This window comes from Cannabis sativa, chromosome 5, assembly GCF_029168945.1.
Source record: "Cannabis sativa cultivar Pink pepper isolate KNU-18-1 chromosome 5, ASM2916894v1, whole genome shotgun sequence".
NCBI lineage: Eukaryota > Viridiplantae > Streptophyta > Magnoliopsida > Rosales > Cannabaceae > Cannabis > Cannabis sativa.
Window position 1 is genome coordinate 73,727,654 of NC_083605.1, and position 70,980 is coordinate 73,798,633.

Here is a 70,980-nt window from a genome sequence, read left to right on the forward strand (position 1 = left end):
AAAAAAAAAAAATTGTCCCAGGTCCGATGGTCGGACCATGGGTCCGATATCGGACCCCATCGGACCCATGGTCCGACCATCTGAACTGGGACAATTTTTTTTTTTTTTTTTTTTTTTTTTGCGTTTTCGGAGAGAAAAATTGCTCCGTGTCCGATGGTCGTACCCATGGTCCGACCATCGGACTGGAACAATTTTTTTTTTTTTTTTTTTTTTTGCGTTTTCGGAGAGAGAGAGAGATAAACCAGAAAAAAACCAGAAAAAAATGGTTTTGTGCGATACAGTCCGGGTCTCCATCGGAGTGTTCCGATAACGGTGCTGGTGGCGGTGGGTGGTCGTCCGTCATCGTGCGGTGCTATCGGTGGCGGTGGGTGGTCGTCTGTCGTCGTCGGAGGTGAAGCCAATGTGGTGTGTGGGTGTACCGTGCGAGAGGGAGAGAGAGAACTAAGTCTTTTGATTTTAGTTTTTTAAATGGGAGGGGTATTTGTGGGAAAATAATAATGTGGTCATATTTGACCAATTTTATTAATTATGAATTTAGGAAAAAAAATTTAAGATATTATAAGCATGCAATTTCAAATTTCCCTAAATAAATTATATTATTGGGTTATGTGTGTGTGTGTTTTTTTTTTATTTTTTATTTATATTTATATGGAGTTTTTTATGTCTTTTTGTAAAGAAAAACAAAAATTTTATATTTGTAAAAGAATATTAAGTTTCATCGGAAAAGTATGTTAGAAAAGTTATTGTCGCTGAAAAATTTGACAGAAAAGTTACAGTTGTCAGAAAAGTCACCGAAAAAGTCATCGGAAAAGTCACCAAAAGTAGATATCTTAGATATAAATAAAAATAGAACTGTTTCTATAACATAGTGAATAAAAATAAATAACATAAGATAACGCAAAATGGTTATGATTGAAATATAATCGGTTCTGTAACATAATGAACAAAAACAAATAACACAAAATAATTCAAACTAGTTATAATTAAAATAGAACTAGTTCTATAACAATGTTACAATGAATAAAAATAAATAACATGAAATAATTCAAAGTGGTTATAACTAAAATAAAACTAGTTATATAACATAGTGAAGGAGTATTTTTTGAGTACATGTAATATGAGTAATTATTTGGTAGGTTGGAGCATGTTGAATGAATATTTTTGTTTGAGTTATTTTATTTAACTGATTTTTGTGTGTAAGTTTTTATCTTAGTTGTTTTACATAACCAGTTTTTTGTCTCAAATTTTTAACTAGTTGATAAATATAACTGATTTCTTTATATTATATTTGAGTTAATGTGTGTTATTATTTGTGTTTATTTATTTTGTTATGGAACCAGTTCTTTTCATGTTTATACTTCAATATTTTTTAGAGTTGATCCCCACTTTTTTTATTTAAAAAAATTATAACTGGCTTTATGAAGTATTGGGTGATTCTACAGTGCACCCCTTTAAAAGAGATGTACTGATGCACCCTTGACTTGTTTCGGTATCCAGAAGAACTTTTTAGTCAATTTTTTTTTTTTCATATTGATGTACGTTATAGCTATATGAGATAACCAACAAAATCTTGAGAAATTCAGAATAATTTACAATATAGAAAACAATGTTCAAACAGTCTTTTTTACTCGCGTATAAAATAAAATAGTCACACGTGCAACACACTGTTTGAACGTATTTTTCGGCGTGCCACCACGGATCTCCTCGTCTTTCTCTAGAGTCAAGGCTACCGTGGCCTTCGTCGGGCTTTGAACTCCAATCCATGTAGTTCTTGAAGCTCCCTTCATCGCTCACCAAGAAGTTAAGAAAATATCAATTAAACTCACCTTTTTCTTTCACCACAAACTAGATCTGTAAAAATATTAAAATAAAAATAAAAAAGAATGAGAAAGGGAGGTGGAGTCGAGAAAGAGAGAGAGAGAGACAAAGACAAAGACAAGAAAGGATGATTTACTGTGAATTTTTTCTTGATGGAGATGAGGCCAGTAGTAGAGACGCAGTCGTAAAGGTGGGAAAGAGAAAGGGAATCAGTGACATCGAGATGAAGAGGAGACGAGTTATAGTTAAAATCAATGGTGGTGGAAGACAAGAAAGAAAGAAAATATGAAATAGAGCTTGCAAAAAAAAAATTGGTTAAACAAATATGGATCTGTGCGTGCTTGAAGATGATGGAGAAGATTGAGTCAAAGAGAAAATAAATGAAAAAGAAAATTAAAAAAATATTAAAGTTATTTATTTATTTAATATTTAAATTATTTTTTATTAAAATTATGAGTTAGCCCAATAATATTTAAACACGTGTCATTTTTATCAGTATTTAACAAGTTTATTAAATTGAGTACAAACGAACTGAAGAAAATAGCAATCTTAGGGACTATTACGTTAATTTTTTGAAGTTAGAAACTTATCTGTAAGAAAGTGAATATTTTTTGGGGACTTTGCCCCAAATTTCTCCTTTTTAATTTAACAAAAAAAGCAAAACCCTAGATCTCATCAGATCTCTCTCTCTCTCTCGCACCTCATCCCTCTTTGAAGCCGCTGCCCACTGCTCAGAGAGTGGACGACGACGGTGATTCGCTGCCCAGCGATTTGACGACGCCGGCCACCTTCTCCCTAAGTCACCGACGGCATCTTCACCAACGACAACACATCTTCTCTATCGCAAACGGCAGCAACTCAGGTATTTTAACTTTCTCTTTTTTTTTTTTTCATTTTTCATAGTTAATTAGGTCATTTTTGTCCCATAATCTGTCTAATTAACTTGATCAAAAGATGTAATCATAATAGTTGATTTGATAATTGAAAAATTAGAATACATATTTGATTGTAAATATGTGTTTTTGTGGTTTTCAGATATTAAATTGTGTGTTGGAATGAACTTGCTAACATTTGACATCATACATTAAATTGGAATGAATTAGTGTCAAAATTAAGTGTTTTCTTTAGTTTTTTGTATTATAGATACATGTAAAAAAAATATAAAAGAGAGTTGCATTAAAGAAGTGAAGGCAGGACTTAAAACAATGAGAGTGCACTGAATTTGATTGGACCCGAGCATAGACAAAATGACAATTCAACAAAGTCTGAATGTTTTATATTAAATTTCAGATCAGCACTATACAAAAATCACAACATTTTTGTCCATTTCTTTGTTTCAGAGTTGACCACCTTCCAAATCATATGTTTTTCTCTCTTGCACCCCAATTTTACCAATTTTATTCTGACCTTAAATTCATAATAAATATATACTTTATTTGCTTTAAAAAAGCATTATTAATAAGAAACTGAAAATCGTTCTTCTTGGTTGTAATCTTTAAAATTAATAAAGTGAGAGTAGTATTAACAAACCTAAAAAAAGTATTTGTTCAGAATTGAGTGAGATTGTCACTTTGGAGTTTGGATTGATGAAGGATTGTATGATATTCATAATTTGTATACTCTTGTTTATGTAACATGTATTATTATAACATGATGTTAGACTTATGTTATAATTTAGGATGGATTTATGTTGGACTTATGTTACAATTTAGGTTGGATTTATGTTACAATTAGGTTGGATTTATGTTACAATTAGGTTGGATTTATGTTGGGTTGTAATATTTTGAACTAATATATTAGCCGTTTAGGTGAAAAATCAGGTTTTACTCTTGGATTGGATTGGATGGATCCAAAACGGTCTAAAAAAATATTGGATCAAAAGTATTGGATGGATCCGATCTAATACAGGGATTCATCCATTGGATGGAACCGATTCAATCCAATGATTTATTGGATCGATTCGGTTGAGCCTACAATATTGGATTGGATCCATTGGAGAAATCCAACATCCAATGTATAATTGGATTGGACCTAGATGGGTTTAAAAACATTGGATGTGATCCAATGAATAGCCCTACTTGAAGAAAAATAAGTAGATATCACTTGTTTGCATTGCAATATCCTTGAGAGTTTTCAGAATAATTTTCAATATTCTATTAACAGTGATTTACTATTGTTATGTTTTCAGATTGAACCATGTCTGACGCTGATTCTAATGCTGCCACTCCCGCCACCACCACTACTGCCACCACTACCACCACCATCGCCCAACCACCAGCGGTTACCAAAACCCCAGTGAAGGAAACTAAACGCTGGGCCGATATGGAGGACGAAGAGTCCAAAAACACCTTGTCTGCTTCATCATCAGAAGTAAACATTGATAATTTGAAAATTGATGAGGAAAAGAAGATAAACAGCTTCTTAGATGAAGCTGAGGATTCCAATATCAAAGCTGTATGATTGATTCATTCCCATTTGTTATCTTGATTTTGGTTTGGACTAAAGTTAATGCTTGATTTTTGAGACAAAGTCAGTGAATAAAAGAAATTTCTCCTTGGGGTACAGGTTATATCTGGGGAAACGCCTTACACTTCGGCTAAGACCTTTGAGGAATTAGAACTTAGAGCGGAGTTGATTAAGGGCTTGTATGTGGAGATGAGGTTTCAGAAGCCCAGTAAGATCCAAGCTATTAGTTTGCCAATGATCTTGACGCCTCCGCATAAGGATTTGATTGCTCAAGCACATAATGGGTCTGGTAAGACCACTTGTTTCGTGCTTGGAATGTTGAGCCGTGTTGATCCCCAGCTCAAGGCTCCTCAAGCCATTTGCATCTGTCCCACCAGAGAGCTGGCTATTCAGGTATCATGATTTAATTTATATGAATTTTTAAGTTTTTTTATTTTATTGACATTGATATGGAAGAAAGCACTGTTTGTAGCAATTCAGCAAATTTTCCCTCAAGAATAGGCCAACTGGACAGAACATTTGGTTTCGATGAGTTTTAGGCTTAGATTCCTCACTCATTATGACCCTCTTAGCATGCCTTTTAAAGATTGTATAGATCAGTGATAGGATGCAGTGTCTGCGAAACTGTAGAAATGATTTCTGTTTCAATGAAATCATTGGTTATCCAAATAAGTTATTTTTTTCAATAAAACTTTTTCTTGATGCCCTTTTGATTTAACTTTGGTTTATATACATCCTCTGTTGTTATGACCAAGTAAATTTGATCTGCTTGTAACTTTGGTTGATGGAATGAATGAATGTGGCAGAATTTGGAGGTTCTTCTTAAAATGGGGAAGTACTCAGGAATAAGTTCGGAGTGTGCCATTCCGATGGACAGCACAAACTATATACCCATTAACAAACGACCACCTGTGTCGGCTCAAATAGTAATTGGGACGCCTGGTACCATTAAGAAATGGATGTCTGCGAAGAAATTGGGGGTTAGCAATGTGAAAATTCTTGTTTTTGACGAGGCTGATCACATGCTTGCAGAGGTAATACTATAATTTTCAAATTAAGTTGATGTTTGATATAGAATTAAGTTTCCTATGTCACTTATGCTTGCTATCTTATTTAAAATTTCTTGCAGGATGGCTTTAAAGATGATTCTTTGAGAATAAAGAAGGATATTGACAGAAGTAGTCCTCACTGCCAGGTTTGTTAAATTTCCTTTGTTCACTTATGTTCCTCATTTTTTGTCATAATATTTCTCACCTTGTGTGTTACTGTATATTTTGTCAGGTGCTTCTGTTTTCTGCAACTTTTAATGAAACAGTCAAGAATTTTGTTTCGAAGATAGTTAAAGATTACAACCAGCTCTTTGTAAAGAAAGAAGACTTATCTCTGGCGTCCGTCAAACAGTACAAGGTCTACTGTCCTGATGAGATGACCAAGATTCAAATAATTAAAGAGAGAATATTTGATCTGGGTGAAAACATTGGACAAAGGATTATTTTTGTCCGAACACGAAACAGCGCAAGCATGCTGCATAAACAGCTTGTGGATGATGGGTATGCTGTGACGACCATCCAAGGTGCTAACACACCAGAAGTGAGAGACAAAATTATTAAAGAGTTTAAAGATGGTTTAACTCAGGTTCTTATTACAACTGACCTTCTTGCCCGAGGTTTCGACCAACAACAGGTTAATTATTGTTTTCTTCTTTCTTCAAGATATTCCTTTGATATGTGCCCATGAGTGTCGAAAATGGAAATAATAACATAATGTGTCCTCATGTAGGTTAATTTGGTGATCAACTATGATTTGCCGATTAAGTATGATACCCAAGAACCTGATTATGAGGTTTACCTACACCGAATTGGAAGGGCTGGTCGGTTTGGGAGGAAGGGTAAGTTTCAAGCCATATTAATTGTTTTAGTCAATGTCATGTTGAGTTCTTACCAAAGAGAATACCAAACTGGTTTGTGTTTTGTGTTTCAGGTGCTGTATTTAATTTAATCTGTGGTGATAGAGATGAAGCCACAATGAGAAAGATTGAGCTCTACTTTCAGAGTGAAGTGACTGTGGTAAGTTTAGCTTTTATGATTGATATGTTTTCTACCAAAGTAAATAATAAATACATGTGTTTAGAGTCTAATTTTGTGTTTGCCACTTAAATTAATTGCAGGTGAATAATAGTGAGGAAGACTTTGAAAAAGCATTGAAGCAATCGGGTCTACTTGAATGAGATGTATATGACTAATGAGTATGATCCCTTTTTATTTGAAAAAGCTTTGGTGTTTAAAAGAAAAGAAAAATGTAGACAAGTGATATGCTGTGTTTTTTGTATTGAGGAAGGATGAGTATTTTAATTTTACAATTACAGTTTTTCATGGTTGCATCAGTTATGAATGATGGGCCAAGTTACATCATGTGTATCAAAAACAAAAACAATACTAATGAATATTATGACCATTAGTATTGAGTAAATTAGTTTTTATACTCTTTTTATATTGTTTTCTTTTATTTTTAAGTTTTTTTTTTAAATACTGTATCAATTTTACTCCTGTCACTTCAAGATACTCTTTACGTGATTTTTTTATATCAAGTATTTTAGGTATAGGGGAGTGATATTTGCACCCCTTAAACTTATAAATACACCCCATTATTAAAAAAAATATAAACTTAAATAATTTTTTAAAATTAATCTTAATATTTTTTTAAAATTTTTTCTTCACATTGTTTTATGTTAATTTCAATACTTATTTTGATTTCATTTTTATAATTTTTTCTAACTCATGTGTATTTTTTTTTATTTTTTTCTTAAAAAATTTCACATAATTTTTTATTTTAATTTTTTTGTCATAATATTTAAAATACACTTTATTTTTGTTGGATAGGTATATTTTTTAAGAATATGAATTGAAAGAAAAAAGTTAAAAGAAATTAGTACAATTAAAAATATAAATTTTATATAAAATAAAAAATATCAAAATGGGGTGCCTTTAAAACTTTTTGGGGTGTAAATAAAATTTCCCTTAGGTATATTATATATAAAAAGAGATATGTCTCAATTAAATAAAAATTAAAAATAAATTTGATTAATTAATTAATAAAAGAGACATTTTTCAACTTAACCTATTAGTACAAATATTTATTCGGTATTAGATTGGAGCCCTACCTCTACACCTTATAAATATCTTTTTAAATCTTTGTTTGGGTCAACTGAAAAGTGTTAAAATAACAAATGTTCATTGTCTATCTTTTAGGACATGTAGAAATAGACATGTATCATATAAACTTAACAAATTTGGCCAAAAGAAATATCTTTTTAATTATAATTTGGCCAAAAATGAATTGTTAATTTTTTATCAATAATTATATAAAAAATAATTATAATTATTAAAATTTAAATATTTACTATCATTTGAATTAATAAGTAAATGTTTATTTATTTATTTTTTGAAAGAAAGTTCAAAACTTCATTCAATAGTTAAAACCAAAGACAAAACTCCATTACAACGTTTATGGATAAGCAAATATAAATTATTCCTGATAAGGACGAACCAACGACAATGGAGCTAATACACTGATATACTAAGGCACAAACACTCAAGGCTCAAAAAAGAGCAATTCCAAAACTAGAACAAACAAACAAAATAAATCTAAAAAATAAAAGTAATACTGGCCAAAACAAAACTAGATCTGAAATAAAATAACAAAAAACAAAGACAACAACTACAACCACAACTGCACTGGAGAAGAAGAGACATGCATCCACAAGCTTCACTGTTTCAGCACTAAAGGAGCTACGAACCCAGACCACAGATTTACCACAACAAGCCCCAAGCCTCACCGCTTAGTACCTCTAGACATATCGCTTTGCGATTGGCTAGCGAGCGATACTTCTTAAAAATTATTATATTAAACTATATGAGATTCGATACTTAATTGGACCAACAACGATATTGACACATAGGAGGGTGTTAAACACTATTGGCGTCTTTTAATATTTCTCTGTTAATATCTCTCTTTATAGTATTTTATACTATTGACTTAACTGACATTATTTAGTGAGTTTCCTACAAAAAAAAAAAAAAATGAATTACATTTGTTATATAATCAATGATAATAAATGGTTCTTTGTTGAGAATTGTTAAAATGGATCGTTAATATTTTTAAATGTATAATATTAGTATTGGTATAATTAAGTATTGAATCTCATATAATTTAATATAAATATTTTTTTACAGAATTACTAACCAATCACAAAATACTACTTTAAATAGTATTAGACACCACTAATACATAATAACAATGCCCTTTACTTAAATATTCAACCCACAAAAATGAGAAAAAAATACAAAGAAAGTGCACTTTTTGGTAGTTATTTTTTTGAAATGACCCTATCTTTGAAGAAGTAATATATTTTTATACACAAAGACATTAGGTGTGGCTTATAATTTATAAGAAGAGCATAGAGGCTAATATCGATCTCTCAATATTTCTCAATATATAGCTGCCAAAACTTTCAATTTCCAACGATATATATTAAGTAAAACATCATAGACATCGTCCAAAGTATAGTTTTATATTCTTTAATTTGATTCATTTATCAATATACTATATATACATATTAATTTCAACTATTTATATATTAAATTTGTCTTGCATGTTGTCTTTTAGTGTATGTATTTTCTCCTTATTAATTTCTCCCCTCAATTTGATTAATATAAGTATATTTTTGATCCAAAATTCAGAGAGATCAATCGACACAACAACATGAGAAAATCAAATAATTTCTCCTTTATGAGTCTTCTTTCAATTTTCTTTGTTTTCATTGCCATTCTTTATTCTGATTTGTTCATCATAAAAACAGGTACTACTTATTTTTTTTTTCCTTTTCTATAATATAAGGATCTTACTTATTATCATAGGGCTTATTGGCTTTAATTTGATTTTGATGAGTTTATACATATAAATTTATCATGATAATAATAATCCAGAAGCTGGAGCTGTAGGATTGAACTACGGAATGTTAGGGAACAATCTACCAACACCAAACGACGTCGTTTTACTCCTAAAATCCAAAAACATAACAAAAACTCGTCTATTCAATCCCAACATAGAAGCCCTCCAAGCTCTACAAAACTCAGGCATTGAAGTAATCCTTGGAACCCTAAATCAAGATCTTCAACAACTCTCCACAAGCATATCATTTTCCTCAAATTGGGTCCAAACAAACGTAATCTCATTCGCCAAAACCCTAAAAATTCGAGCCATATCGGCTGGAAATGAAGTCATCCCGAGTGACATGCAAAATTACGTACTTCCAGCCATGCAAAATTTAAAATCCGCACTTGATCAAGCCCTAGCAGCAGGCTTGATCCCAGGACGAATCCCAGTAACAACAGCAGTAGCCACTTCGGTCTTGGGAGTTTCGTACCCTCCTTCTAATGGAAAATTCTCCAATACAACCCTACCAGTGATGGGACCGATAGTAAATTTTTTAGCCACAACACAAACTCCTTTATTAGTAAATGTGTACCCGTACTTTGCTTACGTCAACAATCCAGTTAATATCTCTTTGTCTTATGCATTGTTCACATCTAATTCTATTGTGGCTAGAGATGGGGTTTTGGAGTACAAAACCCTTTTTGGTGCTATGGTTGATGCCGTTTATTCGGCCTTGGAGAGGTGCGATGGTGGCGGTGGAAGTGTTGAAATCGTTGTGTCGGAGAGCGGGTGGCCGTCCGGTGGGGATAGTGGTGATGTGTATGCTACTATTGCTAATGCACAAACTTATAATAACAATTTGATTAGTCATGTGAGTAATGGTAATGGAACTCCCAAGAGGCCTGGAAAGAGTGTTGAGACTTATGTTTTTGCTATTTTTAATGAGAATCTTAAGCCTCAAGGGACTGAGCAAAATTTTGGGCTTTTTTATCCCAATAAGATGGAGGTTTATCCAGTTAATTTCATGTGAAATTAATCATTTTTCAGGGCCAATTATGTAGGCTATTAATTACAATTAAATAAATTATCATAATTTTGTACTTAGATGATTAATTATCTTGGTTGGTCTGTTCTCATCATCGTGTTTTTAATTTTTATACTATAGAGAGTTCTTTCTTTGTTTTTGTCGATCTTTATTATTATTGTTTTAAAATGAAAACAAAGTATGTACCAATCGTAATGGAAAATAGAAAGATAAATGCAAAGAGAAACGTCAAATTAGGACTGAGTAGTGTTTTTTTTGGATACATATGAATTTGAGATTACATAATACATTGTTTTTTAAATTTTTTTTACACTTTTATGTTCTATTTTTTTTTTTAATTTTTTTTATACTTCTATTTTTTTAAAAAATATTTTTAGAGTATTCTATAAAAATAATACTAAAACAACAAAAAAACTACATAAAAGTAACAAGAAAATAATATTAACAATAAATTAACAAGAGTACAACATATTAAAATATCGTATTGTCTATAAATAAAATCATAAAAATATTTAAAATTTCGTACAACCGTATTTTTTATAATTTTTTTTGTTATTTTTGTATATTTGTAAAATAATCCCATTTTTTTTTTTAAAAAAATAACTTCATAAATTCTAAAATAAACAAAATTTTTAAATTCATGTGTATTGGGACTATAAAATTTTATCAAATTTTTTAACTGCTAAGTGCATATTTGATCTTATAAATATTTATTATGTATACTATACATTATACAAAAAAAAAAATAGTATTTACTATATTATATATATATATATATATATATATATATATATATAAAAAGGATGATAAAAAAGAAGCTTTTTAATATAGGGAGCATTGTGCAATAGTCCAGCCATATGCTTGATTGACCTTGGTCCCGCGGTAGTCCAAGTTATTAAATTTTATTTTTGAGTAATTTGCGGCAAAACCCCCTTAACTATCAATTTACTTGCAAAAAACCATCCAACCTCAACCTCATATTTTGCCGCAAATTACTCTTTTTTTTTTATTAAGAAATTAATTTAAATATATTAATAAGAAAATGGTAAATACTAATTTGGACCCTCTGTTTTACAAAGTTACCAATTGGACCCTGTGTTTTGTTAAATGACAAAATGGATCCTGTATTTTCTAAAATAGAACAAATAGGACCCTGAATTGATTTTTTGTCAAAATAAAGTTTAATTATAATCCGATCTAAAAGTGTTATGACAAAACTGTTTACATTTTTTTTGTATTTGTTCGTATTAAGCATTGTCTTCAAGTTGGTTATATTAAAAAAAAAAAATTGTTAAAAATTAAGCTGAGGGTCTTATTTTTACTATTTTAGAAAATACAGGGTCCATTTTGTCATTTAACAAAATACAGGGTCCAATCTGTAACTTTTGCAAAACACAGGGTCTAAAATGGTATTTACCCATAAAAAAATAACACGTGAATAATGATTTGACATTTTATAAGTACATACAGAAGTTACCGAAATATAATTTAGGTATCGTTAATTAAACTTAGGTATTTATTTTACTGAGAGTTAAACTTAGGTATTAACGTCGCAAATTACTTACTTTAAGAGTGTCTACACATTTGGTACCTTGTGTTTTATCTAAATATAAGTTAGGTACATTGTGTTTTTTTTTTTTTGAAGGTACATTGTATTTTTAATAATGCTTATTTAGTACCTTGTATTTTAAAATCATTCCTATTTAGAATCCTAATTTCAAAAAATTTTGATAAAATTTTATTAATACAATTAAAATGTTTAAAATTTTATGAATTCTCAATCTAAATTTAATTATTCAATTACATATAACTAAAATCTATTTGTTTATTCATTCAAAAAAAAATTTATTTGTTTAAATTAATTAAATTGTATTGATTAAATTTTATTTTAAAATATGTATAATTTAAAATTATAAAGTAATAATTAAATATTATTAAAATTATAAAGGATCAAATATGTTTTTCATCAAAATACAAGTAGTAAATGAAAGATTTTCGGCCTGCTCTCATCTTCTTCTCAGCACCGGAGGTAAGGTTCATTCTGACATTCTTTTATCTTGTTCTCTCTTCAATAAGATTAGAGTTAAGTTCTCTTTAGTTTTTTGTCATTTTTTTCATCAATGAATTCGTGTAGGTTTGTTCTGTTCTAATCAATGTCAAAATATATAGAAAAAATCTTTAAAGTTTATATGGTGTTGTTTTCTTATAAGATCTACCATCAAGTTTTTTCTTTTGCATTTTAAATTTTGTATATTCTGTTTTTAATTTTATTATTTTTCTTGTATAGCTTGTTTTGATAGTTGTAAGAGGAAAGAGTACGGAGCAAACTATAAAGATTTTTTCAAAGAATTTGTTATCCGAAAATTTCTTGTTTCTATAATGTTGAATTGTTATAATGGGATATAATGTAATCTTTTTGTTATTGGTTTGTTCTATATTTGCGCCATTTTTATGGCTTTGGCGCCTTACAAGGCTATAGCCTATTATATGGCTGGCCCCTAATTATTTAGGGTAGTTTGTTTAAAATTTTACGGCTTCTTGTATTGAAAATATAACAAAATGTTAGCACAATAAAATTGCAAAATAAACAAGTTATGCACTAGATAAATTTTAAGTTAAAGTATGCTGTAAAAAAATTTTAAAGTGATATTTTAAAAATATTTTCAAGTGAAATAAGGTTTAAGGAGGATTAAGTTTAAACGATAATAGCTTTTAGCTATGGTTGGTTCATATTTTTAGGAATTATTAGCAAAAAGGGAAAGTGGTAGAATTTAGTATTCAGATTCTAATATTATTATTTAAAATTAATCAAGTAATTTGAAGAATAATAAATACGAAGATATTGTAATAAAAGGAGGTGGGAATACTAATTGTCAAATGCGAATTTATTGTGTTCAGATATATTTAGAAAGTCAAACTTTATGGAATTTGGTTTGTAATCTATGTCGTATAAGAAGGTATCATTATAAATGTTTTATGGTGATATAATTTTTGGAAGTTTTACAACTTGTCTTTTGGAAATTAAAATAGGAATAATTATGTCATAATAACTGAATTGCATTATTTTAACTAATTTCAATTCAATATAGATTGATTTGATTATAATAAAGTTTTATCGTAAATAAATATGTATAAAAATTAATTTTTTGGGATAAGTACAATAAAGAAAATTGTAATTTTTTGGAAATGCAGACATTAATAATGAATTAATATGGTTGATTTTGTTTATTTTGGGAAGGATTATGGAATTAATGGGTCATTAATGCTTAATAATCAAGGTTATTTTGTTTCATTGTATTGAATTACACTAATCATTGATAATCAAGGTTATTGAATACATTATTCGTTGCTTACTTTATTATTGCGATAATTTTCAAAGTAAACTTTTGATATCCTATGGATGGGAGCATTGCAGGTTTTTGTTATTACTAGATTACATATCAAAAGTTTTTAGGTTTTAGGGTCTTAGTAAGGGATAGTAATCCTAAGATGATGATGAAGTAAAATACAAGAGTTAAGTTGCTACTAGCCAAAGGGTTTCCCTTTGGCTAGTTATAGTATTTTATATGGGGATCTAGGTTTTCAATTTTGAGTTTTGAGTGTTTTGATCGGATTGATTATTTTCTAATAAAAATTTTTGGTTTTTTTGATTTGTTTTCAGTTTATTCAGATTCATTAGCTTTGGTGACGACTATCAACAATGGGGAGATGTATTTCAACAAGTTAGGAGTGTTGTTTGAAGATGTTATAGCTTTATTGTCTAAATTTCCGGGGGCAGTTTTGTCCCATGTGGCTCGCTCTGAGAATTTAGCGGCCCATGGCTTGGCAAAGCATGCTCTGCGGTTAGACGATGAGCTATCCTGGTTCGAGGAGGTTCCAGCGCTGGTGGCGGATGTGGGCATCGTAAATTCATGAGTGATTCTAATCACTTTGTCAAAAAAAAAGAGAAAAAAAATAGTAAATGAAAGATATTCCCTAAATTTAATTTAAAAATGATAAAAGTATTTCTGTGCAGAATAATCGAACCGACCCGATTCGACCCGATTTGAAGGGAGAGGGCTGGAATAGGGCGAAACCTAATTCAATTTCTGAATTTCCTCTCTCTTCTGTCGTCTTCTCCGCTACGTTGCCCTAGCCCTAGGGTTCCCAATTCAAACCTTCCATCTCAAATTCTCAGCTCTCTCTCTTTCTCACTCTCTCTGATTCCCGATTTCAACCATAGAAGCCACGTACAATGGGGAAAAATAAACCCAAGGACCCAGAAACCGCCTCAAATACCGACGCTGTTTCTCCTCCGTCGGACATTTTCAAATCCCTCTTCGGAGACGCCGTTGCCAAAGACGGCTCCTTTTCAATCTTCTCTGACGCTAACCCATTCTTGAGAAAGCCCCAAGACCAAACTCAAGGGGAGGCTTCTGTGAACCCCATTGATGGCGCTTTCCAAAGCATGGATATTGATGAGCTGAAGAAGAGGAAGAGAAGCAAGGAGAAGAAAGAGAGGTTGCAGAGCTCTGAATTGGGTGGGGACGATGATGGTGTGGTGACGGAGAAGAAGAAGAAGAAGAAGAGAAAGAGAGATGAGTTAGAGAAAGAATATGAGGTGAGAAAGTTTGGGGCTGGAGTGGATAATGAAGTGGATGAAGCTAAACGACCTGGTGGAAAAGTTGGGGAGAAGAGAAAGAATGTGGATAACCCAGCGGACATGTTGGTATCGAAAGAAGGTTTTGATGATGAGAGTAAACTTTTGAGGACTGTGTTTGTTGGGAATTTGCCATTGTCTGTGAAGAAGAAAGCTTTGATTAAGGAGTTCACTAAATTTGGGGAGGTTGATTCTGTGAGGATTCGTTCTGTGCCAATCACGGATGTGAGTGTTTTTTTTTCTTTGAATTTTGTTGATTTGTTATAGGTTTTCCTCTTTATTCATTTGATTGATTATAGCTATTTATCATGTTCATAAATTTTATGCTTGACTAGACCAAGAAGCCAAGAAAGGGAGCAGTGATTACGAAACAGTTTCATGAAGCTGCTGACAGGTAATGATTCTCTGATCAATTGTTGGGTTGGATGTTAATCTAATGAGACACATTGAAATCTTATTTGACTGAAATTTGGGTTGGTTGTTCAATAGATATGAGGTTTTTTTATTTTGCTAGAATATCTATGCTCATAACAATTTGTTAGTGAAAGAAAATTTAACATTTATAGTATAGGAATCTTTTTAATTGAACTAGACTTGTGGGTGTGCGTGTTTAAATAAAAATGTGCTCTTCATTGGGTGGTGTAATTGATTATCTTTTACGTATCAATGTCTAATTACATGGTTGGCTTGTCCCCACCATTGGGGCGTAACGAATATGACGAAAATGCGGGTTCTATGGACAGTGTGTGACTCTATAATTTCTAACTGTTGGGTAAACATAGATCCTGGAGAGCGAGTTTAAGCACATCACAGTCATTACTAGAAGATAGGAGTTTTTTTTTTCTTCATCTTAATGTTTAAGTACAAGTTTGCTTTGATTTATTAATGTTTGTTTTTCTCTTTATTACTCTTTTTGGTGTTATTTTCTCTGACAGTGGAATTGTTGGATTTATTTTTTTGTGCAGCGTTCATGCATATGTTGTTTTCAAGACAGAAGAATCTGCACAAGCTTCTTTGTCTCATAATATGGCTCTGGTATGTGCTAATGGTTAATTAGGTGTTTGGCCTCATTATGATTTTCTCTATTTAAATATGAAAATGAAACTGTAAAGGTATTATGTATGCTATGCTCAAATTATGTATGTGGTTTTAGGTTGCAGGACATCACATCCGAGTTGACAGGGCATGCCCTCCTCGCAAGAAGATGAAGGGAGAAGAGATTTCTCATTTTGATCATAAGAGAACTGTTTTTGTGGGCAATCTACCATTTGATGTAAAGGTGATTTGCTCATTTGTAACTTATCTTTTATGTTTGTAGTTTTCAAATTTTTGTCCCATATTTTCCTACGTTTTTTTTTTGTAATGTATGTGTTCTCTTTCTGCAGGATGAAGAAGTTTACCAAGTGTTTTGTGGTATCAGTGATATGGGATCCAGTGTTGAAGGGGTTCGAATAATCAGAGATCCAAATAATAATCTTGGAAAGGGTTTTGCTTACGTCTTGTTTAAAACAAAAGTATGTTACAACTCTTATGCACACAAATCTGTTAACGTATTTGCATTACTTTCATAAAACATGGTTGGTTGGAGTGTTACCGTTGTGCATGCAGAAAAACATAAGACATACATTTAGAAACATGATTAGGTAAGTGGAAGTCTGCTCATTGGGCCTTGCATTGTTCTCTCGAACAAGTGACTAGGACAGTAGATTATTTTAAGTGTGTTTTGGCTATGATTGGGCCTTTAGTGATGTTAGCTGTAAGCAAAGCATACTCCGATATCGATGTATCATATAGTTATTGGGACAATGACACTATTGCAGTAGATTCTAGTATTTGAGTTTGTCTTGGCAAGCCAATATTGGCACTAAATGATGTTCTGAGAGATCACCGTTGCTTTATCTTCTTTATGTTGACGGGGAGAATCATGAAAAAGACTCTTTAGTTTGAGAAAGGAACGTTGTTTATTTTTAACACTGATTTCGCTGATGGAATTGGATCTCGCAATTTTTGTAAAATACTTGCAGTATCACATTATCTGAGTTTTCTTTGTTAATGTTGCTTTTATAAACACATACAGAAAATTTATGATCATCTTCTTTGTCTTTGTGCTTACAGGAAGCTGCAGCTGCAGTAGTTAGGAAACGAAATTTGAAGCTTCGGGAGAGGGAGCTAAGGCTATTTCATGCGAAACCAGATACTGCTACCCCATCTAAGAGAAGTAACCCAACACCTGCAGATAAAAGTAGCTCACCGTCCAAGAAGTTTCGGAGTTTCGAGACTGCGGTTGATAGTAAAAAGGTATTTTCAACTGTTTCTACATCGTACCAGGGTCTGCGTGCTAGCAAAACTGGTGTCGAAAAGAAAGTAGCGAAAGCCAGAAGGCCAGAGAAGCCCATCTTGACAACTAAGAAAGCAGTGGTTGAACGTACCCGTAAAGATAAAAGACCAGCGGTTGCAGCCAGAAAGGCGAAAGCAAAGGCAACATACAGTGGCGGTGCTTCAAAACAAGGAGGCATGAAACGCAAGATGGATAGCCGGACTCCGGATAGTTTCCACAAGAATAAAAAAGCAAAGAAAGTTAGATAGAATACAGTTAAAAGGGGTTCTCAATACTCTATGCTAATTTTAAAGGTCTGTTATGTCTTGTATTTTATCAACTAAGCAATTTGTTAAAAGGAAATTCTGGGTTTTCGTTTCTTGAATTAAATACACCAATTCTTTTATGCTACTCTGTTTTTAGAAGATGGGTGAGGCCATTCAGCTCTTTGTTGTTTAATATTTATTAGAGTGCTTTTGGAAGTAACTGTGTAATTACTAGGTAGGGTAATTATTAGGGTGGTAATTACACAGTGTAGTAATTACACTATATTTTAAAATGCAAATGAGTTTGGATATGAGATGGTAATTACATATGAATTCCTAATATCTTATTCGGCAAAATAGTCAGTAATTACATGGGAAAATAATATTTTTTAGTAACTAATGTTTAATATGGAAAGTTTTTAGTAATTACACAGTGTAATTACATTCAATTCTCATGGGGGGTCATGAGAATTGGAGAGTGTAATTGGAACCCCTCAATTACTTTCAATTACACAGTTACAGTGTAATTACATGGTCAGACAAACATGCCAAATTGTGTAATTACCTTCAATTACACACAAATTCAATTACAATGTGGCTTTTTAAATGCACCCTTATGTTTGATTCATTTTTAGAATGATAATAAGAAAAATTGGTGTAGTGATAAAAATAGTATTATTTTAATTTCTTTTGGTATAAAATAAAGATATAAAGTTAAATTTTATTTTTATATATGTAGTATAATAGTGATGTGTAGAGTTATAATTTTTATTTTATATAATGTTATTTATGGCAATAATAATTAAATTGTTCTATTTTAATACTTAATTTTTTTTAGCCATAATAATATAAAAAAAGTGGTTTTGTGAAGTAAATCTAATTGTAACAAAATAAATTAACATTACGTATTATTACTTAAAAGAAATATTTAAGTATTAAAGTGCAACAATTAAAAATGTTTAAATATTATTTTGTAAAGACATTACAAAGTTTTTAAAACATAACCAAACAAGTTGAATGGTAGTGGTAATTTCATTACAATTCGGCCAAACTAGAGATGATCTTAGCTCTCTTTTGGACCTTTAGTATACTAGAAAACTATCATCTTGGAGTTCTTAAAATTTCATACTTCAAATTTTTTCTTAGATTTTTTGATTAATTTACAGTCTGAACTATAACAAATATTTTTTATTTGTAAGTTGTTCACCTAAGAATATCTTCAATGAGATATAACATTTATAGTTGTCAAAAGTACACATATCGTCTTAAGATATTAATCTATCATTTACATAGGATTTGATACTTTTTCTTATAAAAAATACTTCAATAATTAACAACTCTAAAAGTTATCCACCAGGTCCTGCATTACATTAAATTTATAATTCTAATAGTAAAAAATTATTTTCTCAATATATATAGAAAATATACTCATTTTGTATCCTACTCTTCTCGAAAAATACATTTAGTACCTTATATTTTCAATAATATCTTTTTTTTTTGAAAAAAAAAATATAATAATACTTATTTGATCCTTATATTTTGAAATTGTATATATTTAATACTCTAAAATAAAATATAATAATATAATTTATTAATTTGATCAAACTTTTAAGTTATATGTAATCAAAATTGAAGACAGTTTCATTGTATTGATAAAATTTTATCAAAAAATTATAAGTTTATAATACCAAATAGGTATAATTTTTAAAACAGAAAGTACCAAATAAATATTATTAAAAATACAAATACTAAATTAAGAAATGGGTATACACCTATTTATATATGTATTATGTAACATCACTTTATATAAAATTTATCTAATGGACAACTCCGAGATCTCTAAGTTATCAATTTCTTTTTGGCAAAGTTGCTTTCTTTTCTTTTCTAATAACGAGACCAAATCTTATTAGTCCTCTTTTCAAAACTAATCATTGAACGTATAATCCACTCTTTTTGTCCATTTAGCTCTAATATTCTTCTCAACCAAATAATAGCTCACTTTATTTATAAACCATACCATTTGGACTTCCATCACAACTTAAAACATATATATTTACATCAAAATTAAGATCAAAACTAACCTTAACTTTCACTTCACTCCTCAATTTTGGTTCCCTTTAAGTTAAACCAAATTTGATTTGATTCAACTTCTCCTCACTTGTTAAACCATTTCATTTAAGTTAACAACAAATGTAAACGAGAGAAACATATTAACACTAACAATGAAACCATGGTAACTTGAAAAGATAAAAAAGGCCTACTTATACTCTTATTTAAAATATACACATTGAGATGAGAGTTCTTTCCTACTTATCCAAATTAAACAACACATTCACAACACCCTTTCCTTTCCTTTTTCTTTCCATTACTCAAACCAACCAACCCCATCAAACATCTTTAACCAAGTGTAAAATGTAAAGGTAACCACACTGCAGAGAGTTTCATCAGGCGACTCACTTCCATGCATCCCATCATAGTCTGCAATGGCTGCAAAATACAGTTAAGACATAAGCAAAACGATAAGCCAAGGCAGATAACGAAATGAGGGGATATACCGAAACGTCTGCCATCAGAACACGAGTCCATGTTACCGAGCAAACTGAGCTACTACCCTATAGTCCTACGGAGACTTCTCCTTTGTCACTAGTGTTGGTGTAATTGAGACAATTCCTATGAGGAACAAAGTGGCAATCGAGTTGAAATCATAGAGATCACCAATGGATTGCAGCTCTCCAAGAGCTATTCCAGCCTGTAGTTATAACAAGTAGTAGCATTTCAATAAAATATTCGAGCAAATGCTCTCAAGCCATTCAAATTTGTCACAGAAAGTGTGTTAATATACCTTCACGGTAACATAAGCAGCAGGTATGAGACCGATTAAAGTTCCGAAAAAGAATATATGATAAGGCACATCAACAATTGGAGAAGCAACATTGATAAAAGTATTAGGCAAAGTTGGAGTCAGTCTCAGGAAAAGCATGTAATTTAACAGCCTTTCTCTTCTTTTAGCCACCTGAGAGAGTTAACACAAATAGTTTAAACCATTTTGCAAGACAAATTGAAACGAGTAACAAACCGGGCCGAGTTTGCAATTCACCTGTGCTTGAAAGAAATTCAATTTGTCAGGCCAAAGTGAGAACACAAGGGGACGACCAATCATCTTTGACAAGAAATAGCAAGAAGAAGCACCAGCAGTTGCAGTAAAAACAACAAGAGCCACGCCTCTAAAGACACCGAAAAGGGATCCGGCGAGCAGAGACATGAACACAGTTCCTGGAATCATGAAAGTCTGCATGAAAATGTAAACAATGCAATAGCCCACCAGCACTTGGGCAGTGTAATCACTTGTGTAACTTTCAAGGTTTTCTCTGCACCAAAAAGGACAAAAGCCAATGAATATCTCATTACAACTATTTCTTTTGAAAATGTAGAATGAATTATACATGCATGCAAACCACAACATTCATAGAAAAACACAAATCTAACTATCAAACTGCTAAAGACAATCTTTGAACATTGTGCATCTGCATTATGCATAAATGTTATATGAAAGGGGAAAACAAAGAGAGTTCCACTCAACTCAAGCTAATAAAATGTTCTTGATGAATTTAAAAATTGAAATCCAATCTATCATAGATGACTGATTTTTATCTTTTATTTATGGGATTTACTAAAAGGTACCAAGTTTTAAAATTTTCCAAAATACAAGCTTAAATCGAAAACCCATATGAGCCCTTAAATCTAAAACCAACAAAACCACTCAATTTATTAGATTCAAACTCGAAACCCAGAAAAATTGTCACCAAAATTAAATCTTTAAAACACCCAATTGCAGCACCTATTATAAAAACTTCATAAAGATTAAACATTTACCACAAATTAAACATGCATGCAAACCATAAAAAGATAAAAATTGAAAAATGAAGAAAAAAACAAAAACTACCTGAGGATTTGAAGATCTTCAAGGCTACGAGGGAGCTTGAGAAAGCTATAGTCAGAAGAAGGCATGGTTAAGTAAACCCCAAGAAGACCAATAATGAATCCCAATACCACAGAGGAAGCCACAGTCACCTCCCAAAAACTCAATGGAAACTTATTATTGTTGACAATGGTGGTATTGGTATTGGTATTGGATCCCACCAACCCAGAAACCTTGGCATCTCTTTCATTCTCATTATTCATCATTTTCTCTCTGCCTACTATATTATTTTCCTTTATTTTCTCGGGGAAAAAAAAAGAGAGAGAGAAAAGGGGAGAAAGATAATGAAAGCCTCAATTCTCTCTTATTTCCTTTCCTTTAGAGGCACTTCTTCTTCTTCTTCTTCTTCGTCTGTTGTCTTCTTTGTTTCTCTCTCTACAAATTTTAGAGAGAGAAACTAAAGCAAAGGAAAGGGGTGGATGAGGAATATTCGCACTTTTATTTTTTGATATCAACTGCTTCCTTAAAAAATAAGCCTAATTTATATAATTGCAAAAAATATTTAGTACATAGATTTAGATTAATTAAGATTTTTTTTGTCTTAACTTTTATATGTACCAAATCATGTCTTTAAATTTTTTGGCCGTTAAAAATTCTCTTTTTGAGAAATTCTAACATGGATGAAAGTTTAGGGAGCATGATTTAATACATATTAAATTTTTAGAGACATGATATGATTTGATAGATATCAAAGTCTGGTTAGCATGGTTTAGTATAAAAATAATCACTAAAACAGTAAAATTGAATCTCAATAATCGAGGGGCATGATTTGGCACATGTGAAAGTTCGGGAAAAAAAATCTTAATTAGCCAAATATTTATTTGATAATATTATGGCAATTAGATTTATGGGTTTTTTTTAATTTTTTTTTTTATTTTACACTTTATTTTTTGTATTTTTATGGAATTTCATACAGAAATATCTAGCTAATAGAGTAATTTAAATCGCAATCAAAATCCGTAATCCTCATGAAAACTACTAAAGAAAATATCGGTGCATTCCAAACTGTAAATTTACAAAAAAAAAAAAAATTAAAACTAGTATATAGGATAATTCCCTTAAATTTATTTATTTTTGAGAAAAATAAAAATTCTTATAATAAGCATATTAAACAATAGTATAGATAAATAATGTTGTATACAAAAATAAGAATGAAAATTCCAATAGTACTTTTAACTAAAATACTAATAAATCGTCAGCACTTGAAGTATCAAAGAAGCGCGAAGAATAATAAAAATATGGTAATAATAATTCTATATTGTTCAATCTAGAATAAAAAGAAATAATGAAACAATCAACCATTCCAATAACAATCGTAAAAAATAATCGCACATAATTCATGGAGCCAATAAAAATTTGAAAATTCGCCAGATTAGAACATGAATAAGAATACTCATGTTACTAATGCAAATATATTTTGAGCTAATTGAGATACCTCCAACGTCCCAAAAAGAACCAAGACTAAAATCTTTCCATGTTCCAAAATGAAGCAAGACTAAAATCTCATATGATAAATGAATAAAGCCCTACCCATGAAATTTTAAAATAACATAACAATAACAAAATAGTATAGCAACACTATTATTAAAAATAAAAATAAACATAAAATAATAAAAATATAACTAATAATAGTCCCATGAAATTTTAAAAATTAGTCACTTTCTAAGATATATTAATTATGATAATTATTTTATTGATGGACCCCACCATGCTAGTGTCGTGTAATCCTCCACCACCTTCCTTTTGTCGTAAAATCCGAAAAACATGTGTATCTATGAGATATTTTCTAATCTTTAAATGAGAATTGTTAAAAAATATTATTATAAAAAAATGTTGAATACTATTAATGTTCAATAATAATACTCTTAAAAAAATTACAATTTTCTTAATATTAATTAATAAATTTGTGAATTCAATTAAAATAATAAATTTATGAAAATACATTGCAAAAAAATAAAATTGTGAAAATAAATAAGTTTCCACATAATTTTTTTTCCTTCTTCAAAATCGGTTTATAAAATAATCCTCTTAACCAACAAAATTTTTTCAAAAAAAAAATGCTTATTATATTATTAAATTAATTTTGTCGTTAATTGTTTGATTTTTTTTTAGAAAAATAAGAAAGAAGTGGAAGTAAGCCACGATAATAAGCATGTGATATTTTTAATGATTGCCACGTGGGTCAACTCATGCATGTGCACTGCTTACGTGTTTCACTACTCACTTCCACCTCATCACAATTTTATTAGTGTCAATCTGCAAATTACCATTATACCCTCTCTACCTTCCTGCAATTTTTTTTGTTATTTGTCCTTTATTTGGCCCCTCTTATACTAAAATAATTGTTGTTTAACTCTCTTGTTAGATATAATATTATTAGTAGTTAGGGGTGTTCATAAAATAGTCGATCTAATCCAAACCGTACAATCCAATCCAATTCAATCCGTAAAGTACAGATATTCGCACTTGTGTGGATTGGATTAGATTAGAAAATTCAAAATATTGGATGTTGATTGACATGTAAAAGTAACCGATCCAATCCAATCCACACATATTTATAACAAAATTAAAAAATTATATATACAAATAACATTTTAATATAAAGAAAATAGTAATTTAAAAGTCTAATACATACAATACAATTATATTGCAAAACTTAATAGATAAAATGTATATTTTATTCTCATATTTTTTTTTTACATACAATTTAAAATAAAATTAAATATTTTTTTTTATATATACAATTTTTCTTCTTCTTTTGAATTTGTTATTTGTTATTTTATTTATTTAATGTGTTGTTAGAGACATAAAATAACTATAGTTTGTTTTATTTTGTTGCTAGTTATGTGAAAAAAAAAATATTTTTTTTTATAAATATTAAATAATTTAATATTGAAAAGTAACCAATCCAAAGTAACCGATCCAATCCGCACTTTTGCGGATTGAATTGGATTGGATTTGAGCTATTGTGCGGATTGGATGTTGTTTGATCAAAAAAGTACGGATTGGATCGGATGAACAACCCTATTAGTAGTATAAGAATATCTTTAATATGGAGATGCTTAAAAAAAATAATTGATGGTATGAAAATATTTTTTACATGTTTTAATAGATGCTTATCATTAAAATAAAGAAAAATATGAAAGAAAATATATTATGACATCTTTTATATCTAGAGCTAGGCCACCGATTTAGGACCCTTCCAATTTTTGGAGCTCAAAATAAAAAAAAAAATCATTATAATAAAGTAAAATGGATAAACAATATAATTTTTTTCATAAATTGTTGGTGACGGACACATTGCTGAATTATGCTTTATTGGACCAATAAGTTTTAAATAAATAGGCCATCCTATTTTTGTTACATAGCCTTACTGTTTTTTTATAAATGGATCAACCTATTCTTTATGGATTATTTATATAAAAAAAAACACACACACATACACAAATATAAACAACAACAAAAATTACAAAATATAGTTCTACAGAATTTTAAATTTTTTTACAGTTTTTTAATGTATTCTTATATAGTTTTCTTATTATTTTATTGTTGATTTTTTATTATTTGTATATTATTTTTATGTTGTTTTAATATTATTTAGGTATTATTTTCATATAGTTTTCTTATTATTTTTGTATTATTTTTATAAATACCGTAAAAATATAAAAAAAATATCTTTAAATGTAAAAATATAAAAAATTTACCAAAAATAAGAATTTATGTAAATTTCTCATATGCTGATCATGATATGAGCTTATGACAAAATTGATACTTTTTTTCCTAATTTTTAAACAATATTTAAATTTTTAAAGTATAAATAATAATATTGTTGTAGTTTTAATTTTGAAAAAAATATACATGAAGTACTTATATTAAATTTTTTATATTTATGAATTTAATTCGTATTTTTATTTCGTATTTAGGTATCTTATTTTCGTACCAATATATTTGTACTTTTATGTCAAACGAAGCGAGAGATCATATTTCTTGTGTTGTATGATACTTGTGGCGGGTTTTCCTACAGTGCAAACAAACCAACTTGAATATACAACTCTAATCCCCACTCTTAATAAATTGAAACATAAGAACATAGTAAATTGTGTGCATGGCCTATCCTTTCCTACTTGACAAGACTGTCAATTTTGTGTGCAGCATGAAGGTATTTGGCTAATGAGGATAGATATGATATAGGGTGACAATTTGTTAAAGGTTGTTTAGGATTCTTTTCACAAACTCAAAATTTCAAGCACCAACTTCTCACTTTTCCAATTTTGAAGTAATTAGGCGCAACAAATAATATTTCCTCTTGAGAACAAGTAAGTAAAAGGGTATCCAAGGAAAGATTCCAATTCTTGTTAAAATTTAGAATTAAGTAATTGATAATAAAAAGAGTAATTCTAATAATTCTTGAGGTAGAATGGAATAGGATTGTAACTTTAATGTCAATTGGTTAATTGACATTTTATTTTTAGATATTAGTAATATAAGTCTAATAATTTTTGAGGTAGAACTGAATATGAGTGTAAATGGATCGGATCAGATCTAATTCAGTTATGCTTCGACCGGATCCAGATCATATAATGATCTGCCCTACCTACCCCGCTAAATCAAATACTCGAATCGAATCAAATCTGACCTGACTTGATATGATCCGACTCGATTGTTTTTTATGTAAGAAATTTAATTTTATATCTAAACTTATAATTTTTTATACATTTTAAATTTTGTATTAGTATTATTTAATACAATACTATGTGGGTAATGACTTGTATTAATAGATTGTGTAAAGTTATAATATATTTTTAATAAACTTGACCCAACACCAACTATGAGTCGGGTCCCAGTTCTCGGGTTTGGGTCCAGGTCTCAGGTCAGGTTTTGGATTCAGGTCTAGGTTTCAGGTCTCGAGTTTGAGTCCCAGTCCGGGTCCCGAGTGCAGGTTTGGGTCTCGAGTCTCGAGTCCCGGGTTCGGTCCGGGTCGTGGGTCTAGGTTGCGGGTTCAGTTTTGGTCCTGAGTTTGGGTCTGGCACCCGGGTCTCGAGTTCGGGTCCAGCTATTGGGTCCAAGTCCCGAGTCTGGATCCCAAGTCTAGGTCTCGGGTTGGGGTTGGGTCCAGGTTCGGGCCCGGGTCCTGGGTCCCGTGTCCAGGTCGGCATCCGGGCCTAGGCCCCGAGTGCGAGTCTGGGTCTCGAGTCTCAAGTTCAGTCTGGGTCGCGGGTTTAGCTCGCGGGTCTCGGGTCCGGGTCCAATTCCTGGGTCTAGGTCCTGGGTTCGGATCCCAGGTCTAGGTCTCGAGTTTGAGTCTCGGTCCCAGGTTTGGGTTTGGGTCTGGATGTGATCTCAAGTCTTGGGTCTAGGTCCGATGTCCTAGTTCCGGGTCCGGGTCCGATGTCCTAATTCTGGGTCCGGGTCCGATGTCTTAGTTCCAGGTTTGGGTCCGAGTCTTGAATTAAGTTTTTTTTTTTTTAATATATTGAAACTGTATCGGATCAGATCCAATTTGAAAAAAAAATTAAGCGGGGTGGAACGGATCTAATCCGAGATTTAATAAGTATCCAAATGTTTTAGATTGGAACTTCGACCCGATCCAACTAAATGGATTTTTTTGATATGCTTAGAATCAAAGGCCATTGTGGGCGAATGAGCTTAACTGGAATGAGTGAGATTACATTTTTTTTTTTGATTACTTGGTTATATCTACAATACTTCTTAGGAAGAAGCAAGTTATCTCATATTTTTTTTTTTACTTTCCTTGAGTATTATGGCTTCATTCTCATCTTGCAATGGAAGAGATTTTATTCAATTTGTGAACAAACACAAAGGAATGATCTTTTTTACTAAAGTTCAAACTTTTTCAAAAGTCAAGCCTCCAATTGGCCCAAGGTATACTACATTCTCAATTCTTTTTCCCTAATTACTCAAGCAAGACAATCATTGTATGAAGAATTGAACTAAACTCATGCAGCAAGGTTAGATTAATCCAATACAACAGTAACAATTACAACATTGTAGCTGTACTGTTGGCAATGGATAATAGCTTTTCACTACAAGAGTGATAAACACTTGTGCACAATTTAGTTCGAGAAGAAATATAAAATCCCAAGTTATTCGAAAAATTTGGTAAACACACCCTAAATAATATTTTACTCTAAATATTTTACACAAAAATCCATTACCTTTCACAAGATCAATTCTACAAATGTGACTGATTCAAAAATTTTATTGTGTGGTAGTTTAATTATTATAAAAAATATTTGGTTTTACTGAAATTTACCATTACTCTTACAAAATTTATATAACTTTGTGAAGGTTTAATTATTATAAAAATTATAATGGGATTTTTTTGTTATTTTGATATATATATATAATTATAAAATTCATTTTTAACAATGTTAAAATTTGAAATGTAATTTTTGTCTTTTAATGAGAGCTAGATTAACAAATAATTTTATAATCCTAACTAGCCAACCAAATTAGAAGACACAAATTTAGAAACAGTAAACATATTGTTTGGATAGTTAGATTAATATTAAGGCCTAACAAAGAGATAGTTAGATTAAGATATTCAACAAATACTGTTTTGGTCTCCAAATTAAGAGTGTTGTTCAATTACAAGCATTACAGTGGAATCTTCATTTAAAAATATTTTATTTAAGAATAATTTTTAATTTATTATACATATAAAAAAAATTAATCCTAATTTAAATTAATTATAAAAAAAATAACTTTTAAATTATAATTAGTCATGTATTAAAAAATTACATCTTTATATAATAATAATTATATTTTAATAAAATATATATAATATATAAATTTATTTATATCAAATTAATAATTATATTTTAAAAAAAATACGCGTATAAATAATGATTGTTTATTGTTATTGTTATTACATTAATATTTTTTAGTATTTTTTTTTCTATAATATTAATTAGAATATAATTTATTTAGTCTCAATTATATGTTTACAAAGAGATTTGACTGTAATTCTATTGTATTGTATTCTATTCTAATCGATACGTTAATACAAAGACTCTTACGCCCTTTTATTTTATTACTCTCTTTAACAAGTTTGTTAATCATTTCATGGGATCTTAACACATTAGTCTCTAAACTTGCTCAAATTGATTCATATGAGAAACATGCCAAAGCTTTCTCTATATTTAGCAAAAAAAACTAAATTGAAACAAATGACAACTTAATCAACAAACACTTTTATTTTTCAAATCAAAAGCCTTTCATCATAAGCATATATATACTATAACAACAAAGGTGACATGACAAGATCTAATTGCACAATGAAACCCTTGAATAGTTGTGAGAGAAATATTAAACTCAAAATAAGGATTGGATCAAGTATGTCATGAACACAATGAAAAGAAATGTATCTACCTCAGCAGTAAACGTGAGCATACATGTTGCCTTTTAAATGACAGAAAAAGCTTACTTTTACACTCTCCTCAACTTCCTTAATTCAATATAACAACAAAAACGGAATATAAAAGACAAGAGGTGACAGATCGTTGTTATTGGTACACTTTATTATCGGATCTCAGATATTTTGATTAAGTAAATAATATGATAAATTGTAACCACTCATAACATGTCACATCGGTATGGTGTTTTGGAGAATATCTTATGAGGTAGAAAGCTTAAGTGGAAAAATATAAGAATACTATACGGATTAAAGAATGTTACTCTTAAAATTTATATTGATACCACAATGATATTGATGCTATACTTTTTTAAAAAAAAAATAAAAATTAAAAGTGTAATATATATAATAGTTTAATAAAGAAAAAGATTTATATATACATATAATAATGTGTAAAATCATAATTATAGCATTGTTGAAAGATGTTATAGTGTTTTTAAAAGTAAGGATGCTAAAAATAATGTAAAAGAAAGATAAAATAAATTATTATATCTTTAAATGATATAGAGATATTTAACACTTTTAAAAAATACTACTATTAGAGGTGCTCTAAAAACATCTCAGAGTGAAGAAATATAGTTTGCACTATTGGTCCCACCCGACACTTTTATTGTTTTAGCCAATTACAATTTTTGTTTTGTTTTTTTAATTAAAAATTTAAAAGGACATCAATGCCTATTTTAGAAACTTTTTATTATCTCGCAAGCATTGGTATCCACTTTAACGAGTAATGGAGCAGGATCGGACGTAATTTTATATATCTAAAGCGAGTTTGGATCAAGGTCGAAGGTGATACTACCTATCTCATATTCAATCCAGATATATAGTTTCTAAACTTTCCATATAGTTTTCTAATTATTACGTATTAACTTGCTGTGTAATTAATAAAGCTTTTTAATAAGTAAAATATTTATTTATTTTATAGTCAATATCTTATTTTTTATTTTCATTTTCATTTTCATTTTAAATTACATTATATTATTTGATTCTTCTTCTTATAATTTCAATTTTAATGGGTACCTAATAAATCCCTTAATCCAAACTCATTAGGAATTAAGCGTAGCCCAAATCCATTGGAGATTAAGTGAGGCTTAAACCGATTAAGGATTAGGCGGGATGAGGGCCGAAACAGTGATGGATAACAGTAAGGTTGGAAAATGTGTTACCCAATTATTACCGAGGAAAGTATACTTTTATACCCACTTTTTATTTTTTATTTTAATTTTTACCTTTAATTTACTATCCTTCAATTTATATCCAATTTTATAAGTCATATTCTCATGATATGCATTAAGAACTCTAATTTTGATAACTCATGTAAAATTATATTTAGTACTTTAATTATAAAATAGATTATTTATTAATTAAAATTATATATAATTAATGTATAATAAAAATATGGGACTTTTTCATTTTTATACTTCAAAAAAGTTTTTTTTTTTTTTTTTTTGTATTTTTACAAAATACATAAAAACTCCTATAACAACTAGCCTTGCAACTTAAATTGCAACAAAAAATCGTATAAAAATTTTAACTGCAATTAGAGCTGCAACCACTTTAGAAACTTAAACTGTAAATTAAAAAAAAAATAATATATAAAGTAATTCCCCTATAAATAGATATTTTCAACTTATCCCATTATTACCCAACCAATTTTCATCCTAGCCTCAAAATACAAATGCCCAATATTATTACTAGATCCAATTCAGAGATCTCCTTCCTTCTCACTATCTACCATATTCTCTCTTTTCTCTCTAAAAAGACAAGAGAGAGAGAGAGAAATCAAACAAAGCAAAATATTATTAGTACTTTTTCTTCTCTTCTGATATTATTAACTCCAAAAAGCAACTCCTTTCTTTCTTATTTCTTCTTCAAATATAAGAAGCACTCACTAAGTCAGAAAGAGAAATAGTAGACTAGAGTAGCTGCTGTGCTGATAAACAATAGTAGCAGACGACATTAAATTCAGAAACGTTGACGTGTCAAAAACCCAGTCAAAATTAAATTAAAAATAAATAAATAAAAAAACATATTTTGGTTTCCATTAAAACATGACTCCACTCCTTCTCCTCACTCTTCACCACTATCCTTTTCTTTTTACTTTACAATATTCAAACTCAACCATGAATCCATCCATGGCTTTACTATCTCCTGCTCCGTCTCCCTTCACCAACCTCAATTCGTGGGCCTCATCACCCAGCCCAACACCATCGCCTACTCCAAGCCCAACTCAACCAATTGTTGGGCCCACTACAAACCCAATAACAACAACAACAACCCAAGTAGACCAATCTTCTCCGCCACCGACAAGGTTACCTGTTGATTTTAGTCCGCCATTGATAGCCATGGTAGTTGTTGTAGCCACTGCTTTCTTGGTCGTCACCTACTCTCGATTATTCTCCCGCCACGTCATCCCTCCTGTTCTCAGGGTTTTGCGTCGTTGGAGAAGACGCCGTCGACGTAGTAGTAGACGATCGTATCTTCCTTCCTCGGCTGGCGATTTAGACTCGTTGCCGTACGATTCATCGCCGTTTGAAACCAGTGATGGTTTTCATGTTTTCTCACCTTATGGACTCGATGATTCGATAATCAAAACTATTCCTCTTTCTATTTATACGGTGGTCAACAAAGGCGGCGGACCTCATCGCGATTGCGCTGTTTGCTTAATAGAATTTGAAGAAGACGATTACGTCCGTACTCTTCCTGTTTGTTCCCACGCTTTTCATGTGGATTGTATTGATATGTGGCTTCGTTCCCACGCTAACTGTCCTCTCTGTCGCGCCGTGATATTTCGTCCGGAATCGCCGTTTATTCCGCTCATGGCGGCTAGGATCAGACCGAGTCTTGACGATGCCATTTTTAGGAGCATCGCACTCGAGCCGCTTAACGAAACACTAGCACCGGAATATGCATCGTCTACAGTAACGGAAATCACGCCTTGCATCGAGGAACAATCGCCGAGGAGAAATAGTTACAACTTCAACGCTAATCATTCCGAAGATCACCGAATCATCAACAACAGAGATTTCATACTGAAAAGATCGTACTCGTTCGGATTCGAGCGGAGTGGAGCATCGGAACGAATGATGGTAACAGAGCCCGCTACAGCATCACCGTGGAGATACAGACGAGGAAACAACTTCTGGAGCAAAAGACCATCGCCATTCGGTTCTTTAAGCAAACCTAGGGTTTTCTCATTCCGTTACTACAGAGGAATGAAATCACCTTTCTTCCGTCGAAACAGAGGCTTTTTCGGTTTATCAGAATCAAGCTCAAGATTCTCCAACGGAGGAGGAGGAGGAGGATCATCACGAAGAACAAAATCAATGACGAGTCCGATGTTCATGAGACCATCTTCGTCGTCGTTACACTCGTCTAGCCGGCTCCGGTGCGGTGATCCCGAGGCACTTTTATCACCGGAGAGATTCAACCGCAGATAACAAAAATAAATAAAGCAAAAATTAGGCGGGACACGTGGAAGAAGATGTTTGGTGAATGTATAAAGTAAAGAGGTTACCGTAAACATACCGGGCGGTGAGGGTGGGAGATTTGAAAACCCCAAGATTATGAGTAGTAATGAGGTCGGACCGCTTTTATTAATGGGGTTTGAAAAAGCTCTGTCTGTGAGTCACAGTAAGAGAGAAGAAGAAGCTTTAAAGCTCTGTCTTTGCCAATTTAATGGATTTTGGAGGTTTGGCCATGGCATTAAATGCTTACCCGAAAATAAAAAAAAAAAAATCAGAGAAAGCGAAAGTTGATTATTATTATTATTATTATTATTATTATTATTATTATTGCAATGAAGAAGCACAGATACCAAAATTCACTTTTTTCTATTATTTTTTTTAATTATTATTATTTTTTTCTGTGTTAGAGAAGTGTTTGGGGGCTTTGGGAGAAGAGAAGAAGAAAGAAGATTTTCCAGGTAAGCTGTTAGATATAATAAGAAGCAAAGAGTCATTAATGTAAGGGAAGATTCAGAGCTCTGTTGTTGTAGATTTTGTTTGCCAACAACACCATAAAAACTATTGACTTTTTTTGTATTTATATTTATTTTTTGGGGGGTAGTTGGTTGGTTGCCATTATTTATTTGTTTATTTTTGTTTTTATAATTGAAGAAAAGGTTTAAATGCAAATACCATTTTTATTGTTCACTGAATCACTACTATTTTGTAGTTATGTTATACAATAAATTATTATTTTACCCTCTTTTCTTTAATGTATTAATTTGATAGAGGTGTCCATTAAACTACTCACATCATACATATCTCGTCTGCACTATACTACTATACATGCAGTGTGGTTTTAGGATCTGCTGTGCGGTTGTGATTTGAAATTACGCAATGTACAGTTGCGATTTAGGTTTCATAAATGAGATTTAATTATTGGTTTTGTTTTATCTAATTAGAAGTGTTAGTTTATTTAAGCTTATATTATCAATTATATACATAAATTTATATTGATGGATGACAAAAAATAGCATGTTTAAAAAATATATAGTGTATATCATAGTTTATACTACATTAATTATTGAGCTCATTTATGTATTTTGTACGATAGCTTTATATATATATATATTTTTATTGTTTTGTTCAAACATTTTCAGAATTTTGTGCATTTTTATTGTAGTGTTTAATTATTAAATTAGTTAGTGATTATTGCAAACTGCCCACATCACACTGTACCACACTTTTTTTGTGGTGCAATTTATGCAGTTTTGAGCTCTATGTGGTGCAGCCTGCAAGTGTGGTGCAGTCCAAAAAATTAGTTAAAATTGTACCACTCGCAACACAAACACCCTTATTATTTAGTGCTTTCACACCCATCACCTATCAAGAGCAATGTTCCATCACTTCGGGATCAAGATCAAAGAAGTGGGTCTCGAGGAAAGAATGTACAACCAACTCAAGGGCGAAGCCAAGAGCTATTTCAAGAACCTCGTCAAACCTCCTCAAGAGACCATCTTGCTTGTGACAGACGAGCTAATGGTGTGGAGCCAAGAAGAGATGCCTCTCGTGACTTGCCAAGGCAAGAAGAGGCACACACCAATTATTAAGAGACAAGAAGGGTTGCTTCTCATGGCTTTCATACACAATATCAAGCTCCAAGAAAGGAAAGGCGAGAACTTGCGAGAAAACCAAGCTTCTCATGGGCCCCAACTTAGGGAGCATAGACGAGAAAGATAACACATTTCGTGACAACTATGCTCGCCAAAGACAGTCACCAAAGAAGAGGGAACTCGAGCTTATATTGCTCAACCATCGCCACAGTAAGAAACCAAAAAGTAATGATATGTCTACACATAATTCACACACAAATTTGACACACACTTATGTGACAAGTAACTTCAACCGAACATCTTTATTAAAGATAGATCCCACTAATCAAAACTAACTCGCGACATGGGTGTGTGTAAATTATGTGTGTATGTAACTCTTTTGGGGCATTTGGTACAAGGGTTAAACTTGATGTGAATGTTAAACGTAACTCATGTTTAGTAAATTAAATTTTAATGACCAAGTTTGTGTTTCCAACTAGGTCTTACTAAATTAAAATTATGGATAATTACATAAGGCACTATTTTCTGTAAAAAATTATATTTTTAAGTTTAAAGATTTTTTTATATATATTTTTACGGTTTCTCATAGAAATAACACGAAAACAACAAAAAAATTACATAAAAGTAACATGAAAATAACATCTAAATAATATCAAAATAACATACAAATAACAAAAAATCAACAAGATTACAACATAAAAAAAACGTATTATCTGTAAATAAAATCAAAAAAATTGTAAAAAATGTTTAAAATTTCGTAAAACCGTATTTTTGTAATTTTTTTGTTGTTTTGTATATTTGTGAAATAATCTCTTAAAATAATGGTAATGTTAACCTATTCTAATACGAGTTTCATATTTTCTTAATTTAAACTCCCTCCAACTCAAACTCACATAACAAACACCCCATTTGTATTTTTGATGTCTGAATAATTATAATCTCAAACACGTATAAAGTAAAAGAGACACACGTATAACAAATTGTTTTAACTTTATTATGTTTTAAACAATTACGATCTTAATTGTCATATGAAAAATTGAGAATAAAAATAGTATGAGGTTAAGAATCCCTTAATCTCCATCCTTCTTCACTAAAGTCCACCAACTAAAACCTTTTATACCAAAATTTGTATATAAAACTATTTTTATTGCTTTGGAGTTCTTTTGGAGAAGGCTATGATGAGAACATTCTTCCTTTTCTGTTTTGCTAAGAATTTCTATTCATTTTCATTAGATGAATCAATAATTTAGACAAATATCAGCACAAGAGAAATATTTACCAAGAAATATTTGATCAATATGAAATATTTGATCAAAAGAAAAACCATATACAAGTTCCTCACATATATGCAAACAAAATCTTTGTTAAAAGATGAAGCTTTTTGATGTGAATGTTGTTGATTAATTGAAGATTCATATTACATTTACTCAATTCTAATCCTAATGCATATAACATGTTCAAGCTTCCATATGCAAAACCAATGGAAATACTTACAGAATAACCAAGTATGGAGCTGTGCTAGCAAACTAACAACAAATCAAGTCGTGACACGGCTACACCGACACCAGAATGCAGTTCCTCCACTCCTTCCTCTAGCAACAGCTATTTCTTCATCAATGTAAAACCACACAAAGAAAGGATCTTTGTTACTCGGTTCTCTGTCATCCTTTTCGCCAAGACTAATCTCCAATGGTTTCAAAGGTCCAATTTTTATCCTAATGCTCTCAAAGATGAAAGCAAGAATTCTTGTTTTCCATGAAAGTCTTCCTTCAAAAGTCAAGGCTCCAATTGGCCCAAGGTATACTCCATTCTCAATTCTTTTTCCCTGGTAATTCAGTCAAACAATCATTAGAGAGAGTCTCTCTTTAAACTTGCTCCAAATTGAAACTATTAACAACATAAAGATCTTAAGTCTTACTGCAGCATCAAACCTCTGAACAGCTGTTAGAGGGAAATATCGACCGCCTTTCAATTGTTTCTGCAAATCAAGTAACCGAAAACTCAATAACCCTACACTATTTGGGAACCAAGAAACTATAACAATTGCTATGTAGATACTCAAGAGGGGCTCGAAACTCAGACCTTGTGGGAGCAAACCACATATGCCTGACCATTCGAGTTAAACCCCTCTTAGGTACAAAAAAGAAAAACTCAAATAAAGATTGAACCAACAAATGTATGTTATGCACACAATGAACATAAATGTATGAACCTCAGCAGTAAAAATGAGCATCCATGTTCTACCAGGAGATTCCGAACCACCAAGTGTAGCAAGAAAATTAGAGGGATCGATTTTCGCCTTTTCAATGACAGAAAAAGCAGATAGGATCTCCTCTTTTGGTACTTTTCTTGTTTTTGCAGCTTCCTTAAGCACTTTTACACTCTCCTCAACTTCCTTAATTCACAACAAGAACAACAAAAACTGAATGAAAAAACACAAATACCAAAATATGAACAAACACATCAATGTGACAATGAACTATAATTCTGCTTATCCTTAAACATTTGGAAGATGTTAACTTTATTAAAAGTAAGAGTCATCGTAGTATCAAGTGGATAAACCAAAAAGACAAATATTTTCTTTTGGTATTAAAATTTAACCACTCTACTCTTCTCAATTCCATTAATTCATCGCTAATTAGGATTTTTGCCCCTAAACTTTGACATATACCAAATTATGCTCTCTGAATTTTTATGACCGTTAAAAATTCTCCCTAAACTATTAAAATTATCGAATTTAAGAATTTTTGTCCAATTTCATTTAATTGTACTAATTTAGTGATTGTTTATGTACTAAATCATGCTCCTCAGACTTTAATATTTACCAAATGACGCCCTTCGAACTTTAATATGTGCCAAATCACACCCCTTGAACTTTTATTTATTTGAAATTTTTACACCAAAAATCTGTTTTGCACATTTTATTACTGTTTTACTCCTACACGCCTACATCAACATTTTTACTTACCATCTTTATTTTATTACAATAATACCACTTACACACCATTCTCATGCACAGACACATGTGTCATCCCCATCACACATCAATCAACTTCCACTCTCTTCTTTCTCTTTTTTTCTTTTCTATCACACATCAATCAACTTCCACTCTCTTCTTTCTCTTTTTTCCTTTTCTTTTCATTTGATTTTGGATTTTCTTTCAGTTTTTTTTTTGTTTGGAAGATCAATAACCTCCATTGTTGAAGCATAACTACTCATTATTCATCACGATTTTTTCTCTCTCATTTTTTGTTCTTCCAAAAAATTTCAACTCTCACTCAACCCACGATTTCTCAAGTTTTTTTCCCTCTCAGTTTATTCTTGTTTCAAATTTCTTTATAAAATGGTCATCACTCGTTCATCCTCATCTCTTTCCCCAGTTCAGAAAAAAAAATCGAAAATGGGCTTGAAATCTTTGGCTAACAAAGCAAAGGGTAAACGTCCGATTGTTGAAGAGAAGAAATCGAAGCTCAATGTGGAGGAGCAAATGGTTGAAGAAATTTCTAGTGAAAAAGCTAGTGCCTCTGCCGAAGTTTGAACAGAGGTTGGTTTTCAGTTTCATTTTCGTTTCCCCCCATTTTAAACATTTTCTTGTATTTCCATTTCATCGTTTTGGTTTTTTCTGGTTTGTGATATTTTAGGTTTTTCATTTTAAAATTTCGTTTGGTTTTCTTTGGATTTTTAGGACTTTATTTTTGTTTAATCAATTTTATTTTGTTCTTGGGTTTGGCATTTTAGTTTGTTTCTTATTATTTTCGTTCCATTTTTGTTGTGTTTTATGTTCTGTTTCTGTTTCTAGTTTTTTTTAGATATTTTGAAACATTTGTTTTTGTTTTAGTGTCTCTAATCAGCGGGTTTTAGTTTTTTTTTTCTAGTTTTTTAATAGTTTAATATGTTTATGTATGATGTGTTTTGGGAATATTATTAGGTATAGTTGTTTGCTGTTCTTTTTTAGGTAACAATTCGATTTAGATGTTTGTAGTTTATATTCGTAGAGTTGTTTCTGCTTGTCAGTTTGTTTTTAGTTTTTTTATAGTTTTATTATAGTTTGTATACTTGTTTATTTACAATTTATATTTATTGCTGTTAATAAACTATAATAAAACTAAAATGAAACTATTAAGAAACGTTTAAATTTATTTCAGAAACTAACTATTTCTCAAAGTGTTTTCTCCTTTTCTTATTTCCAAAATAAATTCTTGCAAACAATTAAATTAAACTAATATAAAATAATGATGCAACTGTAAATCAACTTGAAAAACCACAACACTTAATTCAATTTAATATAGTTGTGGTCATTGTGCTTTTTCATCAGTTTTATTTGAATCAGATCAATTGAATTAATAGTTGTATTTTTCTCGCTTTGGTTTCATTTTGGTTGTTTTGCAGTTTTGAAACGAGCGCGTATTTTCATCTTCATGGTTCGCTCTGTACAGCTGAAGGCTTAGTGCATGTGGTATTTTTGTAAATATTTGTATGTGGACTGTATAAATGTTTAATGGGCCGGCCCAAAGTATTTTTGTAATTTTTTTCCCTTTTTTGTATTTTTTTGTTTTTTTCCCTATTTATTTATACTTTCTTTACTAAAATTAGACAAAAATCTTTAAATCTAATAATGTAGTTCAGAGGATATTTAATGACCAAAAAAAATTCAGGAGCATGATTTGATTCATGTCAAAGTTCGGATGGTTAAAAATCCTAATTAACCTTCATGAAAAAGAAATAAAATACCAGTACAGTTCTAAACAAAATTCATAAAATAAAATAAATCAAATTCAAAAGAGGGTTTCTTTGGAAAAACATACTCTGTTGGGTTGAACTTGAAGAGGGGTGGTAGCACCTTGTTCATTAAAGGTTGCTTTTGTTCCGAGTCTCTGAAATCTTTGAAGCTTGATGGGTATGGGGTCAAAATGTGATGAGGTTTGTGGAGGGAAAATTGAGTGGCTGAGGGAGTTTTGAGAAGAAATAAGAGGTACCCTTTTGGGAAAAATGGAAGATAACAAGTGGAGATGGAAGAGGGAAGTTGTTTGTGAAGCCATTGATTCTAATTACCTTCGTTTTGGAAGGTGAAGCTTCCATTTTTCGTTTCACCCAGTTTTGAAATGATCTTAAGTCCCACCCACCTAGTGGATCAGATTTTTTTGTTAATTTCTTTTTTCAGATTTTTGTTTTATGTTAAGATAAGAAAAAAAAAACAAAAAACAAAAAAAGAAGTTAGCAACGACATTTATAATAGAGGAAGTAAACTTGTCGTTTCTTACATTAGAACATATGTTCTCTTTCTAATTAGTGTCCATCCATGCTACTAATTGCATTTAAAAAATAATTCATTTCACATTTTTCTTACTTATTTATTAAGTATTTTTACACCATATACTTCAATTTTTAACATTTTTTCTTTTCTAATATGGGGTAATTTTTTTTTTTAAATAATGTGTATGTTTTATACTATACTAGATGAGAGTTACGTAAATATTAGTTTTATATAAGTTATAGTGGTTTTTGTTTAAAAATTCAGTAACTAAGCAACGACAACAACAATGGTAGATAGATCTATTTAAGTTTTTCATATTTGTAAATATTATAAATCTAAACTTTTAATTTTCTTGATTTGAGATTTTTAATTGTTCTGATTTATTTGTTTATGAATTTATTGAAATACTTGAATATTTATTTGTTCTGATTTATTCATACTTGAATATTTATATTGATGATTGTTAATGAAATTAGTCTGTAAAAGGTATTTTTTAATATAGAGTTTAAATTTTATATTGATGATTGTTAATAAAATTAGTCTGTAGCTTTATGTTTTTAGAAAAAAAAAATGTATTATTTTATATAGAGTTTAAATTTAAATTTATATAAACATATTTATTTTTAAAAAGAGTAATTCATCAAAAAAAAAAAAAAAAAAACGCATAAATATATTAAACTAAAAAAATTATCAAGTCTATGGTGGCTCAAATTTTCGCAGAAACTATATATTTGTCGACCTAATTCATTCTATATGCTAATGTAGAACTCCATAGGATCGTTACAAAGCCACTTGAAAACCCAAACTACAAAATCGAAATTAATCAAATCCACCCAACAATAAGAAAGAAGTAAATTAACAAACACGTAAGCTTCAATAATTTAACAACATATGAAGCTAAATTTGAAATTAAGAATAATAACAAGAAAATTAAAAGAGTACTTGAAGCTCTCCGAGCAAGTCCGATAATTTATGGTTATTGAACAAAACAACCTCTATTTAAACAATAGAAATGCTCATATTCAGTTATTTTAGATACTAAGAATTTTCAAATCTAAGTTCAAACTCACCTGAATGCACAGTAAGATCCGTAGTGACCTTGATTTTTAGCGGGCTGGACATGTCTTCTTTTCTACAAAATTCATCTAGTTTCTACTTTAAATAAATAAAAGTGGCATTCCATATTATTGAAATCATAAAGTCACTAAATCTAATTGAATCACATAAACTGGTTCTGTAGCAAATTAATTAATATTGGTGTACAAGATCACTAAAGTCTTAAATTTAATTTGATAAAAAAATTGTACACAAGCATGTCTCATAGAGAAATAAAAGAGATAACACCAACTAAACATCGAGTGTCGTGGCTAAAGCTTAGTTGGATTAAACGTATACTTCAAAAAATGAATAAAATTCAAAGAATAGATACCATTTTAGGAAGAACAACATTATGTAAAATTGGCTAAAGCTTAGTTGGATTATTTTATTCATGGAGTTGCCATATGAATTGTTGTAGTGGTTGAAAGTTGCATGGAGTTGTGCCTTAGTCATGTTACAGAGAATCCTGATGAAATCATCATCAATACAGGCCTTATCCGTGACCTTTTCACAAAGAATCTTAGCCTCTGCTTTCGGTATTATTGTGTTCACCTCATTTTTCTCATATCTTAATGAACTCATCGAGAGACAGAAGAAGCTGCACAACCAAAATATAATATATCAAATACAAGTATTAATGAAAATAAACATTTTCAAATATGACTTTGTCAAAGTGGCAAAAAACACTCCCGGCAAAAATTATAGCCAATGTGTTTAATTAAATTGGCAAAGTCTACAAATAATAATCAAAATACCATTTCAGTAAAGAATACTCACTCTTAACTTAATCTATTATATACTTACCACTTGGCAAAGCAAGTGAAAGAGAGAGCACGACGGGTGTTACCGACGATGTTGAGGACTTGATATTCGAAGTCGCAGAGATCATCGGAGGCCAATTTGATGGAGTTAGAATCATCGAAGCTCGATCGGGTAACGACAACAGTGATGACCGTAAATGACTTAATTCCCTGATCTCATTCGAATGTCGATATACTTACGACTAAAATCTGAATGTTTGTACTGAAAGATTGTAGAATGGAATCAATGAATTCTAACAAAGTACATGAGGGACTGAAGAAGTTTTATCTGAATCGTTGCAACGAGAATTGGATTCGCTGCCAATTTTAGTAGATTATCTTTTTGGGCGACAACGATTTAATTTCTGGGTGATCAACTCCTTGAGTTTCAAGATTGTTGTTGAGACATTGTTCTTCGACCATTTTTGTTTTTGAATTGTTGTTTTTGTTTGGAATATCACATTTGGATAGCTGCGTTTGGTTGATCATAAACCAAAGCGAGAGAATTGGATTTGATAACTTGGGGATATACCGTTTGTTAGAGAGATATGTGGGTAAGATAATTTTTTTTAATTTAAAAAAAAGATTGTTTAATTTTTTGGGTTTAATTATTAGGTTTATTTGTTAACGGGAGATCAAACCTATTAACATCTTTAAATTTAACAGAATATTCTTTTTAAGGTATATTCTGTTAAACCAAGAAATGCCGTTAGATAGACACTTTTAATATATAAAGATATTGTGTTAAGTTTCATTTATTGTTCCACTGTTGTTTTTTAATTTTTTTCACTGTTATATTAAATTGTTTTGTTTAGTGTTTTACGGTTGTTTTATAAAAAGACAGTATTGAAAATAAAATAAAATTTGCAATAATATTTATTTATTTATTATTATTATTTAATCAAACTAATATAAATTTTTTTATGTGCAATTAAAATATTTTTGTTCCTTCAAACGAGAAAGGATGACAATTTTTTTAAGGCTAATTAGCAATTTTTCTTTCCGAACTTTGACATATACTAAATTATGCTCCCTGAACTTTTTTGGCAGTTAAAAATTCCCCCTGGACTATTGAGATTGTTAGATTTAAGGACTTTTGTCTAATTTCATTCAATTTTACTGTTTCAGTGATTATTTATGTACTAAACCATGCTCCCCAGACTTTGATATCTACCAAATCATGCCCCTCAAACTTTAATATGTACTAAATAATGCCCCCTGAACTTTCATCTATGTTAGAAGCTTTTTACTAAAATTAGATAAAAATCCTTAAATCTAACAATCTTAATAGTTCAGGGGGGATTTTTAACGGTCAAAAAAGTTCAGGGGGCATGATTTAGTACATGTCAAAGTTCGGGGGAAAAATTGCTAATTAACCTTTTTTTAAAGCAAATTGCATGACCTTTGATTGAAACCTATTACTAGGAGTTAACAACTATGATTGCTTTTTCTATTTGAGGTTCGTACTCTAATATTTTAAGATCATTCTTAAAAGTTTTTGCAAATTTGTTATTCAAATTTTCAAGAGTGTTTTTAATCTGTGTTATTGATAGATTAGTTGCACGTGCTCTTCGAATAGATAAACAACTTGTTCGACTAGATGACCATCCATATTTTGTGGTTTGCAAAGTAAATTGTGATGCACTGAGGATTTGTTTGATGAATATAAAATGTATAGTATTTAGAACTAACCTTTATGATAATATTATATTTTCAGTGAATTTGTTGATTTTTTTTTTTTTTTTAAATGATGGTTTGTGTAAAGTTACTATTTAATTAGAATTGTGTAATTTTGATAATTACAATATTTAATGTATTTTTTCAACTAAATAATCATACATAAGTGAAACTCGATTTTGGGGTAAGCCAAGAGATAATTACATATAATAATATTTTTTTTTTGTAAAACATTTACATTTTTACGTTTAAATATTTTTTATATATATATTTTTACGGTTTTCTATAAATACAACAAAAAAATTACATAAAAATAACAGAAAAACAACAACCAAATAATATAAAAAAAAATAACATACAAACAACAAAATATCAACAAAATTAGTAAGTGTACAATATAAAATTACATTAAAAGACTGTATTTTCTGTAAATAAAATTATTAAAAACTTTAAAATGTTTAAAAATTTATACAATCATCTTTTTATATATATATATTATTTTTTTTTTATTAGTATATTTGTGAAATAATCCCTTAATAATACTCAACTTCAAATACAACTACAACACATAAATAAATTTTGGGCCTTACTGGTTTCAATTATATTTTTCAATTTGGATAACTTGAGAGATCTCAAGTATACTTGTAAAATTATGTTCAAGTTGGTGTCCATTTGTTTTGACAATTTACAATTTTGTAATTTATCGTCAACTAAAATAAAATGTTATTTAGCTGAAATATGATGATACAAAATATAAAATTCACTAAAATTAAAATCTCAAATGTTATCTAATACAAAAATTTATTAATGTTAAAAAAAATGAGAAGAATTTTCTATTTCAATTAGCTAGCCCTAACAACATTGATAAAATTAAGTGCCTTACTAAAGTACTTATAGAGCATTGCTATGAGGTATTTATGGTGTCTAGCACTATGATGAAGTATCGTTCTATAATTGGTTAGCGATTTTCTATAGTATTTATTAAAGTAAAATAAGTAAGACCCAACATTAAATTACACTAATAATAATATTACATCTCGCAAAGGTACTAAGTACCATAAGCACCCTTTAACATTTTTCTTAAGTGATATCTTCACATCTTTAAGTGGGCCATAAAAATTTACTATCAAAATCCGATGAGTGTTTTATAGACAACAGCAGGATGTAACACACTCTTGAAACATCCTTGGGATGAGATTTGCAAGTGCATTGTTGATTGGGTGCACGAACACCCACCCAATCCCCTCTTTGTAGATTTGGAGACCAGTAGTATTGTCATTTTGGTATATAGTAAAGTGAGAATGATGTGTCTGTATGAGCAGACAAGCCCATTGCTTTGGTTGGGTCTGGATATGTTGGGTATGAGTTCAACTGAAGTGGGCCATTACTCCACCCAGTTTTGGGCTTAATATGTTTGTATCTTCTGGGGTTAAGCCCAATGGCCCAAACATCAGGCCCATTATATTTTCAGTTACTTTGTTCATCTTATCTTTGCATTTTTCAATCACATTGCTGCAAATTATGTACAAAAAAGAAAAGAATAACCATAGTGAGAGATAATAGATAAAAAAAAAAAACCCATAATGAGAGATAAGATATCCAAGTTAAAATTAAAACATTGCTATTAGGTAATTAAGGTATCCAACACTATATCGATGTGATAAGTTGTTATCAATTCCTCTTATTATTTATTAAATAAATATGTGAGATCCAATATTAAATTGCATCAATAACAGTATGACATCTCTTATGGTACTTAGTACTCCTTAACATTTCTTAAAATTAAATATTCTTCCATGGTTTGTTAAATTTTATATAAAATTGGTTTGATTGAACACAATATAGCATGTATTTAATTTTAACAATAAATACCATACAAAAATATTTCATGAATATATTAAATTAAATATTTCAGAATTGATTTTTCTAATCCACATTCTTATACAAACTAAAACTTATAATGAACATTCTCAACTTATATATCTCCAGCATTGTTCTAAGATATTTTATTTTAAATTAAAATATAGTATCCAATATTAAAGTTTGCTAGCAATATTAAATTACACAAATAACAATACGTACCAAAAGTTATGGCATTGATTATGATCGTGGATTTGTGGGGCTAGAGCTTGCGAGCATGTTCCACGAGCAGACTCAAAGATAGTGAACCCCTCAGACCACACTCTCTTCGGATACAAAGACGACATTCACGAAGTCCCGTACCTAGTAGAACTCTTATGCGATTGAACGACTCAAAGCTTTTGATGGGACGATAGAGAAAACAACCCACGACTGTGGATGTCACTAAGTATCATGAAGTAATTGAGATGGAATGCCATGGTTGATGAGGTGAAAAATACCCCATTTCTCACCAGCATGTCATATTAGAGAGACAGCAGTATTATTAGAGTTCAAAAGATTGATTATGGGTATTGACTCTAAGAAATTAATAATATGATCATGTGAATTAAGTACCCATGTTTGAGACTCTAGGAATCTGGAAATGGATTTGAAATCAATTGGGATTATTCGATGTTAATGAATATTACCATTACTACCATCACCATCATAATCGACATAGTAATATAATATATATTGACATTAAACTTACTTAATCTGTCAAAGTCAGTAGTTCTATCTTAACTCTCATTAGATGAATCTGAAGAAAATTGATGTTAGTTATAACAGTTGGTTTTGACACCAACCTAAAGAGAGTCCCACCAACATCTATAAATAGAATTGCCTCTACTCTCTCAAGACAATCTCCAATTCTCATACTTTAGATTTCAGAGTCAAGTTTAGAGAGAGAGAGAGTCCAATATTACAGTGAGTGTATGTGTGGAGGAATGTAATGGGAGTATCACTCTTGAAGTGATTCCCTCAATGTGAGACATTTATTTGTAACTATTTACTGTGTTGAGTTATAATCTTGGACATATCTAATCGTGTACTATTGACTATTCTTAATCAATAAAGATTCATGATTCTTTCATTATTAAGCTAAGTATATTCTTGTCTCATTCAATTAAGTTCTAGTTTTGATTTTGTGATTGGCAGTAGTTTGAATTTTGTTTTTCTTTTTTTGAATATTATTACTGTTGTAATAATTAGGCTTTGAGGGTGATCATTCGCCATAAATGGTGTCAAAGCTCAGGATTTATAGTTCAAGAATCACATTTAACCAATCAAGATTCATCTTTAACATTTCAAGAATCAAACTTGAACTTTCAAGAACTAGATTCAAGCAATAAAGAATCTGGTTTGAATGGCTACAACAAGGTTTGATGTGGACAAGTTTACTTGCTCAAATGATTTCTACCTATGAAGAATCAAAATGAAGTTCACCAATGGATCTATGAGACACTTGATACTGAAGTCATGAAATAGATTGAAGACAAGAAGAAAAAACTTGAGATTGAAGCCAAAGCACACAGCGCCACTCTCCTCAGTCTTGGTGATGAGGTTTTGAGGGAAGTTTCAAATGAAGATAATGCCTTGGTCTCTAGAATAAGCCAGCTTCAATCTACATGAAAGCATCTAGATGATTGTAACAGAATCATTCTTGCTTTGAATAATCTTGGAGTGAAAATTAATGATGAAGAATAGGCTATAAACCTACTGAGTTCACTTCCGAATATGTATGAGCACTTTGTTGATACAATCTTGTATGTTAAAGAAACTCTGACCATGACAGAGGTTAAGGCTGCATTAAATTCTAAAGAAATTCAAAAGAAGGGAGATGAGAAAGAAAAGACCAAGGGGAAGTGTAATGACCGCTCTAGTAATGTGGATTAGAAAAGGCAATTAGCGCTAATTTTTTATTATTTTATTATTATTTATGAATTTAGTTATTTTAGATCCCAATATTTAGAAATAAATATTAGAGTTGTAATTTCTCAATTTCGGAGATTTTATTAAACTCTAGGGGTATTGTTTGATTAATATGTAAAATATGCAATTTTTGTAATTTTTGCTCGGCGACAACGGAAAATGCGATGGATGGCTAGATTAATCACATGGGTAAGTTTAGAACCCTATTTCATAGTGGGATATATATTGGAGAAAGTAGAATATCGGGCTTTATCGGGGTTATGGTTTTGACCATTTTACCCCTAGGTTTAAATGGGCTTTAGTTTTAAGCAAGAGGGCATTTTGGTCATTTTAAAGAAGTGATTAGGTGGCTTCTTTTTAGAGTTGGCAGCTGTCCATTTATTAATATTCAGCTGAATATGATTTAGTTGTAGAGAAATTAAATTAGAACCCTTTAATTAAAAGAAAAAGAAGAAGGAAAAAACCCAATTATCTCTCTCTTTCCATCCTCTTCGAGCCTAGCAAGAACCAGCCAAGACCTGGGTTTTTCTAGAGTATTTGAGGAAGTGTTAGCTGAATTCTTATGGTGTTAAGCAAAGGTAACCCTAGAACTATTATTTCATGTATTTTCAAGCTTTTTCTTTAATTTGAATATGTGATTTTTGTGAAATAGGAGCTGTTAAGGTTAGAAATGTTTAGGGAGTGAATTCTAGGCTTAGTTTGAATTGATTAAAGGTTATAGCAGCTAGTTTGGTTGGTTGATTTAGGTTTTGTGTTAATTTGAGCATAAAACCTTTAACTTTGGTCTTTAATGGCAAGTTGAGTTTCTTTGGGTTATTCTGTGAAATTCTGGTTGGAAATAGTTGTTTATACATTGTTCAGGTATACTGAAAAGTTTGGTGAGGTTTGGGATTGAATTGAATTAAGGGGGATAATTTTTGGTTCCCAGCAGTAGAACCGGAATTCCGGTTCTGGGTGGTCTGTACCAACCGGTCGACCGGTTGGTGACCCAGAACCGGGATGCCGGTTGGGAACCGGTCTGCCTGTTGGGGGATTTTCCAGAACCCTAGTTTTGGCCAATTTTGAGATATTTAGGGTATTGCCATGAGGTGTATCAATAGGGAAACTTTTAGTTTCAAGTTTTAAGTCCCGGAAAGTGGTTTAGCGAGTCACTCATCTGTATTACTATTATTGTGATTAGGGCATCCATCTAGCACGTGAATTCCGTTCAGGTCGGCCAGCACACTTGAATTCGGAAAACAGGTAAGAACTGTGTATAATGTGTGATATTGTGACAGTCAGTAGTCCCGTGATCCGTAAGGGGAAATACCGGGTAAGCTGTACAATCTCACACCGCCTGGGGAAGGTCAAGTGGGATGATTCTAAGACTGTGTAGGTATGGGACTACACAGTTGAATAAAGCTTAAATGGATTGATTGGTACTACCTATATCAACAAGGTGCATCTTGTTTTTCGGTAGCCCATCTCGAAAGAACTCCACAGTTAAGCGTGCTTGGCCTGGAGCAATTTCAAGGATGGGTGACCTCCTGGGAAGTTTTCCCAGGATGCGTGTGAGTGAGGACAAAGCACGCTGGAAACACTTGTGTTGGTCTGTAGGGTCAGTCATCAATCCAGGAAGCAACCAGAGTGGCGTACTCGTGTATAAGAGCCATTAGTCTGTGGGTGTAAGGGCCCAATGGAGGCTTGAAGTGGGGACGTTACAAATGGTATCAGAGCCTTGACCCAGCCGGAAGTGTGGTCGACGAGGACGTCGGACCCCGTAAGGGGGGGTGATTGTGACAGTCAGTAGTCCCGTGATCCGTAAGGGGAAATATCGGGTAAGCTGTACAATCTCACACCGCCTGGGGAAGGTCAAGTGGGATGATTCTAAGACTGTGTAGGTATGGGACTACACAGTTGAATAGAGCTTAAATGGATTGATTGGTACTGCCTATATCAACAAGGTGCATCTTGTTTTTCGGTAGCCCATCTCGAAAGAACTCCACAGTTAAGCGTGCTTGGCCTAGAGCAATTTCAAGGATGGGTGACCTCCTGGGAAGTTTCCCCAGGATGCGTGTGAGTGAGGACAAAGCACGCTGGAAACACTTGTGTTGGTCTGTAGGGTCAGTCATCAATCCAGGAAGCAACCAGAGTGGCGTACTCGTGTATAAGAGCCATTAGTCTGTGGGTGTAAGGGCCCAATGGAGGCTTGAAGTGGGGACGTTACAGATATGAATATTCGAATGTATGTATGTGTTAATATATATACATGCTTATTTGTTATGATTCATACACTACCAACACTTGTACGATTGTGGTACAGAGTGCATTGGTAAGGTGTATGATGTTTGGAAGTACATCATGGTGTTACCAGCACTTGTACGGAAAGGTACGAGGTGTCCGTGGTACAACACTTAATGGTACTCAAGGTGCGGTCCATACCCTACCTACACTAGTACGATGGTATACTGAGTGCATGAGGTACATGGTACATGGTCGTATCCTAGTTAGAACGTTCATACTCATCTGTTAAGCTCTGTAAATAGGTGTATGGGCGCCTATTTACAGGTCGGAAATTATATGATGTGTTATATGCATTTCTTGCGAGTACGTTGACTCACAGTTTCTACTTTCATGTGTAGGTAAAGGAAAGGCTATGACTGAACAGGAGTGAACCCGAGCTCAGATGGGATTGTACATGTCAAGCGGCGCGACCTGGAGTGTTCGGTCTCGGGACATCTGGGAGTTGTATTTTGAAAGTCGCTGTGCGGCCTAGAACTTGTGTATTTTGAAATGTATAATTTGAAAAGTAAATTTTACAAAGTTTGAAAACGGGATCTCGGAATTTGTAAATATTATATTATATTACAAAGTTTAATAATTAAAGCAAAAGTTTTAATTTAACACGTTTTTCGAGAAATATCTTTGATTAGCAAAGATTGCACAATAATTGAAAAAGCATTGTAGCGTGCCTTAGCATTAGGGCGTTACAGGAAGGATTACTCATTGTTAAGGGGAAATTTTCCAAGAGAGAATACAAGGGAAATTAGAACTCAAATGCCTCCCAATGTAACCATTCGATATCCAATTCTAGAAACTCCACAGGAGGGCCAAGCTCTAATGGAGCTATAGGAAAAAAATGTTATTACTGCAAGAAGGAGGGCCACTTTAGAGATGATTATTTGGCTTTGAAGGCTAAACTGAAGAGAAAAAATCATCACAAGTCCAAAAGGCATGGAGTTGTTGATGTAGCATATGGTTATGAGTCATTTGATGCACTTGTAGTGACAACTGATGCACTTGTGATGTCTAAATCAGATTTAGGTGGAGATTAGATTTTAAATTTAGGGTGTTCATTTCATATGACACCAAACAAATAACTATTTTGGACTCTTTCAGAGAGTCATGGAGGCACAGTTCTTCTTGGGAACAACAAAGCATATGAGATCAAATGTGTATGAACAATCTTGTTAAAGAATCATGATGGAGTCATGAAGACCTTGCAGCAGGTCAGGTATGTCCCAGATCTCAAAAGAAATCTTCTCTCTATTGGTATATTTGATAATTTGGGGTATGTTGTTAAAGTTGAGGAATGTGTCATAAAAACTGCACAAGGCACTAAAACTGTGATGACAGGAAGGTAGAGTAATAGATTGTATCTCCTTGATGAAAAGATAATAAAAGGTAGTGCAACACCTATTATTAACTCAACTAAGCACAATTAAGTAAGGCTATGACACCTCAGGTCAAAGCATGTAAGTCAGAGGAGACTTGAGGAAATGAACAAGCAAGGACTACTCAAATTGAAGCTAATAGAAACACTTGAATTCTGTGATGAATGTGTTTTGGGGAAGGCTTGCAAATTGAAATTCAGCAGGGCAGAATACACCACCACAGAAAGGTTAGCTTATGTCTATTTAGACTTTTGGGGGCCATCTAGGATTCCAACCAAAGGTAGAGCACACTATTTCATGAGTGTAATTGATGATTACAACAAGAAAGTCTGGGTTTATTTGTTGAAAAGCAAATATGAGGCTCTGAAAACCTTTAACACATGGAAGAGGCTGCTAGAAAACCAAACTGGAAACACACTCAAGGTTCTAAAGAATGACAATGGCCTTGAGTACTGTTCAAATGAGCTCAAGGGATTGTGTGCCAACATGAAAATCCAAAGGCATAAAACTGTGATTAAAACCCCTCAATAAAATTGTAACGCCCTACTAGATTAGATACGTTGCAATGTTTCAAAAATACAAAAAACAAAGAAATTTCACGATCTAACTACCAAAATAGAATGGTTTTCTAATTACTGCACACTCCTTTGCTAACCAAAGGGTTTATTAAAAAATGTGAGTAATTAAAATTTTTGTAAATTAACTTAAATTGAAATAAATATATACAATACATATTCTGAAATCCCATTTAAAAAGTTACAACTCTTTCCCAAAATACAGGTATACAAAAGTTATCGCTTAGAGACAATCAAAATGAAGTCCAATTATCCCGAAGATTTGAACACTCCATGTCTGACTGTTGGTATTATATTTATCCAGGATCTTAGATCTACTTACAAGTATGTTGATTTAACAACCTAATATTGAACTTCTAAAACGATGAACTAAACACATAAAAGTTAAGAATAACTTACAGTGATTGCAGCGGAATTAATGTCTCCTTCCACTCAGATCTCTAACCCTTGATTCCTGTCTGTAGCAGAGTATAATCAAGATCTGAGCCCGAAAGTTCTTCAGTTGGATGTGATTCTCCACAGTCTTCCAAACTATAATGAGGTACTGAATGATGTGTGTGGGCACTTCTCTCTCACTAGGAATTTCGAAATTTTCTCTCTTATTTTCTCTCTTGATTTCGTGTGATACACTATGCAAAGCAAAGTTTTCTCATCCAAGCACACAAAGAGAAGAGAGGGGGCGGCTATAAATAGGAAAAGGGAAGATCACAACTTTCCAAATAAACAGTTTCCTCTTTTACTGTGTAATTGAATAACTGCCTTATTTAGTGTGATTCACCACTTTCCTATTTAGGCTAGGCTTTGATTAGAAATTATATGGCAAATTAAATTGAAAATAATAATTGGGAAATATGCAATCATGTGGCCGGCCATGGTGTGAATGGGCCTCACATGGATTTTGCAGTTTCCTCAATTTTATTTCTATTTCTCCAAAAATGCCATTTTTCCAATTCTAATCATTTAAATGCCAAAACTAATTATTTAATAACTAAAATAGATTATTAAATAATATTGCCATTTAAAATTAATTATTAATTTAGACATGCAAAGCCTCATAATTAATAATTAAACCTAGAAACCCTCTTATTTACAATTTCATCCCTAAACTGTGAGAATTCACAAATTAGACATAGTCTAACTTTTAGAATTATAATTGATTAATCATAAATCAATTATAGAGTCTTACAAGCAGTATAGTCTCAACTAGAATGGGGACCATGGATCTATATTCTGAGCTTCCAATAAGTTGAACCGATTTACCAAGTAAATCCCTAACTTATTAATTCCTCGTTGAATCCACTCTTAGAACTTGGAATTGCACTCTCAGACTTATATAGAGCATATCATATGTTTCACGATATCAATATGCTATCTCATTTAACCATTGTTATAATCTTAATGTGATTTAGAGATCCTCTATATAGATGATTTACATCGAGACGGGACCAATTTACCGTTTACACCCCTCAATGTATTTTGCCCATTTGAACACTTAGTTACCTGTAAATGATGTTTTAGTGATCTAATATATAGTCACTGAAACAAGAGCTCATCCATTTACTTCTATTTAACTAAGCTCAAAAGGAATCATCAATTTACTTCAAATACTTCAGGCTCTTGTGATTAGTATAGACCTCACACTTTTCTCCGTAGAGATGGTGTTGCCAAACCTTCTGAGAGAAAACCACTACAACCAGTTCTAGGTCATGAGTTGGGTATCGTTGCTCATACTCCTTCAACTGACGAGAAGTATGCGCAATAACCTTATGAGCTTGCATTAGAATGGTATGGGAACGCACCCCAGACCCTGTTTGGATGCATCACAATAAACCACAAAATTTTCTTGATCTAATGGTAAAGCTAACACTAGAGCTGTAATCAATCATTGCTTCAACTCTTGAAAACTTGTCTCATATTTGTCTATCCACATAAGCCGTTGATTCTTCTTAGTTAACTTTGTTAAGGGCATTCAAATTGTGGAAAGCCCTTTTACAAACTGGCGATAGTCCCAACTAAACCTAGAAAGCTTCTAATTTCAGTGACTGGCTTCGGTCTTGGCCAATCTCTGTCAGATTCATTTTTTCCTAGAACAACCATGATCCCATCTTTACTAACATTGCGCCCTAGAAAAGACACTCGAGATAACCAAAATTCACACTTCTTAAATTTGACATAAAGTTTATGTTCTCGTAGTCGTTGTAAAACAATCCCTAGATGTTGTTCATGTTCTACTTCTGATTGAGAGTACACAAGGATATCATTAATAAATACTATGACACATATATCGAGAAAATCTTGAATACTCTATTCATTAGATCCATAAAAACTATTAGAGCATTGATTAGTCCAAAAGACATAAATAACCATGAATTCCTAGTGGTTGTACCTAGTACAGAAATCAATCTTTGGAGTATCATCCTCTCATATTCTCAATATTGATGATAGCCCGAGCGAAGATCAATCTTAGAGAAGACTACCTTTCCCTAAAGTTGGTCGAATAAATCATCAATCCTAAGCAGAAAGTACTTGTTCTTAATCGTTAACTTGTTGATCATTTCCCTGAAAGATCGAACAAATCATCAATCCTAGTAGATATTTAAATATATATACATATAATACTTGATGCCCTCTCAAGTTTTATTTTCTTTAGTAATCAATTAATTAGAAAATTGAGCTACATTTGGATTAGATTTAGATGTCCTGATGAACCAATATTTTTCTTATCTTAGTGGAAAAGATAGGAAAATAATTCATCAACATCGTTTCTTAATTATTTTATTAATAATTTCTAGTGCCTATCCACAAAATCTTATTATATAATATTGTAATACTTTAATAGTCATTTTATGTTTTCATATATCTCTAACGATTTGTCGGATTATCACTATTTTAATCCATTTATATCTTAACAACTTCTAAAAAAAAAAATTGTTGGTTTTTCTTTACTTTTTTTGATAGCTTGCCATAACAAGTTTTCTACGATTGAAGAGATTGTTAGTAGTACAGTTACGTACTTTGTACAATAATTGAATGTTCAAGCTACGAAGTTGAATGAATCTGCTACGACATTTTATTACTGTTGTATCTTTTGAGCGGTATAGATGAAACCGAATATAAGTATTTTTAAGGTTAACTATGATGCTGCACTCTTTTTCATTTGATTTTATTTTTAGTTTTTTTGTCAAACGATATAGGAATTAGACGGTTGATTATTTGACTCGTTTTTTTAATTCTAATTATGGTCGTGTCTCCAATGAAAGAGATGTACCGATTAGAAATTACAAACTATTATTTATTTGATTGCTATTAATAAAATTTATTAAAAAAATCTACAAAAATATATATTTTTTTTGGTCAAAAAGTCTACAAAAATATTTATTTATTTTATTTGATAAAGATACTATGGTATAAGGTATATAAATTCAGAATCTGTAAAGAAGAGGATAAGGGTTTAGACTCTTTCTCTTTTATATATATTCTTCCTCAAAATAGGGTCACACATAAATAGATTAGTTGTTTCTTTTTTCTTTTTATATCCTCAAATCCTTTATCTACAACATTTTTTTTTTCCATTTCTTTCTTTTAAAAAAAATTAATAAAGTGGAGAATATGCTTTAGAGATCAAGGAGAATACCTAATTATTAGGAACTAGAAAATAATGCTAAAACATAGAACCAAAAAAATCCCAACTGAGTTGGAAAAAACTTCTTTATAAGAATTGGATTCATCAACTTGGTTAGTGGTAACCAACATGATAACTAGTTTGTTTGTTTGCATACAATTTGGGTTACTTTTTAAAGATGTCAAATTCTTATTTGTATTAATTAAAAGAATCTTAATAATTCAGAAATTTCCTAAAATTATAAATTTTAAAAGAATATTAAGTTAATAATATGTCCATATTATGTATTTTGAAACTAACTTATAATATTTTGTATTTGGTGAATCAATTCAAAATACACCTTTTCACTAATGTTAGTAATTTTTCTTTTTAAAAACAAAATTGTAAACATGTTTTGCACTTCAAATTAAATAATTGAGTTTCCAAATGTTCTTAAAAGAACATTTCATTTTCTTAAAAGAAAAAACTTTAAAGGTGTGTTGAGAGGTCTCAATTATACTATGCAATTCTCAAGGCTTCATGAAAATTGAGTATAATTATATTACGTAATTACTAAAATTTTTAATTTTTCTTTTATAAAGGGTCAAATTTTATTAAATCTAATTAAATGACAAAACATTTTTAATATCAAAAGAAATATCATTCCCTTGAAATTAAATATAAGATGAAAGGCTCTTACTAAGTTATGAGCAACTCTAATAATAAATCGTTTAACAATAAATAAAGCCACATAAAGCAAAGTTTGTAACAACATCTTACAATCCCAATCAACCAACATTTCACAAAGTTGGACCAACCCATGTTAATTTTTTTTTTAATATTTTAATAATATATAATAAAAGTAAATAAATTCATTAGAGTTGCTAAGAAAAATATTTTTACAAAAATTGAAAGCTGGATTGTATCAATTTTAATTTATGCATAAATAAGTTAATCTTGGATTGTTAACCAAAATGCTTTTATTAACTTTTTTAGAAATGAGATTTTTTTTTTTCAAAGATTGAGCTTAGAGACATATTTACCAATATATCCAAAAAAAAAATGCAATATTTGAAATAAAATTATATATTATTAATTTAAAATGTTATAAATTTATTATAAAGATTTTTTCAATATAAATTCCTTCTTGAAACTTGGTTGGATGATTTCTTTTTTGTACTTCATGATAATTTCAAGGTTCATTGTTTAAAAACTAAAATCATTATTACATTGTAAAGATCTAATCATCATAGTAGCATGTTTTTTTCATGGTGACTCATCAATAATCCAATTATTTAAAGTGGCTTGTGTTGAAGACCCCACCAATTAACAATATACAATTTATACAATTATATACACACACAAAAGCACAAAAGCACAAAAATTGCCATGTCATATGTGATCACCCAACCACCCAATTTGGAGGAGTCATAAACTAGGCCCATAACAATGTCACTAAAGCTAAACCAAGCATAGATTCCTTATGTCTCTACACTTATATCAATACTTCTAAGGCACAACATTGATTTATTATAATGTGTTTGTTTTTACATTAATGCTAAAAGTCACTAATATTATGTAATCCTCTCACCAATAAGTTATAGGATTACATCTGTATTTTTATAAATTAGTTTATAATAATAAATTAATTATTTAAGAATAAAAATGTGATTTAATGAAAAACTTTACTAAATAATTTTTATATTATAATTTACAATTTTTAAGAAGTTACTAAGTTGGGAGATCCCTATCTATCTATATATTTATATAATCCTTTTGTTAGGAGTGATGACATGACATGTTATACTTTTTAGTTTCAATATTATCTTTTTTCTCCTTTTTTTAAATTTTTATTCTATATTTTTTAGTGTTAACTCACAAAAATGGAGAGTAACGTATTTATTATATATTTATATAATCCTTTTGTTAGGAGTGATGACATGGCATGTGTTATAGTGAGATTTCTCTCACTTAGAAACTCGAGACCAGACCCCTCTTTGAAGGACACATGTATCCAGACTTCCAGTGAAGGCTGAAATGTCCAGGGGAGACTTCTCGAAGTTTAGACCTCGCCCAGGGTAAAACCAGCGAGGTATCGTGGATGCGACTTAATTCATACCGCATAACTGTAATCCTCATCATACAGGGTAGACCCAGCTCGCATATGTCAGAACATGTGCGAGTACCTCCCTCTATACCTCCGCGGCAAGTATAGAGGCCAATGCCCTATGATGCAGTTTTGGTCCCAATGACCCAATAGCCCTAACGGACCAGTGTAAGTTCGCATGTCCAGATGCTACCAACTTCAGCATGCGACGTCCGTATCGAGCGATCACCTAAGGACGCAGACGTTCCAAACGTACGTGCGACCCTACGAACTCAACAGACGGAACACGAACGGTCAACTCGCAGATGCGAAGGACGCATACGTTGATGAGTTCAGTAACTGTCATATATTTATTAATGTTAACGTTGTCTGAGTTTAATCATGGCAATTCAATGTGTAAATAATGGATTAACAATAAATGTGATCCTCATGTAACCGATTGGGCACCTGCTTTGTATATAAAGGGGTGATCCACCATGAAAATGCACCTACGAATCCCTTGCTACAGTGGACTAAGCAGAACAAAATCTGACTGAACCACTATATTTCATTGTCTTCTGTATTTTTCCAGCTTTATTGTCTGTTATCGCATTCCTATTGGAGTACTCGCCGTTTTAGGTTGAATACTCGCATTTATCATCTCCCAAACAATTCTATCTTTTACCAGCTAAATTACACTTCTTGGTGTTGTGAAATTCTAGTAACAACATTTGGCGCCGTCTGTGGGAACGATTGTAAGATTTTATTTACCTCAAAGAACATTACTCGACATGGCCGGAAATCACGCTAACGAGCTAACAATGAATCCATCAACATTGGAACGATGAACGTACCATTGCACAGGAGCCGGAGTGCCGCCTGTAGACGTCATCAACGGCGGGGTAGGAAGGAGCAACATCAGACCACTCAACCTGTTTCCAGAAACAACTGGTCCTCAAGCTGGAGGCACATCCACACCGCCGGCAACCATGCACTTTCCCCCTGTCACCCCGGCGGTCGTGTCCGAAGGAATGGTCCAGCTCACGACTGATCAATACGCTGCAATCCAGGATCAACTGCGAGCACTACAAGCCGAGGTAGACGGACAGAGTCGCGCTCGACACCCTCCTCGGGTCCCTGCCGTTCATAATGAAAACCCTCAGGTAACAGTTTCTCGACGTCAAACTAACCGTGTACGCAGGGAGCGAAGAACTGATCCTGAAATCTTGGATTTGAATCACCCGACGTCGAGAGATCAATATGCAAGGGTGCCTAACCAGAGCACGCGAACCGACGAGGATCCCGAGCGCCGCAATCCTCGCAGTCGTCATCTTCGAGATAACGACGCGGAATCAGCCTCTTCATCCTCGCATAACCGCACTCCAAGCAGATATACGAGGTCCGGCTCTGTGCAAACACAGCAGGGAGGACGCTACCGTGTACACCGAGGTGATCTGCGTGATCATCTCAATGCTGTCTTTAGGGCGCGCTCCCGCGGCCCGCGCAACACGGAGACACTCCATGACCCCCATAGGGGCGATCAGGGTGTCAACGCAGTTGCCAACCCGCCTATCGCGCCGATCGCGACCACAGGGATTAACATCCCTTCCAACCTTGCCGCAGTGGCTGCGAGCCCCACTGTTGTAGCGACTCCACCTCCTGCGACAGGAGGAATCGATCAAAGTATGCTTCTGCAAGCTTTGAAAATGCTCGAACAGCAGCGTAAACCCGTATACAAGCTGCACGGCACCTCTCCATTTACCGCAGAAGTGCGACAGGCCCAACTTCCAAAGGGATTCCGTTTATCCGAGATCCTCAAGTATAAAGGTACATCTAACCCATTAGACTACCTAGAGAAATTTAACACCATAATGGAAGTGGACCAGGTGCCGCAACTCGCGAAGTGTCGCATTCTCGCGGCTACGCTTGAAGAGAATGCCCATGACTGGTTCACCCAATTGCCAGAGGCATCGATATCGACATGGGAGAACTTCGTCGATCTATTTCTCACACACTTCCAGCCACGATGACGTATAGGCCACCCTATACGACTTTGGCAAACATCAAGCAAGAATCCGGTGAGTCTTTGCGATTATTTCAAGCGTTTTAACGCTGAGGTAACGAAAGTTGAGAAAGCTCCCGAGTCTTCGCTTGTGTGCATGTTAATAACAGGTGTCCTGCCAAGAACCGACTTCTGGAAAGAGCTGCAGGCTCGAAGGCCAGAATCCTTGGTAGAATTCTTCGCCATGGCCGAACCTCATAAGAGAATCGAGAACTCCCTGGCGGAATTGGAAAAGGGCAAGAACGAGGCGATCACCCATACCGCGGTCGCGATCCCGCAGTCCGCGAGGAAAGAATTCCAGGGGCCGAAGCCCCAGAAGACGCAGTCCACGCAAACCGCGGAGCCCGAAGTTGGCTAAGTCGCCACCTAAAAAGGAGTCCTCGCCCAAAAGAAAAGGAGGACCTCGCTTCGTCAACTATACTGAACTCGCCGTCCCTCGAGACCACATCTATGCGGTTGAGGAAAGGAACGGCGTCTTCAAGAAGCCGCCCCCATCGGGGAAATCGCGACCGAAGAGACCCCAAGAAGTTCTGTAAGTACCACAAGGATATCGGTCACACTACCCTTGAATGTTGGGTCTTGCAGGATGAGATTGAAGAATTAATCAGACGGGGAAAATTCGATAAGTATAGAAGAAACGAGGAAAGTCATCCCCGAGCGGATGACAAAGGAGAAAATCAGAATGCGAGTGGCTCTAGAGCACCTCGCAATATCTTGACTATAATTGGAGGACCACACATCGCGGGCGACTCTCGCAAATCCCAAGAACGGTATGCCAGAGAAGCCAAGGAAAAGCCGCTTACCAATGTGAACAATCTTGGTGAACGGCCAGAGAAGCTCTTCAAGAGAGACTGCGAGGACATTGTCTTCATGGAGAGCGATGCGAGATGGGTCCACCACCCGCATTCTGACGCACTTGTAATAATTGCCAATATAGGTGGAGATAACGTCCATCGCATATTGGTCGACAATGGAAGCTCAGTAAATTTGCTGAATTTCCAAGCTTTCAAACAAATGGGGCTACAAGAAAAAGATTTGCGGCCCATGACATCGAGCATCTATGGCTTCACGGGAGATGTCATAGCCATAAGGGGGATGATCAAACTCCCAATCACTTTGGGAACTGCCCCGATAACTGCCAAGTCGATGGCCGACTTCGCAGTAATTGATCAATATTCGGCATACAACGCCGTGATTGGACGGCCGATTCTAAAGGAGATGAAGATCGTAACTTCGATCTATCATCTAACAATGAAGTTCCCCACTCCTTCTGGAGTAGGATCAGTGAGGGGAGTCCAATCTGACTCTCGAGAATGTTACAACGCAGCTGTAAAGCTCGCAGAAAAAAGGACGGTGAACGTTATCCACCTTTTGGACGCACCACCACCTCGCCAGGAGATCCTTCGGATCGAAGAGGTACCGCATATAGACAAACCAGACTTGGATCCGAGAATCCTTGATCACACGGCCGCAGCCCAAGCCGCGGAAGATACAATCGAGATATGGTCGGGATATCTCCACAGGTCATGTGTCATCGCTTGAACATTGACCCCGAAGTGCGAGGTGTCCGACAAAAGCGCCGCAAAATGGACCCCGCGAGGTACCTAGCGCTGAAAGAAGAAGTTGACCGCCTCCTTGCCTGCGGCTTTATACGGGAGTCATTTTACCCCGACTGGTTAGCCAATCCGGTACTTGTACCAAAGCCCAATGGCTCATGGCGTACCTGCGTTGACTTTACAGATTTGAACAAAGCCTGTCCCAAAGACAGCTTTCCTCTTCCTAGCATTGACCAGCTTGTCGATGCCACTGCAGGTCACGCACTTTTAAGCTTCATGGATGCATATTCGGGATATAATCAAATCCCGATGTACGAACCTGACCAAGAACATACCTCGTTCATTACTGATCGAGGACTATACTGTTATAAGGTAATGCCCTTTGGTTTAATAAACGCAGGTGCGACTTATCAAAGGCTAGTGAATATGATGTTCGCAGACCTCATTGGAAAGACAATGGAGGTATATGTTGACGATATGCTCGTAAAGTCGCAACATGCGAAGGACCATATCACGCACCTACAAGCCATGTTCGGCATATTGCGAAGATATAAGATGCGTCTGAACCCCTTAAAATGCGTCTTTGGGGTAGGTTCCGGAAAGTTTCTCGGTTTTATGGTAAATCAACGAGGAATAGAAGCCAATCCTGCGAAGATTAAAGCGTTGGTAGAAATGCCATCACCGACTAAGCCAAAGGAGGTTCAGAGCCTCACAGGCAAAGTTGCGGCTTTAAACCGCTTCATATCCAGATCCTCTGACAAGTGTAAAGAGTTTTTCAGATCTTGAAGGGTAACAAGAGGTTCCAATGGGATGAGAAGTGCGAGCAGGCTTTTCAGGCGTTAAAGACGCATCTGGGGCAACCTCCAATTCTATCAAAACCGTTGCCCGGCGAGGTTTTGTCAATTTATTTAGCCGTCTCCGAGTATGCGGTCAGTTCGGTACTTGTCCGCGAGGACCAAGGACATCAACACCCTGTATACTATGTCAGTAAGCGATTACTAGACGCCGAGACACGTTACCCTCAGATGGAGAAACTAGCCTTTGCCTTAATAATATCGTCAAGAAAATTGCGACCTTATTTCCAGGCTCACAGCATCGAAGTTCTGACAAACTTCCCCTTAAGGCAAGTTTTAGCGAAGCCAGAGGCATCGGGGAGAATATTGAAGTGGGCCATGGAATTGAGTCAGTTCGATATCAGGTATAAACCAAGAACTGCGATCAAGGGGCAAGCCCTCGCAGATTTTATACTTGAGCTACCAAGAACAGAGATAGCGGTTATAGACGGTGGAAATGACGTCGTCATGACAGGCAAAGACGTATGGACATTGTATGTCGATGGAGCCTCAAATAATGAAGGTTCGTAGTGGGATATTGTTAATCAGTCCCAACAATTTCAAGGTACACGCTGCTCTGCGTTTCGAATTCTCTGCATCTAACAATGAGGCCGAGTATGAGGCTTTAATCGCAGGTCTGAAATTGGCCCTCGAGATGAAAGTCGAATACCTACAAGCATTTAGCGACTCTCAAATCGTGGTATGTCAAGTAAGTGGAGAATACTTAGCGAGAGGCGGAAGATTGGTTAAATACTTAGCCATCGTCCGTGAAATCATGCAGAAATTCAAACATGTAGTTATATCTCGAGTACCGCGTACTCAAAATGCCCATGCAGACGCCCTGGCCCGACTGGCCTCCACCAGAGAAGCCGAGTTACTCGACGTAATTCCGGTAGACGTATTGTCACATCCAACCATAGATCGAGAAGCAATCATGGAGATCGATGACGCTCAGGAAATTACCTGGATGAGTCCTATTGTCGCATACCTCGACAAGGGGGTCTTACCTAATGATAAAATAGAAGCAAGGAAATTGCGACAACGAGCAGCCCGCTATGTGATATATGACCAGAGCTTGTATCGCAGAAGTTTTAGTCAACCGCTTCTCAAGTGTATCAGTGGTGAAGAATGCGGTTATATACTGCGAGAAGTACATGAGGGAATTTGTGGCAATCATACTGGAGGTAATTCCCTTGCCTTAAAGATCATGCGGCAAGGATATTACTGGCCAACACTGCGACAAGATGCCCTCACATTTGCAAAAAGGTGTGATAGATGTCAGCGAATAGCCACCTACACGCACAAGCCTCCGAGTAACCTCCATTCTATCACGAGTCCCTGGCCCTTTGCGATATGGGGAATTGATTTAATTGGCGAGTTACCCAAGGGAAAAGGCGGAGTCAAATACGCTGTAGTCGCAGTTGACTACTTCACAAAGTGGGCTGAAGCAAAAGCACTCGCGACTATCACCGCAGTGAAGTTGCGCGAGTTCGTCTACACTTCCATCATCTGCCGTTTCGGCATCCCGCATACGCTCATTTCAGATAATGGAAAACAGTTCGGCGTAAAGAAATGCGGCAGCTATGCGATGATTTGGGGATTAAAAAAGCCTTTTCCGCAGTCGCTTACCCGCGAGTAATGGACGGACGAAGCGATCAACAAAATAATTAAGCATACCACTAAAGGGAAAACTACAAGATCGCAAAGGGGCATGGCCGGATGAATTACCGCAAGTCTTATGGTCCTACAACACAACCCCTCGATCTACAACTGGCGAAACACCCTTCTCACTTTCTTATGGGTGCGAGGCCATGTTGCCAGTAGAGGTTGGGGCCGGATCCTTGCGCAGAGACGCTTTGGATATCTCGCAGAACAACGAGAATCAGTTGCTTTACCTTGATTTTTTAGAAGAAAAGCGTGATAAAGCACAACTACAAAACGCGGCTTATCAACAACGAACTGCAAGGTACTTTAACTCGAAGGTTAAGATAAAACCTCTGCGAGTAGGGGACCTGGTCCTAAGAAAAGTAATGCCAAACACCAAAGTCCAATCCCACGGAGTCTTCGGAGACAATTGGGAAGGACCGTACATGATCGCAGATCAAATTGGTGATGCCACTTATCGACTCGCAACACTCGATGGGACCGCGATCCCACGAGCATGGAATAGCGAGAGCTTGAAATTCTATTATCAGTAATATTCGCGTCCTTTGATTCGAGTACTTATACTTAGACATTTATTATTCAATATAATTCCTAAGTATAGGGGCATGTATACCCGCATGTATTACTGATTGTTTGAATAAAAGTGCCTGTTAAGTTTTTTCTACTTTGTTACACCAATTTGTAATTAAAGTCGCATATATATATATATATATAATCGCGGTCACACCAAGTTGTGATCAAAGTTGAAAATAAAATCGCAAGTACCCATGTACTGCGTAAATATTAAAATGCATACTATCCCCGCGTGGATAGAAATTTGTCCAAAAAGTAAGAGGAAATTCTTTAAGTACAAAGTGCGAGTACCCGCGTACCGCATATATAAAAAAAAAAACAAAACAGCGAAACAAAAGTAAAACTAAGATAGAAAATAATCAAGCAGCGGGAGTAGTCTCATCAGGAGCAGCCTCATCCACGATCTTGCTCACAACTTCATTCTCGACCTCCTCAGCCTGCGCTCCCTCGATTTCATCTGGAAGGTTGCCTTGAGTCCGGGTAGGAGACATCGAGCGAAAGGCTTCGGCCCATTTCAAGAAAGCCTTCATCTCCAAGCAGCGAGAAGTCGAAGTCAGGGACCTTAGAGAGAGTAGTATAAATATAATCAGACACAGCCTGATCATACTGTTTTTTCCCACTCTCTCTCTCAGCCTCTAAGTCGCGAGCCATCTCAGCGATCGTGTCCTGCGACTTCTTGAGCTCGAGCTCCAACTGTTCTTTGGCCCTGTTGGCTTCCTCGAGCTCCTTGTGAAGTTCCTCCATCTTGGCCACCTCCTGCTTCAGCCTCTTTATGTTTTCCTGAAAATGGGCGTTCTGCCTCTTCAGCGAGTCAGTTTCTTTCAAAGGCGTGGCCACGGCTTTCATAAACAAAGCCACAGATTGTGCGGCCAGTTCAGTTGATCGAGAAACAAGTTCCTCATAAGGAATCTCGGCCAGTAATTTTTCCTGCATAGCCAGGAAGTCGCGAGGGCGAACCGGAGAATCAATGACAACCTTCTTCCCCTTATCCTGAGTGGTCTTGGCCAACTTCTTGGAGGAATCTGCAGCGAGCGAAGTCATCACATCGCTCTTCCTCTTCTGTGCGACGACTGGTGAAGAAGCCGGTGTCCCACCCTTTTGCTTGATCTTCAGGACAGGGGCAGACTTCAGGAAAGTCATGTCTGCGAGCATAAAAGACAGATAAGTAAAAAAAAAAAAAAATCACGACACTACTCATCACGTTATGGCGAAAGGACGAGTTACCTGAAGTTTCTCGAGGAGTTTGCTTGGAAAGCCGTTTATCTATCCGCTCCTGCTGTCTCTCAGATGGTTCTTTATATACTGGCTCCCGTTGAAGACTCGCGTTCTCAGGGATCAGTTTGTGTTCTCGCAATTTGGCAGTCGTACACAGCAATCGCCAGTCGCGATCTTGTACCGGAAGACTCCCAAGAATTTCAGCTACCCCCTTTTTATGAGCGTTAAGCGTTGGTCGAGCTGGTCTATCTGCGATGACAACAAAAGAACGAGTTAGCAAAAGATCTCGAAAAACAGAGTAACAAACCTTATCTAAGTCAACAAATATGCGACATACTGGGTCTGCGATTAAAGTCGGTTCTGATCCCAGGAACCTTAAAAACGTAGAACCATTTTGACTTCCAATCACCCATGTTCGAAACCATCCCCTCAACCCCGTTGATTTCAGAAGTCGCCCATTTACTAAAGCAAAAGAAGCCGTTATGAAGGCCCACGCTCTTTATGTCATAAAAATAACTAAATTCCTCTACTGACGGAGCTCTATGGGCGTACTCCATGTACATCGCATAGAAGGCTAGAACAGTGCGATAACTGTTGGGTGTTAGCTGAAAAGGCGATACGTCGTAGCGTCTAAGAATGGCTGCGACGAAAGGATGAAATGGGACTGTTACACCACATCGAAGAATGGGTATTGAAATGACCACGTCCTCCGTAGGGATGATCGCAGGGTTGGTGAACGGAAGATGCGCTCTCTGAGAGGGTTTGGGACTTTGAAACGCAAGCCGCAACAGATTTAACCTCACGAAAGTGGTGAAGTCAGACTTGACGACTCGCGAGACTAGGTCTTCGCATGAGAAAGGCTCGTTCAGTTGGGAGTCGTCAGCGAGTCCGTCCCGCTCCTCCCTTCCGCTTCCTCTTCTTCCCCACCTGACTCGCGGGCTGGAGTAGTCCATCCCTCCTCCACCTCCTCGACCTCGATGTCAGGAGCCTGCCTCGTACGGATGAGGTAGTCGCGAGCTGACACTGTGGATTCACTATCTCGGATATCGATTGCCCCAGGTTCGGTAAGCTCCCGTACCATCTTCTCGATCTCCACAGAAGACATAGGACCTAACTCTATCTCCGCGGCCTCCATTTCGGAGATGTCCGTAGGGAGAAAACTGTCCCTCTCCTGGTCCGATTCCCCGTCAAAGGCGCGACCTCCTGATCCGAGCTGCTGGCTATCCGATAGATCGCTCATCTGAAAGATACAAGATCTTTTCAGCGTGATGAATGTGTGAAAAGATAAAGATAAGTGATCTCACCCGCAGTAAACTATAAAAGTCGCATTCAACAAGAAAGTCGGACTACGTGCGGCCGGCCCTTCTATCGATATGCGAGAAGAAACGTAACTATCTTTGGGCGAGTAATTCACGCATCCTTGGTTGTGCGGTGTACCTCCAGAAACGGCTGGGAGTTTCCCAGTGACTCAAGAAGTATGCATTTTCGAGCATAACCCTGAAGTTACTGGGAGACACCCACCGTTTCGAGACAACCTACCAACCAAAAAGTACGATCATTCGAGTATTAACGCACGTCAACAAATGGCTGGGCGTATCACAGTATCTCAAGGGACATATAATCGCGTATATGGCCATTAGAATACTGTGACACACCCACCATTTGAAAAGGCAGTTAATACTCTTACCACTCAGCCCGCGACACGAAAAGATCCTAAAAAGTCTAATCAACAGTTAAACAGAAATAAGTTTGGAAACATGCGATTATTCAAGTTGTTCGACCGAGCCCTCGCGAGTATTCAAATTGTTCATCCGAATATCCGCGAGCATCCGAAGACGTGAATCAGTAGTGATCAGTTTTTTGCGATTATGTCAATTTACAGGCCCTACACTATGAGTATTACCCAGTATCATTTACCAAAACACATAAATACCCACTAGCATACCTTCCTAAAAAGAGTTTTCCATGAGCACCCAAAACCAGAAACACATTTTTTTTTCAAAATGCAGAAAACGAAAATGCAGGGGTTTAGAAGCTAACCTTTAGTTTCGATTCCTGCGGTTGTTCTCGATCACTTCTGAGAATGAAAATGCGGTGGGAAATGACAGAAAAGTTGGAATGAATTTCTTTTTTCTGGGCTGTATATACTGGGGAGAAGTTAAGAGAAAGGAGGGAAAAACGGGATATTTGATTCGTATCAAAGCGTTTAAATACCCCTATCCCTTATTTATTGGGATTGTGACACGTGGCAACCAGAATGCCTAAGGTCGCCCAATCCAACGGCCAGCTATGACCACGCCTACACGAAAACCGAAGAGTTTCGTGACGTGGCATCCTAGAGATAATGAAAATTAATCATTACAGCCGTCATTTTTCGAAACCCTCGATGGGACAACCAAAAGGTCACCTCCTCGTGACAACCTTTCACCTGTCTCTCGAGCAGTAGTTTCCCTCAGTGACCGCTCAAGTCACATCGCGAAACTAGGGGCATGTGTTATAGTGAGATTTCTCTCACTTAGAAACTCGAGACCAGACCCCTCTTTGAAGGACACGTGTATCCAGACTTCCAGTGAAGGCTGAAATGTCCAGGGGAGACTTCTCGAAGTTTAGACCTCGCCCAGGGTAAAACCAGCGAGGTATCGTGGATGCGACTTAATTCATACCGCATAACTGTAATCCTCATCATACAGGGTAGACCCAGCTCGCATATGTCAGAACATGTGCGAGTACCTCCCTCTATACCTCCGCGGCAAGTATAGAGGCCAATGCCCTATGATGCAGTTTTGGTCCCAATGACCCAATAGCCCTAACGGACCAGTGTAAGTTCGCATGTCCAGATGCTACCAACTTCAGCATGCGACGTCCGTATCGAGCGATCACCTAAGGACGCAGACGTTCCAAACGTACGTGCGACCCTACGAACTCAACAGACGGAACACGAACGGTCAACTCGCAGATGCGAAGGACGCATACGTTGATGAGTTCAGTAACTGTCATATATTTATTAATGTTAACGTTGTCTGAGTTTAATCATGGCAATTCAATGTGTAAATAATGGATTAACAATAAATGTGATCCTCATGTAACCGATTGGGCACCTGCTTTGTATATAAAGGGGTGATCCACCATGAAAATGCACCTACGAATCCCTTGCTACAGTGGACTAAGCAGAACAAAATCTGACTGAACCACTATATTTCATTGTCTTCTGTATTTTTCCAGCTTTATTGTCTGTTATCGCATTCCTATTGGAGTACTCGCCGTTTTAGGTTGAATACTCGCATTTATCATCTCCCAAACAATTCTATCTTTTACCAGCTAAATTACACTTCTTGGTGTTGTGAAATTCTAGTAACAACAGCATGTTATACTTCTTAGTTTCAATATTATCTTTTTTCTCCTTTTTTTAAATTTTTATTCTATATTTTTTAGTGTTAACTCACAAAAATGGAGAGTTACGTATTTATTAATATTTTTTTTTTCAGTTTTAATATATTATAATAATGATCTTTGGTTGCAATAAATATTTATATGTAGAAAAGAAAGACTTTTCAATTTTTACACGGTACAAAATTGTTAGCATTAATAATCAAATAAAAACATTTTTATTAAATTGATAGTAACTCCCATTAATGTATTAATTAATTACAATTACACTCTCAAAATATAGACATATAAGAAAAGACCTTTCATTTTTTGTAAATAGTTTAGAGTAATTATAAAATGAGAAGAAAAAGAAAATACCAACAATGAGAAAAGCATCACTAAGAAAACAATGCACTAAGAATTTCCTCATGATCACATGAAGCCCTAAAGTGTCATTCTCTAAAACAAGTCAGTCTACTATCTCATACATGCATAACTCTTTATTTTATTCTCTTCGGTATCAATTTTACTTCTTATATAAATATATCTATATATATGTATGTATGTTTTTTTTTTATAGATATTGTTTTAAAATATTTTATTTTAAAGATCGACCAAATTATATAATATTCTTAGTTTAATTCAAATGTCCTATATGTGTGAATTATTTGGCTACAGATAATGGATAAGGAACAATAATTTTGAGTAATATTAAATAGATGAATTAGAAGAAAACTCCATCTATTTACTTTTCTAAGGCACTATCATATATGTAAAAAAAAATATGTAAGGAATTTTGAATTGGTGGATTTTTTATTTGATGTGAAAGTACTATTTTAGTACTTTTTTTTTCATATATGGATTTGGGTGTTAAAAATATATTATTTTTTTTATTTTATATATAAATACGTTTATTAAAAGTGATATTTTTATGTGTCAAAAATTTAAATAGTAAATAAATTAATATTATTCGCTTATATATACATATCTATCCATATATTTATATAGTGTAGGTAAATTTTGTTTCGATTTTAGATAATAATTTTTATATATTTATTCCACTTTTATTTAATTTCTAATTAGTTATATCTTAAACTAAATTTATATAAATAATAGTATTAATATATTATCCATTATTATAAATAATTAGTTATTATATATATACTAAATGATTCAAAATTTTATAATTAATAAATAATTTTATAATTATGTTGTTAAGCTTGATGATGTGACATCTCACTTTCCTTTGTTAAGGATCTATTATATGACTATTGGTTTTCTTTTTATTTAAGTGTATTTATTTATTTATTTTTGTACACATTAAAAGCGATTATTAATATTATGTGATCTATACATATACTAATACACACATGATTTTGATTTTGAGTAAATTTACAAATTGCATCACGTCTAAAAAAATCATTAATTAGTTATATCTAAAAAAATTGTTCATTATAATAGATGATATATATAAGTTTATATCATTCATAAAATTCAAAGAAATTTTTAGTATTATTTAATTAAAGAAATTTAGTGACTTTTCATTTTTGAAAAAAAAAATTGTTTTAAAAAAAAAAATATAAAGAACCAACCGTTAAAAAAATTAATTATAATAGAAGTAACTCAATGCTATAAGAGAATAAATAGAAATAGATATTATTATTATTATTATTGTTGTTGTTATTATTAATAATATTATATATATATGTATACATATTTGTTAATTGTATTTTTCTATTTCGTATTATTTATTAAATAATATAATAATAATATATTATTTTGTTTTTCATTGTTGAAGAAGGGCCAACAAAAATTGATTTAAGTTTAAGTATTTATAAAAATTTATTAAATTTTAAGTTTTACTTATACACTTTTATAATGATACATTCACATATCTTCTCTATATATTTTATGTAAAGTATATGTATCTTCTTTCTTACTAAACAAATTTAGTAAAAAAAGTTTGTATAGTGTTATTCTAAAAATTGTTATTAATTATTTGTAAAATTTAAATAAAACCAAAAATTTGATAGCAAAGAAAATGAAAAATTAACTATAGAAATTTTTTATACAATTTAATCACATCAATGTAGTATATCTAATAATATAAATAGTTCTTAATTATATAAATTATACAAAGTGAAAATAATTATTGATTATATAAATTTGACTTAAAATTAATTATTATTTAAGTATATATATATTTTAATTATTAATAATAATTTAATAATATAATAAAATGTAAAATATAAAATTGATACATATATTATCAATAGAGAATATTATAAAAACAGAAAATAAAATAAATTTATATTATGAATATTATATTACATTATTTTTTTTAACAAATTATAATATTGCACTATATAATTAATCATATATTTAGTGAATAATTTTTTGATAGTTTTACGCACTGCTACATATTTATCAATTTATAATAAATATTTAGTGAATAAATATAAATATCATTTTAATTAGCGGTTTCTATAATAACATGAATCATCATATATATATAAGTTTAAAAATCGCGCGAAGCGCGGTTCCGTTCTCTAGTTTTATAAATTTTCACTAAAGTATCATTGTATCATTTCATTACAAAATATTTATATTTAGCCAAAATATTTATACAAATAACAAAAAATCAACAATAAATAAACAAGAGTACAACATAAAAAAACCGTATTTTCTGTAAATAAAATCAAAAGAATTGTAAAATTATTTAAAATTCCGTGAAACTATATTTTTGTAATCTTTTTTATTATTTTTGTGTATTTGTGAAATAATTTCTACATTTTTGTGTGTTACTTAAATGTGATATTATCTATTCACTTTATGAGAAATCTAATCGGTTAGTGAGATTTTGATTAAACCAAAAAAGCTTGGCTTTTTCATTTTGCTACAAAGTGATGAATCCCACTCTCACCAAGGAAGCCCCATTTATTTGAAGTGAAAAAAAAGGACCGCAAAGAATATAAAGTGATTGTCATCGCCAAGTTTTTTTAGGCCATTGAAAAGACACTAAGATTTGTTCTCTTATACTTTTAGGACTTTTCTTTTATTTCTTTGGCATTAGAAAATACTGTTTTAAATTAAATGATTGTAGATATTTGACTTATCATTATTCACCATATGCTATATTTCCATCTATATGTAACATTCTCGCTTCAAGCCTCCAT

General features: G+C 33.1%; 8 protein-coding genes and 1 long non-coding RNA gene across 13 annotated transcripts; 5 read left to right on the forward strand and 4 right to left on the reverse strand.

The window, feature by feature from the left end:
• The first annotated feature begins 2,356 nt into the window (after positions 1–2,356).
• Positions 2,357–6,774, forward strand: LOC115716309 (DEAD-box ATP-dependent RNA helicase 38). The gene is made up of 9 exons (XM_030645068.2): positions 2,357–2,680; positions 4,007–4,272; positions 4,384–4,677; positions 5,091–5,318; positions 5,414–5,479; positions 5,566–5,967; positions 6,064–6,172; positions 6,265–6,350; positions 6,452–6,774. Exons 2-9 carry the CDS (start codon positions 4,015–4,017, stop codon positions 6,509–6,511), a joined length of 1,503 nt encoding a protein of 500 aa, XP_030500928.2. The 5' UTR covers positions 2,357–2,680; positions 4,007–4,014; the 3' UTR covers positions 6,512–6,774.
• Positions 6,775–9,072: 2,298 nt separating this feature from the next.
• Positions 9,073–10,740, forward strand: LOC115718099 (putative glucan endo-1,3-beta-glucosidase GVI). Its single transcript, XM_030647059.2, has 2 exons — positions 9,073–9,142; positions 9,270–10,740. Exons 1-2 carry the CDS (start codon positions 9,073–9,075, stop codon positions 10,247–10,249), a joined length of 1,050 nt encoding a protein of 349 aa, XP_030502919.2. The 3' UTR covers positions 10,250–10,740.
• Positions 10,741–14,266: 3,526 nt separating this feature from the next.
• Positions 14,267–17,631, forward strand: LOC115716336 (uncharacterized). The gene is made up of 6 exons (XM_030645104.2): positions 14,267–15,128; positions 15,239–15,297; positions 15,869–15,938; positions 16,057–16,182; positions 16,289–16,417; positions 17,019–17,631. Exons 1-6 carry the CDS (start codon positions 14,499–14,501, stop codon positions 17,487–17,489), a joined length of 1,485 nt encoding a protein of 494 aa, XP_030500964.2. The 5' UTR covers positions 14,267–14,498; the 3' UTR covers positions 17,490–17,631.
• A 2,089-nt stretch (positions 17,632–19,720) lies between these two features.
• On the reverse strand, positions 19,721–21,930 carry LOC115716871 (uncharacterized membrane protein At4g09580). Of its 3 annotated transcripts, none has more exons than XR_009687992.1 (5): positions 21,430–21,930; positions 20,584–20,854; positions 20,329–20,499; positions 20,042–20,235; positions 19,721–19,964 (listed from the first exon to the last, which is right to left on the reverse strand). XR_009687992.1 is itself a non-coding variant. In XM_061115970.1 (4 exons), exons 1-4 carry the CDS (start codon positions 21,669–21,671, stop codon positions 20,107–20,109), a joined length of 813 nt encoding a protein of 270 aa, XP_060971953.1. In that variant the 5' UTR covers positions 21,672–21,930; the 3' UTR covers positions 19,721–20,106. The 3 variants fall into 3 exon arrangements, 1 of the variants encoding a protein (XP_060971953.1); XR_009687991.1 differs by having other exon boundaries at positions 19,721–19,973; XM_061115970.1 differs by having other exon boundaries at positions 19,721–20,235.
• An 8,950-nt stretch (positions 21,931–30,880) lies between these two features.
• Positions 30,881–39,101, reverse strand: LOC115716725 (uncharacterized). Its single transcript, XM_030645604.2, has 5 exons — positions 38,765–39,101; positions 36,172–36,354; positions 35,878–35,937; positions 32,429–35,784; positions 30,881–32,307 (listed from the first exon to the last, which is right to left on the reverse strand). The coding sequence occupies exons 1-4, from the start codon at positions 38,996–38,998 to the stop codon at positions 35,497–35,499; spliced, it is 765 nt and encodes a 254-aa protein (XP_030501464.2). The 5' UTR covers positions 38,999–39,101; the 3' UTR covers positions 30,881–32,307; positions 32,429–35,496.
• Positions 30,952–34,434, forward strand: LOC115716724 (RING-H2 finger protein ATL65). 3 transcript variants are annotated; one of them, XM_030645603.2, is made up of 3 exons: positions 30,952–32,591; positions 32,775–32,825; positions 33,616–34,434. In XM_030645603.2, the coding sequence occupies exon 1, from the start codon at positions 30,952–30,954 to the stop codon at positions 32,338–32,340; it is 1,389 nt and encodes a 462-aa protein (XP_030501463.2). In that variant the 3' UTR covers positions 32,341–32,591; positions 32,775–32,825; positions 33,616–34,434. The 3 variants fall into 3 exon arrangements, with proteins under 3 accessions (XP_030501463.2, XP_060971954.1, XP_030501462.2); XM_061115971.1 differs by having other exon boundaries at positions 32,780–32,825; XM_030645602.2 differs by having other exon boundaries at positions 30,952–32,825.
• Positions 36,841–38,518, forward strand: LOC133038023 (uncharacterized). The gene is made up of 2 exons (XR_009687993.1): positions 36,841–37,503; positions 38,349–38,518. It is a non-coding gene; the product is annotated as an uncharacterized LOC133038023 (long non-coding RNA).
• Positions 39,102–44,015: 4,914 nt separating the features above from the next.
• LOC133038506 (uncharacterized) lies at positions 44,016–45,367 on the reverse strand. The gene is made up of 4 exons (XM_061116677.1): positions 45,338–45,367; positions 45,094–45,155; positions 44,297–44,300; positions 44,016–44,249 (listed from the first exon to the last, which is right to left on the reverse strand). Exons 1-4 carry the CDS (start codon positions 45,365–45,367, stop codon positions 44,064–44,066), a joined length of 282 nt encoding a protein of 93 aa, XP_060972660.1. The 3' UTR covers positions 44,016–44,063.
• Positions 45,368–63,582: 18,215 nt separating this feature from the next.
• Positions 63,583–65,391, reverse strand: LOC133038507 (uncharacterized). The gene is made up of 4 exons (XM_061116678.1): positions 64,776–65,391; positions 64,448–64,687; positions 63,831–64,365; positions 63,583–63,784 (listed from the first exon to the last, which is right to left on the reverse strand). Exons 1-4 carry the CDS (start codon positions 65,389–65,391, stop codon positions 63,583–63,585), a joined length of 1,593 nt encoding a protein of 530 aa, XP_060972661.1.
• Positions 65,392–70,980: the final 5,589 nt, after the last annotated feature.

Bases quoted from the DNA above. Each gene is read 5' to 3' on its own strand.
- LOC115716309 (XM_030645068.2), top strand. From the start codon at position 4,015: ATGTCTGACGCTGATTCTAATGCTGCCACTCCCGCCACCACCACTACT. The intron at 4,273-4,383 runs GTATGATTGATT...CTTGGGGTACAG, and splicing joins AGGATTCCAATATCAAAGCT to GTTATATCTGGGGAAACGCC. The intron at 4,678-5,090 runs GTATCATGATTT...TGAATGTGGCAG, and splicing joins CCAGAGAGCTGGCTATTCAG to AATTTGGAGGTTCTTCTTAA.
- LOC115718099 (XM_030647059.2), top strand. From the start codon at position 9,073: ATGAGTCTTCTTTCAATTTTCTTTGTTTTCATTGCCATTCTTTATTCT. The intron at 9,143-9,269 runs GTACTACTTATT...ATAATAATCCAG, and splicing joins TTTGTTCATCATAAAAACAG to AAGCTGGAGCTGTAGGATTG.
- LOC115716336 (XM_030645104.2), top strand. From the start codon at position 14,499: ATGGGGAAAAATAAACCCAAGGACCCAGAAACCGCCTCAAATACCGAC. The intron at 15,939-16,056 runs GTATGTGCTAAT...ATGTGGTTTTAG, and splicing joins TGTCTCATAATATGGCTCTG to GTTGCAGGACATCACATCCG. The intron at 16,418-17,018 runs GTATGTTACAAC...TTGTGCTTACAG, and splicing joins ACGTCTTGTTTAAAACAAAA to GAAGCTGCAGCTGCAGTAGT.
- LOC115716871 (XM_061115970.1), bottom strand. From the start codon at position 21,671: ATGATGAATAATGAGAATGAAAGAGATGCCAAGGTTTCTGGGTTGGTG. The intron at 20,855-21,429 runs GTAGTTTTTGTT...TTTTTGGTGCAG, and splicing joins GAAGATCTTCAAATCCTCAG to AGAAAACCTTGAAAGTTACA. The intron at 20,500-20,583 runs GTGAATTGCAAA...TAACTCTCTCAG, and splicing joins TGAATTTCTTTCAAGCACAG to GTGGCTAAAAGAAGAGAAAG.
- LOC115716724 (XM_030645602.2), top strand. From the start codon at position 30,952: ATGACTCCACTCCTTCTCCTCACTCTTCACCACTATCCTTTTCTTTTT.
- LOC115716725 (XM_030645604.2), bottom strand. From the start codon at position 38,998: ATGGCTTCACAAACAACTTCCCTCTTCCATCTCCACTTGTTATCTTCC. The intron at 36,355-38,764 runs GTATGTTTTTCC...TTGTGAATTAAG, and splicing joins TTCAAGTTCAACCCAACAGA to GAAGTTGAGGAGAGTGTAAA. The intron at 35,938-36,171 runs GTTCATACATTT...CTTGATTTGCAG, and splicing joins TGCTCATTTTTACTGCTGAG to AAACAATTGAAAGGCGGTCG.
- LOC133038506 (XM_061116677.1), bottom strand. From the start codon at position 45,367: ATGTCGATTATGATGGTGATGGTAGTAATG. The intron at 45,156-45,337 runs GTAATATTCATT...CATGCTGGTGAG, and splicing joins TGATGGTGATGGTAGTAATG to AAATGGGGTATTTTTCACCT.
- LOC133038507 (XM_061116678.1), bottom strand. From the start codon at position 65,391: ATGGACTACTCCAGCCCGCGAGTCAGGTGGGGAAGAAGAGGAAGCGGA. The intron at 64,366-64,447 runs GTAACTCGTCCT...TTATGCTCGCAG, and splicing joins AACTCCTCGAGAAACTTCAG to ACATGACTTTCCTGAAGTCT. The intron at 63,785-63,830 runs GTATGATCAGGC...ACTCTCTCTAAG, and splicing joins AGAGAGAGTGGGAAAAAACA to GTCCCTGACTTCGACTTCTC.